Genomic DNA, 71,766 nt, shown 5'->3' with positions numbered 1-71,766 from the left:
TCTTTTTTGAGAAAAGTCTATTCTGTTTTTTTGCCCACTTTTTAACTGGATTATTTGGATTTTTTTGCTGTTGAGTTGTTTCAGTTCCTTATTTTGGATATTAACCCCTTAACAGATGTATGGTTTGCAAATATTTTCTCCCATTCACATGAAGAGTAGGATGTTTCTTCACTCTGTTGATTATTTCCTTTGCTATGCAGAAACATTTTAGTTTGATTAATTCCATTTGTGTATTTTTGCTTTTATTTCCTGGGCTTTGCGGTCATATTTAAAAAATCATTGCTTAAACCAATGTCATGGAGCTTTCCCCCTCTGTTTTCTTCTAGTAGTTTTACAGTTACAATCCTAATGTTTAAGTCTTTAATCCACCTTGAATTGATTTTGGTAAAAAGTGTGAGAAAATGGTCTAATGTCATTCTTCTGCTTGTGGATCTTCAGTTCTCTTTTTTTTTTTTTTTTTTTTTGTCTTTTTCGTGACCGGCACTCAGCCAGTGAGTGCACGGGCCATTCCTATATAGGATCCGACAGTTCTCTTGACACCATTTGTTGAAGAAACTGTCCCTTCCCCATTGTGTATTCTTGGCATCTTTGTTGAAAATCAATTGATTGTAAATGGGTGGGTTTATTTCTGGGCTCTCTATTCTGTTCCCCTGGTCTATGTGTCTGTTTTTATGCCAGTACCATGCTGATTTGGTTACCATAACTTTGTAGTTCAATTTAAAGTCAGATAGTATGATTCCTCCAGCTTTGTTCATTTTTCTCAGCATTGCTATGGCTGTTCAGGGTATTTTTGATTACATATAAATTTTAGTATTGTTTTTTCTATTTCAGTGAAGAATATCATTGGTTTTTTTTATTGGTTATGAATATTCATGGGGTACGAAGCAAATTGTCACCACTCATGCCTAAGATGTGATGGCCAGATCCATACTGGCAGCATGCCCATTACCACAGGTTGTGATTATACCCCATGTCCCCCACCCAATTATCCCCCCAATTATCCCCAACCTCCCCCATCCCCCTTTCCCCACTCCACTTTGTATCCCTAGGTATGTTCTCTCCCTCTGCAAGTCCAACACACCACTGTGATGTCATTGGCATTTTGATAGGTGTTGCATGAAATCTGTAGATTGCTTTCGGTAGAATAGCCATTTAAAAAATATTAATTGTTCAAATCCATGAACAGAGGATGTTTCCATTTATTTATGTCCTCTTAATTTCTTTCTTCAAAGTTTTATAGTTTTCTTTCATCTCTTTGGTTAAGTTTATTCCTAAATATCTTATTTTATTTTGCCTTTTTATAGTTATTGCAAAGGGAATTGTTGTCTTGATTTCTTTTTCAGGTAGTTCACTATTAGGTTATAGAAATGCTGCTGACTTTCTATCCTGCAACTTTACTGAATTCATTTATTATTTCTAATGGCTTTTTCGTGGAGTCTTCAGGGTTTTCTATATATAAGATCATGTTGTCTGCAAACAGGGACAGTTTGACTTTCTCTGTTCCAATTTGGATGACTTTTATTTCTTTCTGTTGTCTAATTGGTCTGGCTAGGACTTCCAGTACTATGTTGAATAGAACTGGTGAAAGTAGGCATCTTTGTCTTGTTTCTGACCGAAGAGGAAAAGCTTTCAGCTTTTCTCAATTCATTATGATGTTAGCTGTGAGTCTGTCATACATGGCCTTTGCTGTATTGAGGTACATACCTTCAATATCTAGTTTGTTAAGAGTTTTTACATGAAGGAATGTTAAATTTTGTCCAGTGTTCTGTTTGTACCAATTGAAATGATTGTAAGGTTTTTGTCTTTATTTCTGTTAATGTGGTATATCACATTTAATGATTTCCATATGTTAAATCATCCTTGCATCCCTGGGATAAATCCCACTTGATGATAGTGAATGATCTTTTTAATGTGTTATTGGATTCAGTTTGCTAGTATCTTGTTGAGAACTTTTGCATCTATGTTCATCAGGGATATTGGCCTGTAATTTTTGTTGTTGTTGTGTCCTTGTCCATTTTTGGAATCAGAGTAATGCTGGGAAGTATTAACAAAGAAGTTGGAAAGTATTGCCTCTTCCTCGATATTTTGAAATAATCTGAAGAGAATTGGTATTAGTTCTTTTTTAAATGTTTGGTAGAATTCAGCGGTGAAGTCATCAGGTCCTTGGATATTCTTTAATGGAAAACTTTGTATTACTGATTCAACTTCCTCACTTGTTATTGGTCTGTTCAGATTTTTATTTCTTCATAACTTATTCTTGATAGACTGTATTTTTACATGAATTTATCCATTTCTTTTATGTTATCAAATTTGTTGGCATATAGTTTTTAATAATAGCCTCTTATGATCCTTTGTCTTTCTGTGGTATCAGTTGTAATGTCTCCTTTTTCATTTCTGATTTTATTTATTTGAGTTTTCTCTCTTTTTTCTTGGTTAGTCTAGCTAAGGGTTTGTCGATTTCATTTGTCTTTTCAAAAAACCAACTCTTTGTTTTGCCAATCTTTAAAAAAATTTTTTTTCAGTTTCTATTTAATTTATTTCTGCTCTGAACTTTATTATTTCTTTCCTTCTGCCAATTTTGGGTTTAGTGTGTTGTTGTTTTTCTAGTTCCTTTAGGTGCATCATTAGGTTGTTTATTAAAAATATTTCTTTTTTTTTGATATAGGCATTTATTGCTGTAAACTTTCCTCTCAGAACTGCTTTTGCCATATTCCATGGGTTTTGATATCATGTGTTTTCATTCTGGATTGTCTCAAGGAATTTAAAAATTTATCTTTTAATCTCTCCATTAACCCATTGGTTGTTTAGGAGCATGTGGTTTAATTTCCATGTATTTGTAAAGTTTGTGAAGTTTTTCTTGTTATTGACTTGTAGTTTTATATGATTGTTGTCAGAAAAGATACTTGATATGATCTCTATCTTTTTCAATTTGTGTAGACTTAATTTGTGGCCTGACATAGGATCTATTCTGGGGAATGTTCCATGTGCAGTTCAGAGGAATGTGTATTCTGCAGCTCTTGGATGGAATGTTCTGTAAACGTCTGTAAGGTCTGTTTGGTATATGGTGTAGCTTAAGTCAGATGTTTCTTTGTTTATTTTCCATCTAGATGATCTGTCCATTGTTGAAAGTGGGGTGTTAAAGTCCCCTGCTATTATTGCATTGTGATCTATCTTTCCCCTTAGGTCAGATAATGTTTGCTTTATATATCTGGGTGCTCCAGTGTTACATGCATATATATTCACAATTGTTATGCCTTCTGTTGAATTGATCCCTTTATCATTATAATGACATTCTTTGTCTCTTTTACAGTTTTTGATTTAAAGTCTATTTTATCTGATATTAATATGGCTACTCCCACTTGCTTTATGGTTTCTTTCTGTATGGAATATCTTTTTCCAACCCTTCACTTTCATTCTATGTTTATCTTTAATAGGTGAGTCTCTTGTAAGCAGCATATCATTAGGTCTTGTTTTATATCCATTCAACCACTCTGTATCTTTTAATTGGAGAATTTAGTCCATTTGCATTCAAGATTATTACTGATATGTGAGAACTTATTCCTGCTATTTCATGAATTGTTTTCTCGTGGTCTTGTAGATCCTTAGTTCCTTTCTTTTTCTCTTGTTATTCACCTCTGTGGATTGATGATTTACTGTGGTGCGAAGCTTAGTTTTCTTTCTCTTTTTCATTTGTGTGTATGCTGTAATTTCTATTTTTGTGGTTTCCTTGGGACTAACATAAAGAGTCTTGTAGTTATAATGAACTATTTTAAACTGATAGCAACTTAACTTTGATCACAGGAAAACACTCTAGACTTCCCTCACCCCCCAATTTATATTTTTGTTGCCTTAATTTATGTTTGTGTCTATTGTATGTTCCTTAGCCACTAATTGTAGTTAGTGTTATTTTTTGGCCATTTTGACTTTAAACCTTCATACTAGAGGATCGAAGGATTTACATAGCACCATTACCTCACTGAGGTGTTCTGAGTTTGAATTATGAATTTACCTCTACAGGTGAGTTTTGTACTTTTTCATATTTTAATAATAGTAATTATCATCTTTTCATTTGCAGTTGTAGCACTCCCTTAAGCATTTCTTGTAAGGCTGGCCTGGTAGCGATGAATTCCCTCAGCTTTTGCTTGTCTGGGAAGGTCTTTATTTCTCCTCCATTTCTGAAGGATAGCTTTTCTGGATAAAGTATTCTTGGCTGACAGTTTTTCCCCCGCTTTTAGTACTTTGAATATATTATCCCATTCTCTCTTGCCCTGCAAGGTTTCTGTTGAGAAATCTGCCAATAGCCTAATGGATATTCCCTTATATGTGACTTGGTGCTTTTCTCTTGCAGCTTTTGGAATTGTCTTTTTGTCTTTAAATTTTGAAAGTGTGATTATGATATGCCTTGGAGAGGATCTTTTTTGGATTGAATCTAATTGGGGACCTTTGAGCTTCCTGAATCAGAAATTCCATATTTCTCCTAATACTTGGGAAGTTTTCAGCTATTATTTCATTAAATAGGTTTTCTATGCCTTTCTCCATCTCTTCTCCTCTGGAATACCTACTGTTCAAACATTTATTTACTTAGTGGTGTCCTCTAAGTCTTGTAGGCTTTCTTCCTTCTTTTTCATTGTTATTTCTTTTTTTCCTCTCTGACTGAGACATTTCAAAAGATCTGTCTTCAAATTCAGAAATTTTCTCTTCTGCTTGATCTAGTCTGTTGCTGAAGCTTTCAATTGTATTTTTTATTTCTTTCACTGAATTCCTCAGCTCCAAGATTTCTGTTTGGCTCCTTTTTATTGTATCTATCTCTTTGTTAATTTTCTCATTTAGATCATGAATTGTTTTCCTGATTTCATTGAATTGTTTGTCTGTGTTCTCTTGTATCTCATTGAGTTTCCATAAGATTGTTATTTGAAATTTCTTTACAGGCATTTCAAAACTGTTCTCTTCTTGGGCATCTGTTACTGGAGACTTATTGTGTTCCTTTGGGGGCATCATATTTCCTTGCTTTTTTCATTCTCTCTTGTGCCCCTACAAGATATCCACACACTAATGGTGTAGTTATTGATATGGGTTGAAAGTGTTCCCCAAAGTTTCATGTATTAGAAACTTAATCCCCACTGTAACAGAGTTAAGATGATAGGAAACCCAATTATGGTATTTGAAAGGTGAGGCCTTTGAGAGATGATTAGATTGTGAGGACTGTGCCCTCTTGAGTAGGTTGATCCATTGATGGTTCAATGGGTGGTAATGGGAGTGGTTCTGATGGCTTTAAAGGGAGAGCAGGTGAGAAGCTTAGATTTCTCTCTTGCTCAGCTACTTCACTATGTGATAACCTGCATCACTGTGAAGAGTCACCAGCCACCAACAAGGCTCTTACTACATGTGTTCCTTGGACTTTGGATTTCCCAGCCTCTGAAACTGTAAGGAATAAATTTTATAACTTTATAAATTGCTCAGTTTCAGGTATTTTGTTATAAGCAATAGAAATAGGCCAGTATGGTTGCTTTCCTCAATTTTGTTGAGTGGATTATGTAGACCTGACTTTTTCCTGTATGTGGATCCTAGGGTGTGTGTTGAATATATTGCATTGGCTTTGGTTTAGGGTGGTCTCAGTAATGTAGTCTCCATGCAGTTTGTTTTGTTGAAATCCTCTTCAGCAATGTCTGCAAATGCCTCAGTGGCCTAGACTGTGGGAGTTTGTGCCAACACTGGAATCAGAGACTCAAGAATGGTTGTCAGGCCAGGTGTGTGCAGGCATAGAGGGCCAACAAACTATTTGCTGGTCTCTCTGAAGTAGAGTCATTGCATCACTGGCTATCAGGGCAGACACAGGCACACAGCTCTGAGGCAGTCTCTTCCAGGGGCTAGTGTGTTGTCTGAACAGCTTTATTTTGTGTGTGTGGCTGTCCAGTATGGGGATCTAAGCCCTTGACCTTGGGGTCCTGACTAGCTTTTGGCTGGAAACAGATGATCCTGGGTGCTGGGGGTTAGGGGGATGTCAAACAGCTCTGTGAAAGCCTGTCAGAGGAGTAGGTGCCACTGCCTGGCCAGAAGCTGGGATGTGCAGGTGTAGCAGGGCCTGGTGGCTCTATGGAGGCCTGCTGAAGGAAGTGAAGCTACCACCTGATCCATTGCCAAGTAGGGAGCAGGTGTGTACAGGTGCATCAGGGCTCAGCAGCTCTGTGGAGGGCTGCCAGGTGGAGGTGGAGCTGCTGTCCTATCTTCTGTCCAACAGGGAGGAGATATACACTGGTGCAGCAGGTCTTGGGAGCTCCATGGAGGGCTGCCAGATCAGCTGTCTAGCTTGGAGCAGGCCTATAGGGGTGTAGTAAGTCCCAGCAGCTCAATAGAGGCCTGCTGGGTGGAGGCAAAGCTGCTGCCTGATCTTCTGTTGGGCAGATAGCAGGCATGCACCAGTGCAGCAGGGCTGGGCAACTCTGTGGATTGCCACCGGATCAGCTCTTGAGCCTGGAGCAAGCCTTCACAGGTGTGACAAGGCCCGGCAGCTCTGTGGAGTGCCACTGGATCAGTGGTGGAGCCAGGAGCAGTCCTGCAAGGCTGCAGCAGGGCCCAGCAGCTCTATAGAGGCCTGCAGGGGGAGGCAAAGCTGCTACCAGATCTGCTGTCAGATGTTGGCAGGCTTGCACTAGTGCAGCAGGGCCCAGCAGTTCTGTGGAGTGCTGCTGGATCAGCTGTTGAGCCTGGAGCAAGCCTGCAAGGGTGCAGCTGGGCCAGGCAGTTCTGTAGAGGCCTATTGTGGATAAGCACAGCTGCTGCCTGATCACTGTTAGTTAAGGAACAGGTGTACACTAGTGCAGCAGGGCTCTGCTGCTCTGTGGTGGGCCACTGAGTGGAGGAGAGGACATACCATCAGACAGGCTGTTGGGCTGGCATGGGTACCTGTGGGATCAGTAGGCCAGCGGGTTGTGCTGGGAAGGTGCATGCAAATGTGGTGGACTGGCTGCTTATTGGCGGCTTCCCTTCTAAGCATGTCTGCCTGTTCTCTTGGCGGGGTAGGGGGTTTTGTGCGGGTTCAGACATTGGGGTCTTGGTTTTCCTATCTGGCCTAGGATCCAGACAGCTGGGGTTGTGGTCCTATAGGCACCTGTGTGAATGTGGTAGAGTAAAGGTGGGGCCTCAATATGGAGGGAGTCAGTTTCCACCAGCCCCCAGGGCAGGATGCACTCTAGCCATGGGTTCAGTTTTGAGACGGTGCTGTGCCATAGCTGCTTAGGTGGGGAGGGTGGAAGTTGCTCTATTGGAGGTTCTACTATGAGGCTGTTCAGCTGCACAAACTCTCAGCTACTCTCCATGCTGGGTTTGGGGCTTCTGAGGACTGGGGGACTCTCTTGTGGTAGGGATTGCTGGTATTTGTGGTGGCAGCAGAAACAGGTGGGGTTTTCCCAGCTTACCTGTTCTCCACCTGACTCTGAATCAGTTCCCATGGGGGGAGGCAGAATCCTTGCTCTACTCACTATTGTGCTATCCTGATCTTCTGTGCTCCACAAGGATTTTGTCACTCCCCTGGGGCTCTGCAGCATATTTCTTCAGTCATTCTGGTTAAAACATAGTTGTTTATTTGTTGTTTTGGTCTCTTTTTGGTGGGGGGAAGGGGTGAGCGCCAGACAACTCTAGTTGACCATCACCCACCACCCTCTCCTGCTTTTCCGTTTTAATTCATGCAGCCCATAAATCTCATATAATTCAATGAAAAAAAGGTGAGGAATAAACAAACAACTTAATGTCAACAACCTCTTCTTGAAAATCATAAATTCTGCAGGAATATAATAGTAGCCTATTTTACCTTATTTAAATTGGGAAAATTAGACTGCATTTCTCTTCTACTCAAAGCAATTCTTAAAATGTTACTGAGAAAGGGCTTGCACAGAAGCCAATACCATGGCGAGAAGAAAGACTTTATTTGCAAAGTTGACAGGAATGGAGACAGGAGGAACAGCTCTCAAATCTGTCTCCCAGAACCAGGGGCCAAATAGCAAAATTCAACCCAGCAAAAAGGCAGGACAGAATAAGTGAATTCTCCGCAGACCCAATATAGGTAGGCGCTCAGGAGGTGTAAAGGAGGACAACCGAGTGGCATTTGAGCAAGGGTCAGTTATATCAGCTTGCCCATAGATCACCATGTCTATTGAATAAAGTGCAATGGGAGATTCACTCTTAGATGGACCCTTTATTCTTTAAGGGTATGTAATCTCACCTATTGGTAAGGGACCCTTTTGAATCTGATCCAGTGACATTAACTATATGGACAGCTTCCATGTCTCAAATATGTGTTTCCTAGGAACAAAATATACCTTGTGCAGGCATCACCTGACAGGTTTTCTATATCTGGTACCAATTAGGCTACCAATTAAAATGATAATCATTAATCCCTGGTTTTTGCTCTGGCAGGACAGGGGTGCTATAGAGGGACAGACAGGGCCTAATGAGCTGATACTTGAGAAAGGCAGTTACCAAGTGGATTTATACCTTTCCTAAATTTCCCAAATGACATTCAAGGGGCCTATGAGAAACTTTTCCAGAGACACACAGTATTATTAAAGTGAGTTTTAGGGAGAGGGGGCATGTTGGGCATTTAAAATTGAATAGGTGGCCCCAGGGTCAATAAGAAACTCTACATGTTTTTTTTTTTTTTTTTTACCACACTTGTTATTACCCGGGGTTACTTATGGGAAATGCTGATGGAATTGAGAAGAGTTTCCCCACCACCAGCTCTGTCATTCCCGATTGCTCCCTGAATTTGAGTTGCAACATCTAGTGGTTTGACTTGTGATTAGCTCTGTTCCCCCTCTTCTCCCTCAGTTGGGTATAAAGCCAGGGCTTACAGACCCCTCGAGTCTGTTGCACAGATTGGGTTACAAACCCTCCACACGCAGGTCTGTGAGTTAGGTAATAGAAAAAAAAAGGTTTAGGAGCCGTAGGTGTAGAAAAATGAATGGGTTTTATTCAGATCTAGGAGCAACTATCCTAGTGGCTTCTCTGAGAGTTCTGAGAAGCACTGTGGAGCAGAGCTGTTAGTCTTTTATACTTAAGTCCACAACCCAGGACATCGGGGTGCCCTTACACAACTTACGTTAAGTAGTAACAAGGAACACCTGAGGATATTTACAGCAAATGCTCAGCAAGGTTCTGAACATCCGACGGGCCCTGATATTTTCCTATTTTTCCCAACAGTTGGGTCATTCCCATTTCCCATAGGATTTTCTTTTACAATAGGCACATTGCCATGCTCCCATGGCTGGATGACCTCTTTGGTTAGTTTGTGGGGACCCTGGGGGTCTTGCCCATGGCTGTCTGACTTTGCCAGTTGGTCTGAGAGCTGCGGCAAGCAGTGTGGCTTGTCATCTCTTTTCACACAGCTTCTTTCTCTCTTGCATCTGGTTATGACTATTCAACACCTTGAAGATAATATACATCAGTTGAGACATCGGTGTTCCCAATCCCCATTCTAATCTTTGTAGTTTCTTCCTTATATCCGGAGCACTCTGGTTAATAAGGGTCATATTAATTAGCTTTGTATCTTCTGGGTGCTCTGGATCTATGTCAGTATATGCCTATAGGCCTGGAAAACTTTTTCAAGGAAGGCAGAGGGGTTTCCTGTTGACCCTTATTGTACTTCCTGGATCTTAATCAAGCTCTTTGGTTTAGGGAGCCCTTCCCACATTTATGTAATTAACCCTGATTCAGGCAGAACCTGTTCTCTGGGTATTCTCCCTCTTAACCACAATCTTGTACATATGGGATCTCATCCCAGTTTTTCTCCCTTTTACAAACAAGTCTAACTGCAAAATGATGTCATAATTTAATGACTCATTTTTGCGCCATTTTATCACCTGACTCTAGTGAATGCTGGAGCCAGGCAGTGTTGCATTAGAAAATCATTTGCTTTCTTTTCATTGGCCCATAACTAAACCCTGCCCAATTCTGGAGAATACAGCTTAAAAGTCTTCATTTCAGAGTGCTATTCACGTTCCCTGTAATTTAAAGAGAACTTTTTTTTTTTTTTTTTTTTTTTTAAAGATGACCGGTAAGGGGATCTTAACCCTTGACTTGGTGTTGTGAGCACCACGCTCAGACAGTGAGCGAACCGGCCATCCGTACATGGGATCCGAACCCGGGGCCTTGGTGTTATCAGCACCGCACTCTCCCGAGTGAGCCACGGGCCGGCCCTAAAGAGAACTTTTATCTAAGATGACTGGCACAAATCCCCTAATTTCTAGGGAAAGTGTTTTGAGTCTGTTAGTGTGCTGTTTTATGTACAGTCCTTTTAGACAGCCCTTTTGTGAACCAGCTCTTTTTGAGTGTTAGCTACTGCATATGTCATGGGTGATCCCAAACACCAAGGGATGTTGGGGTGCTTGGGGTGCAAGGAGACCAAAACCTTATGTGCACACCCCCCATATGAGTCATAGTTTCATCTGACCCAGGAATGGGGTATGTTCTTCTGGTGAAAGTTACTATGAGACCACTACGTGTCATGAATAATAAATTCCAACACCTCTGCAAGACTCTTTCTTACCTAAGAGTATCCAAAGGACCAGAGGGAGCAAAATGTCTTTGGGAGCCCTATGACTCTCACCTGTGTAGGACCTAGGTGGAATTGTGTTATGGTCACCAAAGAATCCAGTCTCAGTTAGCCAAATTAAACAAATTAAAAATATAGGACAAGGCACATACCACACACCTGAGTGTCAGCTACCGTGTTCCAGGACCCCGAGTATGATCTCCTCATGAGGGCATTCTGACAAGACTTAAACTTGTCCTTGCTTGCACCAGACACCTTTTATCCACTCAAGAAGGGGAGGGATGACCTCCAATCAGTAATCAGGTTAGTGGACGCTCAGTCCGACCAAGGTGAAATGAACAGCTGCCCTGAATTAGGTCTGTCTAGCTTCTGCCAGCAACTCCTTCAGGGTGTGCTGAAAAGGCCACAGACACATCCTACTACAGGTAACTTTATATCCCTACAAAACTCTATACCCTTCAGGATATACTTTTAAAGGTGTTATTTTTATACATATTACATCTATAAATATTACAAATTCAACAATAATTATTCTAATTATTATATTATAAAATTTTATGTTTTTTGAAGGAGCTTGGAAAAGAAAGGAAAGCAAGGATATAGTTAATGATTTTGTTTTATTATTTATCACTTATGGTTCTTTTCATTTGATTTATAGATTTACCATCTAGAGTTTTCTCAACCTTGTACAGGTTTGCTCCCCATCCACCTCCATTGTACTTTTTTTGGTGCATATATTACATTTCTATATGTTACAAGAAGAACAATACATTGTATATATACAATTTTATACAATTGCTTTCTAAATCAGTTAAGAGAAGAAAATATAAAAATGTGCATTTATACTGCCTTTCATAGTTTCATATTGACCTTTACTGGTGCCCTTTGTTTTTTGTGTGTGTGAATTTGAATTACTGTTTGGGGTCACTTGCTTCTAGCCTGAAAAACTTTTTATATTTTTTTGTAGTACATGTCTTCCAGAAACAAGATCTGTCAGTTTTGTTAATCTGGGTATGTCTATATCTCACCTTCATTTTTTTTTTGTTTTTGTTTTTTTTTGGTGGCTGGCTGGTACAGGGATCTGAACCCTTGACCTTGGTATTATCAACACTGTGCTCTAACCATCTGATCACCTTCATTTTTGAAACATAGCTTTTTCATTTTTCTTTGCTTTTTATGATAATTGTTAGGTCAGAACATATTTATTATGCCATTCTTAGATTATCCCATACAGTAGCCACTGTCCTCCATCTTACCAACTATTCACAAGATCCCCATGATAAAAAATCTCAGCAATTCTGGTCTCATAAGATGAAACCACAGGAAATTATTGCCGATGGCATATCCAATTACACCCACATGGACAAATGACCTTAACAATTCAATCTGTTACTGTGTTAGTGTCCCTCTCTCCCAGAGAAAGAAAAAATTATCATTATAATCTATTGATATGAACCTAGGAAATTCTAAATTTTAATTCCACAACCTTCATTGGGCAATGGGTCAAGTATTTGCCACATGTGAGAGACTAGTGTTCACCAGACTCATTCACCAGCTAACATAAGGCCTTGATTTCTGTCTCATGTAGTGAACAACAGCCTTTTTCTTGGATCTCCTTAAGTTCTTTCTAAATATCACTTTTGTAGCAAGAACACCTGATCTTGTTTGCCTCAGATTAACACTATATGCACTTTAGGAATCATATTCTGAGTCTTGCCTGTACACAAAGGTCCTACTTCTATAAATCAACAAAGGTGCAAATTCAGACTCAGATGGGACCTCCAAAAGGAGGCCACCTTGATTATTCAGATCTTAGAGAATCTGTTCCATGTCTCTCCTCTAGCTTTTGGTGGTGTGCTGGCAATCTTTGGCATTCCTTGGCTTGTAGAAGCATCACCCTGATCTCTGCCTTTGTCTTCACGTAATGTTTTGTGTGGTATGTGACCAAATTTCCCCTTTTTATTTATTTATTTTTTAAATTTATTTATTTTTTTTAAAAGATGACCGGTAAGGGGATCTTAACCCTCAACTTGGTGTTGTCAGCACCACGCTCAGCCAGTGAGCGAACTGGCCATCCGTATATGGGATCCGAACCCGGGGCCTTGGTGTTATCAGCACCGCACTCTACCGAGTGAGCCACGGGCCGGCCCAAATTTCCCCTTTTTATAAGGACATCAGTCATACTGGATTAGGAGCTGCCTTGGGTTGAATGTCCTCCCAAAACTTAGTCCCCACTGTGACAGTGGAAAGAAGGTGGGAAATCTTATTATGGTAATTGAAAAGTGGGGCCTTGGGCCAGCCCCGTGGCTCACTCAGGAGAGTGCAGCACTGGCAGCCCCGAGGTCGCAGGTTCGGATCCTATATGGGGATGGCTGGTGTGCTCACTGGCTGAGCGTGGTGCAGACAACACTGTGCTGAGGGTTGCAATCCCCTTACCAGTCAATAACAAAAAAAAAAAAAAAAAAAGAAAGAAAGAAAAGAAAAGCAGGGCCTTGAAGAGGTGATTAGATTCTGAGGACCGTGCCATAGTGAATGGATTAAAAATGGTGTCAGGGGCATGGTTCTGAAGGCTTTAAAAGCAGAGCACGTGAGAGGTTAGTCTCTCTGCTCTGCCATCTTCTGCCACCTGAGACACCTGCATTGCTGGAAAACTGACGCCAAAGAAGACCCTCACCAGATGTGTTCCCTGGACCTTGGACTTCCCAGCCTCAGAAACTGTAAGCACTAAATTTCATTTTCTTATAAATTACCTAGTTCCAGGTATTTTGTTATATGCAACAGAAACAAACTAATACAGGAGCCTACTCTATTTCAGAATAAGCTAATCTTAACTAATTACATCTGCAATGGCATTAAGTAACACCACATTCTGAGGTAATGTGGATTAGGACTTTCATATATAAATTTGGGGGAAGGGCAACACAATTAACTCCATAACAGGCTTATCACTAACTCTGGCAGAAGTTACGAATGATACAACCTCCACCCTAGGTGGAGTACAGACTGGTTTCAACTCGTTGGCATGAATAATGAAAGCCAATTACATTGCTCTAGATTTCATGTTGGCTAGTTGTATGAGTTTTCTAGGGCTGCAATGTAAAATACCACAGACTGGGCAGCTTAAACAACAGAAATTTATTTTCTCAGTTCTTGAACCTGGAAGTTCAAGATCAAAGTTCTGGCAGGGTTGGTTTCTTCTTAGGCTCTTTTGGATGGCAGATGGCCACCTTCTCACTTCTTCACGTGGTTATCCTCTGTGCACAGGCACCCCTGGTAGGTCTCTGTATGTCCCAATCTCCTCTTGTTATAAGAACAGGTCATATTGGATTAGGACCCAGCCTCGTTTTAATCTAATCATCTGTTTAAAGGCCCTATCTCCAAACATAGTTAACTTTTAAGTTTTTGGGGTTAAGACTGCAACATAAATTTTACTGGGGGAGGAGGACACAACTCAGCCCATAACACTAGTCAGGGTGGTGTCTGGGTCATTACAAATGTTTAGATATATCATAACTGCACTTCTCCACTCAGACATCTACCAAGAAGCTCAAGATTAGACTCAGACACACACTTTCCTTTGTGACCCCTCTCCTGGAGGTGGGACTCCTCCCTCAAGCAGAAATCTTGTGAACCTGATCTCCAAGCTTCCCTACCTCATACCCTCATACCTAGTGTTTGCTGCTCAGTTTCTTGGAGGGGAAATGTCTCTCTTTTTTCTTTGATACAAACTATCTGGTGTTCTGAGAAGTTCATGATGTCCTGGTTCAAAAAGATCTTAGATGGGGGGGTGAAGGATCCCACTGGACAGGACTGCCACCTGGAGGCCTGGTGACCCTACCCTTCAGGATCTATTTCCTCTGACTTGCCTGGGACCCAGTGCCCTTGACCACCAGGGAGCAGCAGTGCCCGCTGTGCTCCATAGAGCAACCAGACCCTGGGAAGAGCCCCCAGGCTCATTCTGGCTACCCCCGGCTCTGTCTCACGTCACTTCTATTACTAGCATCCATCCCCACACTGTGAGCTTCTCAAAGGCAGGGAGTTGAGATCCTCATTAATCTATCCAGTGGCTATGCCTGCATACTTGCCCTGGGTAGGGGCCATGTAAGGCCTGAGTGCGGCTCTCCTGGGTGGTCCCTGCCCCTAGAAGCTCACAGTCTGCAGGGGAGATGGGGAGAAACACACAAGTGCTGGACCTGCTGCTCGGAGGGTGAGCACCGCCTGTCCACTGCAGAGATGACCCAGCCCTGACTGTTGCTCACGGCTCTCACTTCACCTGAGTTATTTGCTCCCCTGAAAAGTGGGGTGCCAAATGGACCAAACCCAGAGTGCCATTGCAGGGACCAGTCAGGACAAGCCACAGAAAGTGCCTACCCGGTAAAGGGCTGCTGGAGGGACTGGCGTTGTTCATGTTACTTCCCTCTCCCCCATGAAGCAGCCTCTGTCTCAGAACTCACTGGCCCCTGGGTTTGGGCAAAGCAGTTTTTGCATGTTTTTTTTTTTTGGTGGCTGGGCAGTATAGGGATGAAACCCTGGACCCTGGTATTGCCAGTACCACACTAACCAGCTCAGCTAACTGGCCAGCCCTACTTCTGCATTTGTAAGACAGGTTTGAGATTCCATCTAAGGGGGTCCTAGGGACTGGCAGAGGGGCCTAGGCCCACTCAGGTATCTGAGGAGGTGCTGGCTGGGGTTCACTCATTCAACAAACATATATGAAGCACCTATATGTAAAGGTACACAGTCACCTTTCTAGGTACTTAGCATAATTCATCGACCAGAACAAATACTCCTGCCCTTCTGGGCTTCCATTCCAATCGGTTGTAGTAGGTTGTGTCCAGAGCACAGATGTACTGCTTCCTGTAGATATGCATGCACCCTCCCCTGCTGTGACGGGGACGGCAGACACCAGGACCAGCTGAAAATGTAAGTGGACAGTGGGTCAAGGAGGAGAGGCTGGGCAGGAAGCTGGCCCTCATACATCTTATTATGCCTGCTGGAGAGCCAAGCTCTGGGGCTCCCCCTGCAGGAAGAAAGGAGTCACAGAGCTGTGAGGGGTCATGGGTGCTCTGGGGAGATGCAGGGGCAAGAACCTATCCCCACCTATGCCTCAATGTGGGGCCCATGGCAGGGGCGTAGTGAACAACCTGCTCATATGTGCCATGACCCTCAGTTCTCTGTGCCCAGCTGCAGGTGGGGCTGGGGCTGCTGCAGTGCCTGTTCCTCAGAATTGCGTCAGTGGAAAGATGAGATGCACAGAACAGGGCAGCACCCTGGTGTGTGAGCTACAGGCCGAGGTGCTGTGGGGTCCCTGTGAAGGCTGGGCAGGGGACAGACTCCATTTCTTCCCTCCCTTAGACACTGATGGAGCACCTCCTGTGTGTAGCCAATGCAAGGAACAGAGCAGGTACCGCCCCTCCCTGTCCAGGATTCAGGCAGTGGAGTGTTGGGCTTCCCTGAGAATAGGGAGAGGTGGCCACTAACAGAGAGCTCCCTCTGATGGAGACTCTGACAGTCCCGCCACCACCAGGACAGACCTTTAGGCTAAGGTGGGGGACTGACCCATGGATGGGCTGGTATAGGGGCCCAGCCCCCACACGGTATTGTGAGGGGCTGTGGGGAAAGGAACTCCAGGCCTCTGACTCTGCTGCCCATACACCCACCTCCTCCAGCACCATCTCTTCCATCCTGGGCACCTGACTGGACCAGAACCTGAAGATTTTCCGCCCCCCAGCTCCTGTGCCTCTAGACGTGAACTACATCCAGCTGAACATGCCTGGCTTGGACCTGTAGCATCATGCCCAACTCCTTGGCTTGCTGCTGCCCTGGGGCCCAGGGAGACAGCCAGAGGGTGAAGAGGGCTGGGGGTAGCTGCATGTGAGCATGTGACCAGGGCATGCAGGTGGGTCACACAGAGGAGCCTCCAGAGGCAGGCAGGCTGGATCCTGTAGGCTCCGGTGTCCTGGCCTTCACCTAAGGGGAGGCTGGGAAGGTCTGAGAAAAGAAAATGGACCTAGGAAATGGCCATAGGCGGCTAGGATCCCATCAGAACCTCACAGGAAGAGCCATTGCTGCGGATGCCCAGGTCAGAAGGCTCAGCAGGGAGCATGTCCCAGGCCACAGGGATGAAGGCTGTCTTTATTTCTGGGTGGGGCCTAGAGCAGGGAGGCTGCCTTCTGGCTGGTGCCTCCAGGGCGCCCCGTCCTCCAGCAGGTGCTAAAGGGACGCAGTGGCAGCGACGGCCTCCTCCAGTTGCTGCAGCAGCTCCTCTGGCTGCGGCGAGAACGCACTGGTGTCCACTCTCTGGAAGTCAGGGTGCTGGACCACAGATGTCAGCACCTCTGTGATGCGGGCAATGTCAAAAGCAGCCTGCTGGGGGCCCAGCCCAGTGGCCGCAATGTGCCCCTCCAGCCCCTCCCCCAAGATGAGGAGCCTCCTTTCAGCGATGACCTTGAGGAAGTGGTAAAACTCTTCAAAATTGATCCCCGAGCAGGACCTCATGATGACCTGGGCCAGATAGGAGACAGGCCAGTAAGCCGCTGGGTGTTCACAGCCCTGGCAGGTTTGTTACAACCAAGGTCAGAGCCCGGAACACAAAGGGTCCCAAACATGGGCCCAGTTGTTGAGGATGAAGGGCATGAGACCAGTAAGACAGAAGCACTGAGAGGTCAGATGGAGACCAGAGGGGTCTGAGTCATGCAGCCTGCAAGCCTCCCCAGGACACAGGAGCCTGGCCCTGGTGACTGCCCCAGCCCCCAGACTGATGCCCTCACACTCCCAGCTGGTGACCATCCTTAGCTTGGGCCTTACAGGCCATACCCTCCCTGAGAATGCAGGCTGTCACCTAAGACGTAGACCTGTCCCCCACCACAAGTCCTGGCCCTGGTGATTCCCCCGCTCCTGCTACCCCTGACCTCCCAAGAGCCTCTCCCTTGCCCCTGCCTCTGTCCCGGGCAGTCGTCCCACCTGGCAGTGGTGGTGCCAGTCGGGCATGGAGTCTCTCCACTGGCTGACCTCCTGCTGCACAGCGTGGAGCTCTTGCTGCAGGAAGTGCCACATGTTGGCCAGGTTACAGCCGTTGACCCAGTTGTGGTTGATGGAGATGGTGTCGTCCTGGAACAGGCAAAGCGCAGGCTGGTCCAGGAGTCCACAGTGGGCACTGCCCCTACCTGGTCTGTGAGCACTCACCAGGGCCTCTTGTGCCAGGCCCTGTACCCCGGGTGGGCGACTTGGGAACACACTGTGGGGTCCTAGCCCTCAACTGACCCAGAACATGTAGATCCAGGGAAGGAACATGGCACAGAGTGAAACAGAGGAGCTGGGGCATCAGCAATGCTGCTAGAAGCTGTGTCCCATGTCCCACCTCTCTTGAGAGGGACATTGGGATGGGCGGCACTGCCCTCTTTGTGTAAGAGAAAGGGGCTGTGGGCCATGAGAGGCCTGGGCAGGCTCAGGCATGTCGTGGGTGGGGTGTGCCTGCCTCACCAGGTTGTGAACTTGGTGGTGCCACCCGCTGGGCACAAATACCATCTCGCCAGCCTCTTGCGTGACTTCCAGGGGCGTCACCTCCGGGGGCGGGCTGCTGTACTGATGCAGTGGGTGCAGGTGGGTGTTGAGGAGTGCAGGGGAGGTCACGTCGTAGGGGAGACCACCGTAGCAATCCCTCAGGGCCTCCTCCTGCCCTGGGGGGAAGAAAAGCCACTTCTTCCGCCCGCAGATGTTGACCGACCAGCTGAAGGAGCGGAAAATGTCGGCGTGGAATGGGGACCTGTGGGGAGAGCTCCTGCTTTGTGCCTGGCAGGGGCTAGTGTGGGCTTCCCTGCTTCTGAGCAGTCTGGATGAGCTTAGCACCCCCAAGACCTCCAAGTGAAGGGGGGGCCCTTACTCACACAGGACAAGAGTCCCCAGCTCTAACACCTCAACTAAGCAGCCCCTTTTCCTAATAACCTTGTCTTGGGAGCCAGGTGGTGGCCACACCTCCCACCCCACCTGTCACCAGGTACCTGTGAGCCCCATGTGGCATACCAGGTGCCTGTGGGTCCCGCGTAGACGAAGCGGTAGTCGTCCACGTCCAAGGCATCCCAGAACTCATTCAGCCAGTCAGACGAGAAGTACACAGGCAGGGTGAACACGTCCTCTGCCGAGGAGTCCCTGTGGAGTGGCATGATGCTGTGGCAGGAGTGGCAGGAGGCTGTGGCAGGAGCCCACCTCCCTGCACCCAGCTCTCACTGATGCCCCAGGTGAGATATCAAGAGAGGTTTGGAATGGTGTGAATGGGGCCACCTTGGACCCCAAGCCTTAGTGGAGATGCCAGATGATGTAGCCCCTTGAAGGACCCAAGCTGAGCCCCACCCAAATTACTGACGACAGAATCCTAAGCAAACAAGATGGCTTTGCGGTGACTTGTGACACGACAGCCGCCTCCTGAACCCGTCTTGGGAGTTTGGTTTCTGGCTGAGCTGAGCGATGCCCTAATGCATCATCAGCATTATCCTGGTTCCTGAACTGTGGGCCTTCATTTTTTCACTGACGCTAGTGACCTGAACTCTGCACAGTGGATGCCAGGCTGCAGGCCCAGCTATGAGGGCCACCTGTTTACCCTCTCAACTCCTCACTACCCCAGGACCCCACTAATGGAAACCTGAACACAGGAATCTACACCAGCCCCAGGGAAGGCACAACTCTACCAATGCCACACTGGAAAAAGCTTCTGGATTCACTCACGCATGACTCCTGGCCAGAGATGATGACAGAGGAGAGCCCCAGGAGCACCAAACCACCGTAGTTTCCCAAAATACCATGTTGGTTTCTCTGCCTGCCATGCCTTTCTACACCTCACAAACTCTTATTCATCCATCAAAACCCTGCTCAGGGGGCTGGCCAGTTAGCTTGCTTGGGAGTGTGGTACTGATGATACCAAGATCACTGGTTCAGATCCAGTTACTGACCAGCCACCCCCTCCCCCCCAAAAAAACCCTGCTCAGATATCACCTCCCTGTGTCTTCCCCTGACTACCTGACACTGGGCCTTCCTTTGCCCTTATTTTTTAGGGTTGCCAGATAAAATACAGAACACACAATCAAAGATGAATTTCAAATTAACAATGAATGATTTTCTAGTGTAAGTATGTCCCATGCAATATGTGGGATACACTTACACCAGAAAAAGCACTTGTACCTTATCTAAAACCCAAATCCAAAGTGCATGGCAGTGTTTGAGACTATGTGTGCATCTCTGTTAGTGGAACAGGAGGTCCTTGAGAGCCAGGACCAGTGTCTGGTTGTTCCTGACCCAAAGCCCACCTGGGCCAGCCCTCTCTGCCATACAAGCAGTGGTGTGGCAGAAATGAATTGTGGTGCTGGTGCTAGGTGCTTCTCATACACTCACTCTGGATTGCTTGTGGGAATTACGGGGGCCCAAATTCTATCTCATTGTACCTTTTTGAGCTTTAGTTTCCACATCTGTGAGACAAGAATTTGACTGACTATTCACTCACTATTAAGTGAGTACCTATGCTCTGTCAACTGGTGGGGGTCTGACTGCGATGTTTCTGCTGGTGAAAAGTACACCCCTGAGTGGGTGAACAGGCGCAACACTGGAGGATTGCCTTGGAGAAGGGGAACAGAGGGCAGGAGAGGGAACAGGTATGTTTCCCAGGGAAGGCATCGTTTGAGCTGGGTCTCTGGGGCAGGCAAAGCTCCCAGGATGAGTGTGTTGTAGGTGGGGGCAGATTGGGAAGGGCTCTGGATGCCACGTTAAAGAGTTGGTGATTTTAAACTTGGGGTGGCACACAGCTATGCTAGAAAGATCACCTGGACTGCCTCTGGAGAGCCTAACAAGGGGGAGCAGGACGTCAGGAGACCCTGGCAGCAGCCAAGGCAAGAAAGGGACAGGCCTGACCTGGAGAAGCGAGGACGAGAGTGGAGGCCCGTTCTAGGGGCGTCTGAGAGGCAGCAGTGAGTAGGTGCTGCAGGTTAGATTGGGAGGGTGAAGGGGAGCCATCAGGGACAGCTATGGGCAAACACGGTAAAAAAGTGCGTGACCACAGCCCGTCTGTGTTTCTTATGGTGGTCAACACCATGCAAGCCTCGTGAGGAGTCGATCTTCCCAAAGGAGAACGCTTCCAAGTAGGTTTCTAGCCTGGAAAAGGAAGGGTTCGTCTATGGGCAGCCTGGGGCCGCCTCCGCCAAAAACGTCTCCGGTTTCCTTCGGGTCTAGGGAGAGCCCCACACTCCTTTACCTGCAGAGATGCCAGTCTTTGAGGTAGAGACAGCCCCGCGGAGAGGAGCAGCCCCCTTGGATGTACTCCTTCCAGTAGCTGATGTAGTCTCTGAGGGGCATGTGTTCTTTGGGGTTCGAGTTGTATTCCCGGACCCCGCAGTTTGCAACGGGTACAACCACGTCTCCTGAAACGATAGGATCAGGCACACTCTGCTGAGAGTCCTCCACGTCGTCTGTCCTCCAAACCTTCTGCAGGCGAATTCTTCACGGGACCATTCATGCCTGACCGCCCCCACCCTCCATAACGGGCTCCTTCCCTGCACTCCGCCCGGGCCGGGGGTCTGGGCACCTCCGCCCCGTGCTCCCCCCGGGAGCCCAGCCCCGGGCCGGCCCTCACCGTACTTCTGGAGCAGGTAGTCGAAGTCGGGCTTCCCCGCGGCCGTCACCCAGCGCCGCCGGCTGCCCCAGCCCTCGGTAAAGGCGCTGGAGAACACGCAGGGCACGTTGGGCAGCAGGTAGCCCTTGAAGAAGTCGGCGTAGGAGAAGGCGTCGGGATCCTTGATGAAGGCCACACTGCCCGGAGCCCGGCCGCCGCCGTCCGAGACGCGGCCCCCGAGGCCTCGGAAGTGGCGCTCGGCGAAGGCGCGCGTCTCGCGGTCCATCCGGCCGGGCCGGGGGAGCAAGGACTGGACTGCAGTCTATCCGCGGAGGGCTCGAGGCGCGGCAGGATGCCCATGCCCCGAGCCTCACTTCGGCCGGACCGGAAACGGAAAGGCACAGGCCCGGGACCAGAGCCCGAGGGCCCCGAGTTCCCTCCGGACCTTGTCTTGGTCCGCCCGTCCTGTACGCATGCGTGTTCAGTGCGCTCTCACGCAGCGCCGCACTGGCATCGCCTTTTACTGGCTCTGGGTGGCGTCTGGCGTCTGCGGCTCTCGCTCACTGCGGGCCTGAGTCTCGCCGTCTTCCAGCCTCCTGCAGCGCGTAAGGAGAGCGGAGGCGCTAGCCCGAGCCCTTCTGGCTCTCCCTGGGCATTGTCTGCCCGCCATGGCTGACGCGATGATCATCCATTCTCTCCCCAAAGCACCAGGGGCTGGAAGAAGGTGGCGGGATGAGGGCTGGGCTGAGAAAGGGGCAGAAGGTCCAGAGGTGGGGTCCTGGGGAACGGTGGGGTCTGGAGGGGATGCTGGAGGGGGAAGGGCGGCTGGGCGTGGTGGGGTGCGGAGGGGATGCTGGAGGGCCTAGAGGGATGGTGGGGCCTGGAGGGGATGCTGGGAGGCCTAAGGGGATGGAAAGGTCTAGGGGATGGAAAGGTCTGGGGGATGGTGGGAGGCCTAAGGGGATGGAAAGGTCTGGGGGATGGTGGGAGGCCTAGGGGAATGGTGGGGTTATATGATTTGTAGAGGTGAGGCATCCTGACTTTCTGACTAGTGTTTGTCTTGCCACAATTAAGTCAAAACTCATGTTTGTTGTTGAGATCAACTTGAGGAACTGCAGTCAACTTAGAATAAACACTGTTTTAGAAAACTTTGCCTTGATCATGCCCGTCCTTTTCCCCCCAACACTGTCTGTGGATTATGTGAACTCACTGGGCTAATAATACGTTTTTTCTAACATAATGTCAGTAATCTGTTCTTGAAAATCATAAATTCCATGGCAAATTAGTAGGAGCCTATTTCCATTATTTAAAATGGGGAAATTAGGCCGAATCACACTTTTACTCCTAGTTTCTTAAAATATGGATGAAACAGTACTATGCCTATGTATAAATAACAGACTGATGTAAAAATTTAAAACATAGTCTCGTGAGCTCTAGGCAGTTCCTTTGTATGATTCACACAGCCTCTCAGTGCCAGCAACTTTGCTGAGGTCCATCAGGTTGACATTTGTCGTGCTTATGAAAACTTTTACATGTGGTTGTGAAATTCTGTTGATTGTAATTGGCACATAGTTAATTCTTTCTCCCCTATTCACCAATATGTTAAAAACATTGTACTAAAAGTATTGTATTGCTAATGTAATGACACAAGAAAATGAAATAAATATACAGATTGGGAAAAAATAAATAAAATTGTCTTTGTCAACAGATGACATACTTATGTAGAAAATCCAAGTAAACAGTCGAAAAACACCTGTAATTAACAAGTGATTAGAGCAAGATTGCACAATGTAAGGTTAATATACACAAGTCAATCACTTTTCTGTATACCAGCAATGACCAAGTATAATTTGAAACAAAACACACAATACTCTTAGCACCCCCAAAGTGCAATAGTTGCAAATCATATATCTCATTAAAAATTAACATCAATAATACATAAAATACTCCTACAGCTAAACAACAGAAAACAAATTATCTGATTAAAAAATGGGCAAAGGACTTGATTAAATATTTCTCCAAAGATAATATACAAATGGCTATCAACCTACGGTGCTCATAACAACAAGGCCCAGGGTTTGATCCCTGCGCCAGCCAGCTGCCAGAAAAAAAAAAAAAGAGACAAATGGCTAACTAGCTTGTGAAAACACTAATCATTAGAGAAATGTGAATCAAAACCACAATTAAATATCACTTTATAATCAATAAAAACCAAGTGTTGCCAAAAATGGAAACGTTTGTACGCTGTTGGTGTGAATGACTTTGATTTTGGCATGCATAACCTCCCTTCCTCAGACTCCTGGGTCCCAGGCCTCTAACTTAAAAATATATTAGTATGATATTCTGGTGTTCCTTTAAATACAGGATGATTGGCAGAGGTTGCAAGGAGAGAATCAGTGCCTGATATTCCACCCTCTGAATATGGATTGTCATTCCCTCTCTTTGTGGGCCTTGGTTTTCTATCAATAAAAATAAAAACAGTAATACACATTTGGATTACAGACCTGGAGAATTAACCTCTATATTATGATGTAATGCCATTTAAAAAAATCTCTGGTAACTTTCCTTGCTTTGAAGTCTGCTATGTCTTAAATAGATAATCCTACTCCTCCTTTGTTTTGGTTAGTGTTAGCATTGTATAGCAAAAAGACAGCATTAAAAACTAAAAGTCCTCAAGTTTAGAGAGAATGCCTGTTCAAGTCTTTGATATGCATTGATTTGCACATGAGAAAACAGACATTTTAATTTAAAAGAAACCAAATCTGAGTTGACTTTAGTGTATGGTGAAAGGTATGGGTCTACTTTCATTCTCCTGCATATTGATATCCAGTTCTCCCAACACCATTTGCTAAAGAGACAGTCTCTTCCCCAGTGTATAGGCTTGGTGCCTTTGTCAAAGATCAGATGGCTGTAGGTGTGTGGGTTGATTTCTGGATTCTCTATTCTATTCCATTGATCAGTGTGTCTGTTTTTATGCCAGTACCATACTGTTTTGGTTATTATAGCTTTGTAGTATAGTTTAAAGTCAGGTAGTGTTATGCCTCCAGTTTTATTTTTTTTGCTCAGCGTTGCTTTGGCTATGCGTGGTCTTTTGTTATTCTATATAAATGTCTGGATAGTTCTTTCCATTTCTGAGAAAAATGTCATTGGAATTTTGATGGGGATTACATTGAATTTGTATATCACTTTGGGTAGTATGGACATTTTCACTATGTTGATTCTTCCAATCCAAGAGCATGGGATATCTTTCCATCTTCTTGTATCCTCTCTAATTTCTCTCAGCAGTGGTTTGTAGTTCTCATAGAGATTTTTCACATCCTTGGTTAACTCAATTCCTAAGTATTTTATTTTTTTGGTGGCTATTTTAAATGGGCAGGCTTTCTTGATTTCTCTTTCTGCATGTTTACTATTGGAGAATAGAAATGCTACTGATATCAATATGCAGGAGAATGAAAGTAGACCCATACCTTTCACCATACACTAAAGTCAACTCAAAATGGATTAAAGAATTAAATATACACCCTGAAACAATAAAACTTCTTAAAGAAAACAAAGGAGAAACACTTCACGAAGTAGGACTGGACACAGACTTCATGAATATGACCCCAAAAGCACGGGCAACCAAAGGAAAAATAAACAAATGGGATTATATCAAATTAAAGAGCTTCTGCACAGCAAAAGAAACAATTAACAGAGTTAAAAGACCACCAACAGAGTGGAAGAAAATATTTGCAAAATGTACATCTGACAAAGGATTAATATCCAGAATATACAAGGAACTCAAACAACTTTACAAGAAAAAAACAAGCAACCCAATTAAAAAATGGGCAAAAGAGCTAAATAGGCATTTCTCTAAGGAAGATATACGAATGGCCAACAGACACATGAAAAAATGCTCAACATCACTCAGCATCCGGGAAATGCAAATCAAAAGTACATTGAGATACCATCTCACTCCAGTGAGGATGGCTAAAATCCAAAAGACTCTGAATGATAAATGCTGGCGAGGTTGCGGAGAAAAAGGAACTCTCATACATTGTTGGTGGGACTGCAAAATGGTGCAGCCTCATGGAAAATGGTATGGAGGTTCCTCAAACAATTGCAGATAGATCTACCATATGACCCAGCTATCCCACTGTTGGGAATATACCCAGAGGAATGGAAATCATCAAGTCGAAGGTATACCTGTTCCCCAATGTTCATCGCAGCACTCTTTACAATAGCCAAGAGTTGGAACCAGCCCAAATGTCCATCATCGGATGAGTGCATACGGAAACTGTGGTATATCTACACAATGAAATACTACTCAGCTATAAAAAAGAATGAAATACTGCCATTTGCAATGACATGGATGGACCTAGAGAGGAGTATATTAAGTGAAACGAGTCAGGCACAGAAAGAGAAATACCACATGTTCTCACTTATTTGTGGGAGCTAAAAATAAATAAATAAATACACAAATAAACTGGGTGGGAGAGAAGAAAACACAACAATTACAATTCCTTGGAGTTGATACGACAAGCGAACAGATATGAGGTTGTTGAGAGGGATGGGGGAGAGGGAGGGAGGAGAGGGAGGAAGGAGGGAGGTTTTGGTAATAGGCCACAATGATCAACCACATTGTATATTGACAAAATAAAATAAAATTAAAAAAACAAAAAACAAAATAGGGATAATAATATAATGGTATTAAATTCTTTTTTAAAAATTGTTTTCTGTCCTTCATGGTTTCTTTTTTTAAATTTTATTATTTTGTTTTATTATTCAATGCTGTTGCCTGCGTAAAGAGCCCCAGAATTGGGATGTCCTGGTTATAGAAAGAGAGTACGAGGTGCAGAAGGGGTTGGTCAGACTGTCCAAAAGGAGAGAGGCCCAGCCTGTAAGGGATTGGGGACTTCCATGAAGGCTTGCCAGGGCTACCCTGATTATAGCTCAATCAGGGACAAAAGGGAAGGAGAAGTGAACAGAGTTTGGGGCCTCAAACAGGAAGGTCATTCATGCAGCCCAGGGAGCACTCCCCAAAGCCAGTGTCCAGCCCCACGGGGGTGAGTCCCTCCCAGCCCCCTTGAGGCAGGACCAGGCACCTTGGGCTGGAGACCAGCTGTGCTGTCTGCCAGATGTGTGACTCTGGACTGGTTTCCTTCTTTCTGTACAATAGGAGTGCCCATGGCTGTGCCAAAGACTGTCATGAGGACAGAAGGACGTGATTTGTTGAGCACCTGTGCACGTGAGTGTTGTCACCTCCCAGAACTGGTACCTTGGAAGGTCCTCAGGCCATTAAAGGCAGTACTGATAATAACACCAGCCCCTCCTTTTAGTGCCTGTACTAGCACTTCACTTGGAAGGTGTCACCTCCTGGGACCCAGAGGCTCCATCACTCTCCCCCTTGTACAGATAGGGAAGCAGGTTTGGAGAGGTCGGGAGACGGGCTGTGCCCAGGAGAAGAAAAGGATCAGGGGGACTTGGATCTGGGAGGGGGGTTTGGAAGAGGGGGAAACTGGTCCTGGAGATTCTTGAGGGAGAAGGGGCCAGATACTTTGCCCAGCTTTGTGCAAACGACCCTGCTCAGAAGATGAGGCTGAACCAGGGCCCATGTCTCCTGCCCAGTCCCTCCCCCTGTGAGCTAAATGGTCAGCCATTGCTATGATGATGATGATGATGTCATATAATGTTCCTGATAATGTCATTATTGTGGGCAGATGGAGCCAGCCCATGCGGACACGGGGCAGGGTCCTGGGGGCACCTCTCCCTCTCTCTTCACCTCTAGATTTGCTCAGCTGCATGCAATGCCCCCCACTCTAAGCGCACCTTAGACAGGGTTCGAGTCCCGACCCTGTGCCCTGTTCCCAGAGCCCCCCTACTCAGGACACTCTCTGGTTTCTTAGGGCCCTCACACAGCCCTTGGGAAAGCCCTGGAAGGGCAGACGCCCAGCAGTGGGTTTGGAACCTGGAAAACACCCCCTTCTATGAGTTGAGATGGGGCAGGTCATGCCAGGGTCTATTCGCACCATCTGCCCACAGGAGTATGCCAGGGCTGTCTGGGTGTCCTGTGCTCTGGGAATCTGGAAGTGTGTGTGTGCATGTGTTTGGTTGTGTAAATCTGCATGTCTGAGTTTCTGTGTCTGAGTATGTAGATTGTGGGTATGAGTTTTCCGTTGTGCAGGCGTTTCTGGGTGTCTCTGTGTTTTTCTCTGTGTGTCTCTGTATGTGTTTGTGTGTCTGTCTCTGACTGTGTGTCAGTTGTGCAAATTTGTGTGTGCTTGTTACTCTTTTATGCATGTGTCTCTGGGTGTGTGTGTTTGGTGGGAGTGTCTGTTGTGTGTATTTTGTACCTCTGTGTGTGTTGGTTTTGTGCGTGAATTTGCTGCTCCTTTCCGTGTTGCTCATTGTATCCGTGTGTGTGTGTCCACCGTACATAGGGGTCTGCCCTCTGGGGCTGTGTCACGTGGCCCTGAGTGTGTATGTTCTTCTGCTGGGGGTGTCATTGCGTGTATCTGCAGTGTGGGTCTGTGTGTGAGCCTGTCCATGAGCTGTACACCTGAGTGCCCTGGTGAGGTCGAGGGTGGTCTACCTGTGTGTCACTGTGCTTGTAGTGTCTGTATATTTCCCTGTGAGCACATATGTCTGTGCACCCCAGCATCAGGCAGATACTGATGGGACCTCTCCAATGGTGACCGCTAGGGGTGGGTGAGAAGGGGACACTATGTACTTCTATTCTCAGGCTGGGCCCCTTCTGCCCCTGTTCCTCCCAGCTGCTGGTGGCCCCCTGGTGATCCTGCCTCAGCCCCCAAGGATGTGGAGTGATGCTCAATTCACAGGACCTCATACCAGGGTGGTGGGGAAGGCTTCAGGCCCAGGGGTTATACCGGGAGATGGGGGGTGTCTGGGGAGGACTCTGGGGTGGGGTCAGTCCTGAGCCCTGGGAGGGGGAGTGAGTAGGGACTTCTAGGGAGGGCTGGAGGACAGAGCTCCTAGGTCCCTGGGAAGGTATGAGTGTGTGGGGCGCCCATGGGGAGAGCTGGGCGGTGGGGCTCTGAGGTCCCTAGGCAGAGCTAGGGGAGTCTTGTGGGGCTCTTGAGTCCCAGAGTCTGGGTCCTTCACTCGCCCATGACAGGTTTAGGCTGGGATGTAGGAGGAGCAGCAGCATTATTGGGGGACACAAAGGCTGAAGACCCATTGGATGGCAGGCAGTGCCATCCCTGAGCCAGGGCTGACCACCTCGGACACACCCCTGCCCCGGCCTCCTAGGGCCTCAGTCTTCTGCAGGGCCTGGGCAGAGCCTAGAAGGGGCAGGTGCTTTGAGCTATGAGGAGTGTCCCTCCTGGACCTCTGAGTCCTGGCTATTGAATGGGTGCTTGGGGTAATTCTCAGAGTACTGGGGCCAGGAGACAGTATGTGGCCTTGGTATATCTCAGATTGAGGACGTGGGAGAACTGCAGAGGGAAGGAATTTAGCACAGGTTCATTCATAGAACAAATGCATAACACAAGGGTGCTGTTGGTCTTGCTGTTAGAATTTTATTACCTGCAACCCCAAGCCAAGTGCTCACTTGAGCAATCCAAAAGGAACAGAGGACTAGGGAGAAAGATAGTAACTGAATTTAAGTTAAAAGAACAGTAACTTTGGAATCTTGGCACTCCTAATACACTTTCTAATCAACGCTCTTAACAATCTACCCTCACCCACATTATCGTGGGGAAACTGAGGCAGCCAGGGATTTTTTTTTGCCCAAGGTGGGTTCTGAGTTTATTGCTGATTACATCAGACCATGTTCCTTGTTCCAAAGTTCTTTCCGTTTGATCTTGCCAGTGACGGTTTTGGGCAGCTCTGAGACAAATTCCACCTGGTTGAGAGAGAAAGCAAATCCATTCTGACTCAGTCCGGCTGTTGTTTCCTACCAGTTCCCGCACTCCCCTCCTGTGCCCCTTCACAGTCCCCCACACAGGCTGACACTATGTGGTGGCCCTAATGGGGTTGATTGATCAAGTATTTGAGGTTCTTCTTCTGACCCCTGAAGTTGGGTGCAGCCATGTGACTTACTTCAACCAATGTAATGTGAGTGGAAGTGAAGCGTGTCACCTCCAGGCCACTCAGCCTGGCCATCCTCTCTTCCATTTCTAATAGCACCTGGCAGGAATCTAGATGGTGGTGACTCCTTCATCCTGGTCTCATGGTGAGGAAATGGGACACTGAGGTTCCAGGAGAGACCTCACTGGTACACAGCATCTCTTCTACTCTCTACAAGGCAGCCTAGCCAGAAGCATGCTTGTCAGAAGCATGAACTTTGTTGTCAGACACACACAGGTCTGAAATCCAGCTCTGCCTGTTAGCTGTAAGCTCAGGCAGTTTACTTTGAGTCTCTCAGCCTCAGTTTTGTCTCTGTAAAATGAGCTGCTTATACCATCTCAGGCTGTGGAGAGGATTAAATGAAATAATATTACATTGAGTGCAGGACTGGGCACATGTAGTAAGTGCTCAGTAAACATTAGCCACGTAGCTTCATAATATGCACTGATTGTAAATATTCAGACAATGCAGCAAAGTACTACAAAGGAAGAAAATGTTAACTTTTGACATTTATGTATCCCTTCACACTTAATTTTTAAACAAATGGAATACTATTATGTATATTCTCTTAATACCTACTTTTATCTTAATAGTATATGTTGAGATATTTTTGTAAAAAATAAAAAATCTGTACTATGATTTCAAATTACAGGATAATAATCAATTTCATAAATAACTTAATCATTTCTCTATTGTTCAACCTTTTTGTAGGTTGCACACAGCACTTAACACAAATGAATTAACATAAACATACAAAATGTATTGTGTGTTATAAGGATAAATATCATCCTGCTAATTTTTGTTTGTTATATGTGTGTTTATATGTATTGGCTTGAAAATTGAATGTATTTCTCACTGTGGATCATTGATAGTTTGGATGTGTCCTCCCCAAAACTCATGTGGAAATCTGATCCCCAGTGTGGCAGTGCGGGGAGCTGTTTTGAGTCATGGGGTGGATCCCTTATGAATGGATTAATGCTCTCCCTTGGGGGAGGGGGAAGTGAGTGAGATCTTGCTCTGTTAGTTCCTGTGAGAGCTGGTTGTTTAAAAGACCCTGGCACCTCCCCTCTCGTTCTCTCTCGCTTCCTCTTGCCATGTGATCTGCTTGTACCCGCCGGCTGCCTGCTGCTTTCCGCCATGAGTAGAAGCAGCCTGAGGCCTGTGCCAGATGCAGTTGTCCCAGAATCATGAGCCAAATAAACCTCTGTTCTTTATAAATTACCCAGTCTCAGGTATTCTGTTATGGCAACACAAAAACAGACTATGTGTATGATCATGTTTTAAAAAGTTTGGAAGTAGCTACTTTAAATTTCTTTTTCAGATTTTGCAAGATCATAAGTAGTCTTTTTGAATGTCTTTGGACACTTGTCTGATTTTTTTTTAAGTTAATGTGCCAGCAATGGATTTATGTAAGTTTCTGACACAGGATAGAGGCTCCCACCTGATTGATTAGGTGGGCTCTGCTCCACCCCTACCCGAATTACTTCTTCTGGGGAGGCAGTGTAGTGCTGTTGGCTGCCTGGCTGCCCCCTCCAGGGCCAACCTGTGAGACATGGGGCAGCCGAGCACCAGGCACCACTCATGAGGACCAGACCCCATCCATCTGCCCTCACTCACCTTCCTTGGGTACTTGTATGGGGCTGTCACTGACTTCACGTGCTCCTGCAGCTCCTTGATGAGCTGGTCCCGGTTGTGAAACATGAACTGTGGGGTCAGGACAATAAACGCCTTCACCACCTGCAGAACGGAAACAGAGACTCACAGTGAATGCCAACCTGTTATATGGTTAAAAGGAAATGAATTGGAAGGTGAGTTGACACTTGAGCCTATCGTAGTTAAGAGCACAGGGCCTTTGGAAAAGGACAGAACCAGTTCAAATGGGCGAAATTTCAAATCTCTATACTTCTAATTTCCACTCTATGCCCTGGAAAATTTCTTAACGTCTCTTAATCTCATTTCCTTCTTTGTGAATTGGGGAAAATGAAGGGTCGCTCCATATAGTGTTTCTGTAAAGATTCTATGAGATGATACATATAAAATATTTAGTTAATTTAAATTTATTATTATTCCTATTACCGTTATTAATTCATCATCACTTTTATTATTATAGTATATACAGTTCTGTGCCTGGAACCCAGTGAGCATTTAATAAGCGTTGGTAATTTATTATTTTTACATTAGCAATTATATCCCAATTTAATTGCACAAGGCCTCATACATAGAAGGTGCTCAGTAAACACTTGCTGAATGAATGAATGTGGGCTCTGGGGACACCTTGCTTCGATTCCTATTCTGGCTGTACCCCTTATTAGTGGTGCGGTGAGAGCAAGTTACTTAACCTCTTTCTGCTTTTCTTATCTATAAAGAGAATATAATAACAGTCCGTAGATTATATATGTGACAGTTAAATGATTCTGCACATAGTACGTGCTCACTAAGTATTACACCCATCATTTTCAGAGCTATAGATGAGGCCGCAGTGCCACCTGGTGACCACACAGTGTAAGTGCACATGCACAGCTGCTCTATCCTCCCTCCACCCTGGGTCCGAGGCTGCGTAGATAAGGCCTTCCCAGTGCCCACGCAGACACACGACCTCCGTGTTCTCCTCACCTCCCCTCGAGTTGGGTGCGGGCTGCCCACCACGGCCGACTCGGCCACCGCCGGGTGCTCCGCCAAGGCGCTCTCCACCTCCACCGGCCCAATGCGGTACCTGGAGGATCAGATGCCAGGGCTGGGGTGAACCAGGTCCTCAGTTCTCACACACTGGAGGGTCATGTCTTCCCTCGGCACGGAGGGTAAAGGTCATAGGGAACCAGAGACTGGTGACCTGACTGTGTTATGGGCCCAAATGCGAAGCCCTGGACGCTCCCTGCTGAGAAACACAAGGCACGGATGCTCCCCGGGGCGTCTCATCTCCCCGCCTCTGCAGAAGGAGCGGGGCGAATGCTTTGCCCTCCCAGAGCTCCGGGGGCCTGGCCCAAGCATCTTCCCCCACCACCAAATGTCTTGGAAGCCTCAAACTTTCTCTTAAATATTCATGCAAATTCTGCATCCTATTCCCCATTGTATCATCATGTTTACTTTATTTGATTTGATTGTTTTGGCTTTCATTGCATATATTTAAGGTGTATCACATGATGTTTTGATATATCCACTTAGTGAAATAGTTACTACAGTCAGGCAAAGTAACATGCATCACAGAATTACCTTTTTTGTGTCTATGCTAAGAGCATTTAAAATCTACTCTTAGCAAGTTTCCAGTATATGATATATATAAAGATATGGATATATAGATGAGAGAGGTCAACATGTTTCAGAAACAAAAGGCTCAATTTCTTTGAAATATCTAGGAGAAATTGTTATTCTAGTTAATATGTCTTTTAAAAAAATCATGTAGAGTTAGGGACACAGGCTCAGGGTATTCTTACCTTGGTTGGAATCTGGATACCACCCTGTACTATCTTTGAGACTTTAGGCAAAGTTTTCCACTGGTTGGTGACCCAGTGTCCTCATCGGTAAAACAGGAATAATAATCGAATCTCCCTTCCCACATTGAGATTTGAGTTATACAAAGAACTAAGGAGAGTGTTTTCACATAGTAAATGCTCCATAAAAGTTAGTTACTATTATTCAGTTTCTCCTTTGACGTCTTGTGCTGCATTAGAGGAGAACAAACATAAAATAAGCTCCTCCAGCCTATGGGGACCAAAGCAAAGTCTCTCTTTCCAGTCTCATCCCCCACTCTCTTTAAATTGCACTATGTCTTATCATGGTTCTCCTTCCAGACCATGTTGAATTTCATTCTGATGGATTCCCCTGGACATCGTGGTTGGGGGCAGTGCATAGATGCCCAGAATGACACCATGGACATGGCTCTGTTCCCAGTTAAGCTGAGGGTCCCATCAGAATGTCTGGGCAAACAAAATCCCGCAGGATATGTGAGAGTGACAAGAGCCAGCCCAGAGTCAGTGACACCTACCCAGAGGCATTTATGATGTCATCATTCCTCCCCAGGAACCAAATGTAGCCCTCTGAATCAATGGTTGCTCTGTCCCCGGTGTTGTAAAAGTCCCCACATTCCACTTCGGCTGTCTTCTCTGGGTTACCCTGCAAAGAGAACAGAGCCCCTTTGTTGAAGGCAGTGAGTTTAAAGATGATGAGCTACAATCTCAGGTGCAATCCGGGTCTGAATTCTACCTCAGGCTCTACCAGGTACCTGGATATGCTTTGTAATCTCTTCAATTCTGTTTTCATTACAATGCAAGCTACTGCTCAGTTAGCAAATGTTAATAGGCCAATTTTATGATGAATTTTAAAAATAACAACTCATTCCACTAGAATAAAATTTCCATTATAGCGTGAATTCTGTTTAATTTGTTCACTGCTACAAGCTCAGCATTCACTCAGTGCCTGAATGAATGAATTCATTCACTGAATGAATTTTCTTCCCAGAATAGTATCTCCTTTGAACTTCACAGACAGCCTATGAGACTTGTATTTTTTTTTAAGTAAACTTTTCATTTTAAGTTCATTTTAGATGTGCACGCAGTTATAAGAAATAGTACAGAGTGATCCCATGTACCATTTACCTAGTTTCCCATGGTAGTAGGTAATATCTTGCAAAACTATAGTTCAATATCACAATCAGGATATGGAAATTGATACAATCAACCAATCTTACTCAGATTTCCTGTTTTACTTGTGTATGTGTGTGTGAGGATATTTAGTTATATGCAATTTTATCACGTGTGTAGGTGTGTGGATTCACCACAGAACAGGTCCATCATCAGGAGAATCTCTTATACACCCACACCTGCTTTATTCTGTCTCACTCCTCTCTCTCCATCCCAACCCCCTTGGCAATGACTAATCTGTCCTCTCTTTTTATAATTTTGTTGTTTCAAGAATGTTACATAAATGGAATCATATATTATGTAACCTTTTGGGACTGGCTTTTTTTTTTTTTTTTTTTAAATTTCTCAGTATATTTCTCTGGAAATTCACCCAGGTTGTTGGCATTCATCCATAGTTTGATCATTTTTATTGCTGAAGTGTTCCATGTTATGGATGACTTCAGTTTTTTAAAATCATTCATCCACTGAAGGGCATCTGGGTTGTTTCCAGTTTTTGGCTATTGTGAGTGTGCAAAGAACATTTGTGTACACGCTTTTGTGTGAGGCTGGCATTTTTTGTGGCCCATTTCACATAAGAGGAAACTGGTGCTCAGAGAGGCATAGTAATTTGCTCAAAGTCACCCAGCTGGTCAGTGAGAAGGTTGGTATTTTAATTTAATTCTCTCTTCACAGCCTAGTCACTTGATCCCTAAATATAATCCTCTTGTGCAACATAAAATGATTTCAAGAGGTACCTGAAAAAACATTTTAAAATCATTGAATCCCATCCCTTTTTGGATTCATTTCCAATTATTCTGATTATGTCAAGGAGACTCCTGGTTCGGTTGCTGACATGTTTGTAAAAGCTCTGGAAGTACCAAGAGGAAGATAAGCTTCAGGATCAGAGCTTTCAGCAGGAAGAACTTTTTAAAACTATAGTTATGTTTATAATTGCCTTCTGTTTCTGGCAGTGATACTGTTTTTTTATTTTAATACTAGATGAACTTTTTAAAAACAAATCTAAAGTAAAATAATGAGTTGATTGCAAGAGAAATATAGACTAAGTAATATTGATGGTACACAGATGCAGCACAAAATAGTAGATGTAGACATGAATGGCAGAAATTTAGGAAACACTATGCCAAGGGGTATCATAATGTCCCAGCCCCATTTATGTACCACTTAAACTGCTGTCGAACGCAGTGTTCTGTGCTTTGATACGGTCGACCTGACACACTCCTGTGGATAGTCTTCTCTCAAGGGAATGAATTTTCCTGCTGTCAGCCATCTCAGGTAGGGCTCGAGGCTGGACCTTGGAAGATGGGCCGCACACATCCAGGGAAGGAATTCTTGTCTCTGTCTGGGCCTGAATTTCCTGAAGGTGAACTCTACGGAGCTTAGAAAAGCTCCCAAATGGTAGGGAAAAGTATCTTGTCTACCACACAGAGATAGTCAGAGTCCACATTCATTATGTGGAGGTTGACAAAGTCCACAAAGGCACTCAGGTAAATTCTCAACTTTTGCTTCTTTTAAAAAATGCTATTGGGAATTGATGTCAGGAAAATGGCATACTAGAAAACTCCAAGCTCTGTTCTTCCACAGATACATCAAAACAAACAACCAACCAGAAGCTAACTGAACTCACTTCGTAGCTTCTCTGGAAAACAATCAAAGGTTTACAACAACCCAGAAAATGCCCAATCAAGAAAAAGCCATAATCAAAATGGTAGGAAAGTTTTGTGGCATTTTTACTGTCCCTTGCCCCACTGTTTGTCCAGCAGGGCCGTCTTGGTCTTGAGTAGGTGGCTACTCAGTTCTCAGTCTCCTCACCTTTCCCAACTGGAGGGAGCAGAGCAGATCTTATTTGCAAATTACTGTGTGTAACTGTTCTATCCTTTCTGGGGGGATACCTGAAGGACTGATGCAAGGTACTTGTGTCACATAACTCAGAATGGAGGTGTGAAAGCAGCAGGCACTATTCATAAAAGCTACAAGACAGACTATAAAACTGAGGTCTTGGGGACAAGAGATTATTGGTGGAGATATGCAATAGACCAGTGAGGCCTGGAGGAGAAGCTGGGGTGAGACTCTTCGAAAAATTGGGATATTTAATATAGCTGTTTATATATGGAAATTTAGAAAATCATGCACATGCCTAGGCAAGATGCATGCTCAGAAAAGTCCTGAGAAGACCTTAAGCTTTCACCTTGGCTGGTCTCTGGGTTTAGAGCAAGCTTAAGTGGTGAAGGAGTGTCCAGCCCAGAGTCAATCTGCAAAGACTAGGAGAGGAGGTTCTCTCTTTTTGTGCGGTTTTTGTTTGTTTATTTGCTCATTTCAACTCTTGGCATTCGAGGAAATTTCTTCCAAAACATTAGCTGAACATGAGCTGACAGATCAGAGACTTCAGTGATCACACCTAACAAGGAATAGTCTTTGCAAAAAGAGTTTGGAAAAGTCTCAAGACAATGGGACTACTATAGCCTCCAAAAATCCAAAGGGGAAAAATAGGAACCTCTTGGGAAGGGGATGAATCTGATTTTCAGAGTTATCACATTATACTAATAGACTCAATTTTCAACAACAGCAACAACAAAATTACAGGCATACAAAAAACCCTAGGGAAACATGGTTCACTCAAAGCAACAAAGTTAATTGACAGAAACCATCCTTGAGGAACCCAGACATTGTACTTGCTAGACAAATAATTTAAAACAAATGTGTTAAATATGCTTAAAGAGCTAAAGGGAAAAATGGACAAAGATTTAAAGGAAGTCAGGAAAATGATAGATGGACAAACTGAGAATATCAACAGAGAGAGACATTATAAAAAAGAACCAAACAGAAATTCTGGAGATAAAAAGTATAATAACTGAAATTAAAAATTTAATAGAGTGTTCAATATCATATTTGAGCAGACAGAAGAAAGAATCAAGGAACTGAAGATAAAGCAATTAAAATAATGTAGTCTGGGGAGCAAAAAAGAGTAAAGAAAAGTGAACAGACCCTTAGAGACTCGTGGGACACCATCAAGCAGATCAGGTATGCATTATATAAGCCTCAGAAGGAGGGAAGAAAGAGAAAGAAGCAGAGACTTTATTCAAAAGAAATAATGAAAGAAACTTTTCATATTTGAGGAAAGACATGAGTATTCAAATACAAGAAGATCAACAAACTCCAAGTAGGATAAACCTGAGACCCACACTGAGACTCGTTATAATCAAACTGTTGGAAGCCAAAGGGAAAAAGAGAATCTTGAAAATAGCAAGAGAGAAGTGACTCATCACATAACATGAATCCTCAAAAAGATTATCAGCCAATTCTCATCAGAAATCTTGGAGGCCAAAGGCAGTGGGATGACATATTTACAGTGCTGAAAGAAAAAAAGAAAAAAAGACATCTTTCAACCAAGAATTCTATATCCTACAAACTGTTCTTCAAAAATGAAGGAGAAATTGAGACATTTCCAGATAAACAAAAGTTGATGGAGTTCATTACCACTAGATCTGCCCTACAAAATGGTAAAGACACTCCTTCAGGTTAAAATGAAAGGACACTAGATATTAACTCAAAGCCATATGAAGATATAAAAATTCCTGAAAAGGTAAATAGATGGAAAAATTTAAAGCTAGTATTATTGTAATTTTGGTTGATATCTCCACTTTTTATTTTCTATAGGATTTAAAAGTAAAATGCCTAAAATAATTATAAATCTGTTATCGGACACACAATGTATGACAATTTAATTGTAACATCAACAACATAGAGGGGGAATGGAACTGAACAGAAGTGGAGTTTTTTGTATGCAATTGAAGTTAAGTAGGTATCAATTCAAATCAGGTTGTTATAATTTCAGGATGTTATAAGTAATTGCCATGGTAATCATGAAAAAAAATCTACAGAATATAAACAAAAGGAAATTAGATGGGAAACAGAATGTGCTACTACCAAAAATAAACTAAACACAAAAGAAGATAGTAATGAGAGAAATGAGGGACAAAAAAGCTTTAAGACACACAGAAGACAAATAGAAAAATGGCAGTAGTCAGTACTTTCTTATCACTACTTGCTTTAAATGTAGATAGATTAAACTCTCCAATTCAAAGGCAGAGATTGGGTAAATGGATAATAAAACATGATTCAACTATTTGTTGTCTATAAGAGACTCATTTCAGATTTAAAGACACAAATACATTGAAAGTGAAAAGATGGAAAAATATATTCCCTATAAATAGTAACCAAAAGAGATCTGGGGTTGTGATATTAATTCCAGACAAAATAGGCTTTAAGTCAAAAACTTTTGCAAGAGACAAAGAAGAATGTTATATATTAATAAAAGGGTCAATTCACTAAGAAGATATAACAAATATATATATACACACACACACACATATATTCAACAAACATCAGAGCCACAAGATATGTGAAGCAAGCATAGAATTAATTGAAGGGGGAAATATACAGTTTTACAGTAATAGTTAAGGACTCCAATATACCACTTCTAATAATGGATAAAAAATATCAGGCAGAAAATCAATAACGAAATAGAAGACTTGAACACTAAACCAAATGCACCTAGCAGACATATACAGAACGCTCTACTCAACAACAGCAGAATAAACATTTTTCTCAAGTGCACATGGAACATTCTTCAGGATGAAACATATATTAGACCACAAAAGAAGTATTAATAAATTTTAAAAGATTGAAATCATACAAGTATCTTATTCAATCTCATAAAATGAAAATAGAAATCAATAACAGAAGGAAAAGTGGAAAATTTACAAATATGTGGAAAATTAAACAGCATGTTCTTAATCAACCAAGAGGTAAAAGAAGAAATCACAAGGGAAATTAGAAATTACTTTGAGATAAATGAAATAAGAAACACAATATGCCCAGACTTATAGATCGCAGCAAATGCAGTGCTAAGAGGGAAATGTACACACATTCTTCCCTAGTCTTCCCTAGTCTTCAGGCAGCTATCACAAAATACCATAAACTGGGTGGCTATAAACAACAGAAATTTATTTCTCACAGTTCTGGAGGCTGGGAAGTCCATGATAAAGGCACCAGAAAATTTGGTGCCTGGTTAGGGCTCACTTCCTGGTTCGTAGATGGTTGTTGTCTTGTTGTGTCCTCACATGGGGGAAGGAAGGAGGGAACTCTATGGAGTTTCTTTTATGGGGGCACTAATCCCATTCAAGAGGACTCTTATGACATAATCAACTCCCAAAGTCTCCCACCTCCAAATACTATTACATTGGGGGTTAGGATTTTAACATACGATTTTTGGAGAGACACAAATATTCAGTCTTTAGCATATACATTAAAAAGTTCTCAAGCCAATAACTTTACACCTTAAGGAACTAGAATAAGGAGAGCAAACTAAACCCAAATCTAGCAGAAGAAGGAAATAAAGATTAGAGCTCATATAAATAAAATAGAAAACAGAGAAAACAAAACCAGAAGTTGTTTCTTTGACAATATCAACAAAATTGACAAATCTTTAGCTGGACTGATTAAGAAAAAAAGAGGATTCAAATTACTAAAATTAGAAATGTGAGGACATTACTAGCAATTTTACATACATAAAAAAGATTATAAGAGAATACTATAAACAATTGTATGACAAAAGATTAGATAACCTAGATGAAATGGAAAAATTACTAGAAACACACAATCTACCAAAAATGAATCACAAAGAAACAGAAATCTGAATAAATCAATAAATAGTAAAGAGATTGAATTAGTATTCAAAACCTCCCAACAAAGAAAAGGGCTGACCCAGATAGCTTCACTGATGAATTTTACCAAATACTTAAAGAATTAACACCAATTCTTCTCAACTCTCAAAAAATTGAAGAGGATAGAAAACTTTCTAACTCAATCTAAAAAGCCAGAATTACCCTGATACCAAAGCCAGGCAAAGAAGAAAGAGAAGAGAACCGCAGACCAATATCTCTTATAAATACTTATGCAAATATCTCAATATAATACAAGCAAATCAAATTCAGAAGCGTATTAAAAGGATTATACACCATGGCCAAGTGGAATTTATTCCTGTTTCAACGTGTGAAAAGGAAACATATTAAACAACATCAATAAAATGAAGGGGGAAAAGCCCCATGATTGTCTCAATTGATGCAGAAAGAGCATTTGACAAAACTCAACAATCTTTCATGATAAAAACACTAAATAGACTAGGAAACTTCCTCAGTATGATAAGGCTATATGTAAAAAAACCACAGCTAATATCGTCAGTGGTGAAAGACTGAAAGATTTTCTCTTAAGATAAGAAACAAAACAACGATGTCCACTTTCACCACTTCTATATAACATAATATTGGAATTTTTAGCTAGATCAATTAGGCAAGAAAAAGAAATGGGACATCCAAATTGGAAATGAAGACATAAAATTATCTCCGCTTGCAGACAACGTGATCTTATATACAAAAAACCCTAAGAATTCTGCACACTCAAAAAATTGTTAGAGCTAATAAACAAATTCAGCAAAGTTGCAGTAAACAGAATCAATACATAGAAAATAACTTGCATTTTGATACACTAAGAATTAATAATCCTAAAAGGAAATTAAACAAAATTTCATTTACAATAGCATCAAAAAGAATAGTAATAAGTTTAATCAAGAAGTAAAAAAACTTGTGCACCAAAAACTATAAAACATTCATGAAACTAAAGAGGATATAAATAAATGGAAAGACATCTTATATTCATTGATTAGACACTTAATATTGTAAGATGACAGTGCTGACCAAAACTACAGATTCAATGCAATTCCTATAAAAATCCCAATGGCTTTTTTTGTAGAAATAGACAAACCCATCCTAAAATACATGTAGAATCTCAAAGGACCCCAAATAGCCAAATCAATCTATAAAAAGGAGAAGAAACTTGAAGGACTCACACTTCCTGATTTCAAAACTTACTACAAAGCTATGGTAATCAAAACAGTTTGGTACTGGCATAAAAGATAAACATGTAGGCCTTTGGAATAGAATAAAGAACCTTGAAAGAAATCCTCACATGTATTGTCAATTGATTTTAGATGAAGGTGCCAAGACCATTCCATGGGGAAAGGACAGATTTTTCAACAAATAGTGCTGGGAAACTTGGATGTCCACTTGTAAAGAATAAAGTTACCTTACACCACATACAAAAATTAACGAAAAATGGATCAAAAACCTGCTAGTACACATGTAAAGTAGTTCAGCCACTGTGTAAAACAATTTGGCAGTTCCTTGAAAAATTAAACATATTATTCCCATATAATCCAGCAATTTCATTTCCAAGTATATACCTCAAAGAAGTGAAAGCCATGACTAGAACAGATACTTGAAAACAATGTTCATAGGCAGCATTATTCGCAATAGCCAAAAGGTGGAAACAACCCAAATGCCCACCAAGAGATGACTAGGTACACAAAATTTTATATATACATGCAATAGAATATTACTCAGACTTAAAAAGGAATGACATTTTGTTACATGCTGCAATGTGGGTGAATCTTAAAAACATTATTCTAAGTGAGATAAGCCAGTCATAAAAGGGCAAATGTATGATTCCACTTATATGAGATACCTAAAACAGGCAAATTCATGGAGGCAAAAAGTAGATTAGAGGTTATCAGGTGCTGGGGGTTGAGGGAGTGGGATGTTATTGCTTAACTGTGCAAAATTTATGTGTAGGGTGGTGAAAATTTTTCTGGAGATGGATAATAGTGATGGTTACACAACATCATGAAATTGCTCAATGCCTTGAATTGTACACTCAAAAATGGTGAGCAGAGTAAATTTTATGTTGTTTTACCTCAACAAAAAAGAAAAAAATCAAAAAATCCTCAGTGGAGGAGTGTCGACATCTCATTGTAATGAAAGCATGTGAAATTGGAGACATAGGTGTAGGTATATGTGAGGACATCTTGGAAAAATAAAATGTGTCATGCACAACAAAAAAAATGCCAGTACTTTGGACGACTTCATTTCAGTTTAACCAGAATCTATGTGCTTGGACCCAAGAATCAATATTTTCTTAAATCTTTTTAAAAGATTCCAATGTGCAGGAAGCTTTGAACACACATGTATGAGTATAATATATATATTATGTTACTCCACGGTTGATTTTTTAAAAAATCCAACCTTAAAGGTGTGCTGCTGTGAATTCAGGCTAAGGTCTGCTATTATTTCCTTTTGGGCAATAGCATCATAGGAGCAGCAGCGCCCCCTGGAGGCCACAGTGTGAAGACAGCAGTGACACCAGGAGAGCCTCCAGTGAAAGTGTCTTTGGAGAAAGGAGATGGGGTCTGAGATGGATTTCAGGGTCTGGTCACTTTTCCATGGCCAATTTTGGAAGCTAAGAATGTCCTCTTTGTGGCCACTACTAATCTGGGAGGCCTAGGATTTGTTTGATCAAGAGTTTCAGTAGGTTTCCTTATAGCCTGTCCCAGTTTTATGTAATTCCTGAATTTCTCATTTAGGGTTTGGGACCCAAAAGATATGGATTTGGAGCCTGGACCTGCCACTTATTTGACATGCAAAAGACACATAATTTGCAGTTTTTCCCTCTGTAAAGTAGAAATAATAGAGGTCCATGTGGGCTCAGCGAGGATTTGTTTCCACCTGTTTGTTGGTGGGATGCTATTGTTTGAACTCAGTCAAAGCCTATATTCTTAACTACAGGAGATCATTGGAACCTGGTGGTGGTTCTGGTGGTTCAGAAGCCAATCTTCTTTCTACCCCATCAGTCAGCCCATAAGTCCCCGATAGTTTAGGACAGGAGGGATGTGGGAACACCCTGTGAGCTTTGAGTTTAATTAAAATAGGCTTCATTAAGTTAGAGCACATAACGAACTATCTGAGGAAGACTTAAAATGCAGATCTCCCTGCAGGGATTCTTGGGGCCGGGATGGGGGCAGATGGGGTGTCATTACCTCATAGTACATGAAGACTCCTATGGGCCTGGCGGGCTTGATCCTGATGCCAAGGTTTCCTTCTGTGTTGGGCGGCAGGATGTTGCCCTTGTCATCGATGATCTGGAGCAAGAGGCCTGTGAATCCCACCCGCAGGACTCCTCAGACCTTCTGCTCCACCCAAGCATTGCCTGCCTCATTCACAGGACATCAGTGAAGATGAATGGGGGTAGTGACGGAGGAATGGGTCAGAAAGTAGAATAGAACCGTCAAAAGTCTTTGAAATCAGCAGTTGTAAAACCCAACTCAAGGGTCTGTTTGTTTTATGGGTGTGTAGACATCACCGATGGGTCTTCAAACTAGAACACACTGATCAAGGAAAATGAAAGCACCAGCTGATAGAGCTGCCAGTGCTACCTCCAGGTATGCTTTCCCATTCATTGTGTGTGATGCCTTCGGCTACCCTAGTGCCCATGATAATACAGTTCTCGACTGAAATCTCCATAGGAAACCCGAGAAAAGATAGGAAGAAAGAGCAAGGACCACTAAGTCAGGGAATGGTGGCTGGTTCTGCCATCTGGTGTCACACAATGATTCAACCCCTAACTTCTCCCTGCCAAAGCCCTTAAGACCAGACCTGCATGTCAAAGGGTGCGATGGCCTTCCCCATGGAACCCGGCTTGACCTTCATTCCCCGGAGGACACCGCAGCATATTCCCTGTTCACAAAAGAAGGGGGATTGGGGTTGGCCATGGAGTCCAGGCTCAGCTCACAGCAGCAAGAGTCACACACAGCCTCCCCTGCTCATGGATGTCATTTGATGCTGCACAAAGAGCCCTTGTGGGGAAGCTGGAAGGCCTGGATCCCAGGCTCAAGGTGTTGACTTAACTCTTCTCAGCAAACTTTGCTGCACCCAGCATGGTCTGGGCCTGAGCTAGATGTGGGGTCTACAGAGTCCAGTGGGGTGACAAGAAAGAGGAAAAGGAGTAACTCCTGGGGTGTGGGCAAACAATGTAGAGAATGCAGTATCCACTGTATGCCAGGCATATGCCAGTTCACTAGGGGAAGGCCACAAGTCTACTTAGCAAATACTTGGGGCCCTTGAACAGTGATAGGAATCTGTCTCAACTCTATCTCAGGCTATGCTGGGATGGTTTAGATGGTTCGGCTGTTCTCTCTGCTACATCTGAGCCATCCCCATATTTCTTCCTGATGAACTTTACACCTCTTTTATGGTTCTCTCAAAGATGGTTCTCTCATTTTTTCCATAGCTGAGTACTTTACAGTCAGACAGACCAGGTTTGAATCTTGACTCCACCACACACTAACTGTGTGTCATTTAATCTCCCTTGATCTCCTCCTCCATCAAAGGGGGATAATGTGACACTTACCTCTCAGAATGATTGCAAGTGTCAAGAAAACTGCACGGCATGAGGAACACACCAATGAATGACAATTTTAGCTATCAGTCAGACCCCAAGAAAAGTCAGTTGAAAGATTCTCCTTCTACAGTATTTCCTTCTACTTCTATCATAGCCTATAAGGCATTATAATTATTTTTGCTAGTCTATTTCCCTCGCTAGATAGCGAGCATCCTGAGAGTAGAAATTGTTCCATTCAACTCTGTTCTCCCAGTGTCTGGCACACTACGTAGCTAAAAACAATACTGACACAGTAACTGCAATGTGAGCATGTGCTATGGGCAAAACACTGGACAGATCTTTATATATGTCCTTTCATTTACCTTATCCCAATCTGGCAAGGTTGGCATTGTAAATTCCATTGTAGAGATGGAAAAGCTGAGACTGGGGGAGCTTTAATGATAGGCCTATGGTCTTGTAATGGCAGAACTGAGATTTGAACCTGGGTCTGAGCTCATGGGAAAGGAAGCTCTTTCCAGTCTTCCATATCACTACGCACCTTGTAGGTATGTGAAAAATGTTGTACAGATGAGTGAATAGGTGTGAAAGTGCTTTGAGAAATGAAGCACTGTGTACTGTTGCAAATAGTTGATGCAAAGGAACTAGAGCCATGGTATAGCACGTTGTTCTTGCCAGCTCTCCTCTTTGCTCAATCTAAACTGGGAGCCATTCAAGCACAGGCTCAGAATCTTAAAATCACCCAAGCCTGGAAATGAATCAACTAACTGAATCTTTTCTTTCTTCTTTCTTTTCTTTTCTTTCTTTCTTTCTTTCTTTCTTTCTTTCTTTCTTTCTTTCTTTCTTTCTTTCTTTCTTTCTTTCTTTCTTTCTTTCTTTCTTTCTTTCTTTCTTTCTTTCTTTCTTTCTTTCTTTCTTTCTTTCTTCCTTCCTTCCTTCCTTCCTTCCTTCCTTCCTTCCTTCCTTCCTTCCTTCCTTCCTTCCTTCCTTCCTTCCTTCCTTCCTTCCTTCCTCCCTCCCTCCCTCCCTCCCTCCCTCCCTCCCTCCCTCCCTCCCTTCCTTCCTTCACTCCTGCCTGCCTGCCTGCCTGCCAGACAAATGTATGAATTGGAACTAAAACAGTCATTTTGTTATAGGGCCTGAGATGGCAGTCACCCCTCTGTTAGCTCAGGAGATGGTTACTGGGGAGGTGGGGGAAAGTGGTACTTCCCAGCATCAGAAAGGAATCGACAATGTGTTGGAAGAGAGACATCCACCTCCACTATCATCAATGAAGTCCCTGGTGCTCGAGACTTGCGTGATACTCTAAATGCCCTGCCCACCTGGCACTAAGTGACTCTCTGAGATCACACTCTGCATATGTTTGTGTGAGTGTACATGTTTGGTGTATGCAGAAAGTCTCTGCCCCATAATCAAACCTGTGTATTGTCCTCTTAAACATCCAGAAATGAATTTCTGGAGCCAGCTCCCACCTGCCTCTGTGTGTTGCCACCGTAGGTGGGATGGGACACTTGCTGGCGATGGTCTCCATGTTACTAGAGAGATCCTCTTATCCCACCACCCTCCTGAACCCCTCTGAGCTAATGATCATATAGAAGGTAAGCAAAATTTCCTTAGACTTCTTCTTGAGTTTTTATTCAACAGTTTTGAGCAGAATGGTCTCTCAAAGAATTGAAAAGCTTCAAGTTATCTTTTGCACAGATCAGTTTGGGGAAGATTAGTCTAGAACCCTGGAAATTCAAGCAATGCTGTACACACAGTGGGGCCTTGGCACACATGTGTGGCATGATTCTATTTATCTGTTGAACTCAGTGGCAGAGCACATCTGACTGGCCCTGAAGGAACCTGTCTACTTACCGTTTCTGACTGTCCATAGACCTCATGGAGTACAAGGCCCGTCTGTTTTTTCCACTGCTCAAAATCCTCGCGCAGCAGGGCCTCCCCACCAGCGCAGCAGTGCTCCAGGGTGGGGAACCTGAGACTTAGGAGAAGGCAATGTGTCAGGCCATGGACACTCCACCCCAGCTCAGTGCATTCAGAGTTCATAGGTTTGTCGTCCAGATAATTCATCCTCTGCTTCCTCACTTTCTTATTTGTCTTCTGGACATTTTATGGATGGTCAAGGCCAAGTGGATGACACTCACTTCCTGTCAGTCCCTGTTAACTCTTCTGGCAGGGGGTGGGTGTGTTTGTGAGGCTATTGGGCTAAGTCAGGGAATTTTAATTAAATTTGGATATTGATGTATCAAGAGGGATAAGAGTGTGTTTATCAGAACTCACCTTAAGGAAGCATTCTATGTGGTTAAGAGGGATATTTTTAGAAACCATAAAGGGGTGAGGGACACGACCCCAAGGGACACACTAGGGTGACAATAGAACTATACCACCTTTACAGATGCTGGGTCATGCTAACTATAGGGTTTTTGCATTTCTGAGTAGGAAATGAAAGTTAGAGGTTGGAAATAAATTGCTCAGGATGTTAGGGGAGGTTAGGCTGAGTGTGGGAAAAGACAGGAGGGGGGCACAGGAAGCAGCCCTGAGAGAAGGAATTTCAGATCTCTCTGAAGAGAGAAGTGTCTGATGTGAACATTGCACTGGGTGGCTAGGTACATCATGAGGTGAAAACTCTTTCCATTCTTTTCCCCATGAGGTCTTCCTAAATAGTACAAAACAATCATAAAATAATGATTAAATTCCCTAAATAAAATGAGGGAAGTGATTGAGGTTTGATCCACCTGGCATGGGGCTGAGCCTGGTCAGTTCTTGGGGACAAGGGAGGTCGCAACAGCTGGAACACCTTCCCACCCTCATCAGCCTCTCCTATACATACAGAGTCAAGAGTGATGAGCAGGGGGGCTAGTTCTACTGAGGGTGTCTTCCTCATCCTTCTAGAGCTTTACCCAAAGTGCATAAAGTGGACAAAGTCTCAGGTGGCATCATTAATTATGTCCTGATAAGATTTCTACTGGGTTTGGACAAAGGCCATCATCCTCAGAATGTTGCAAAAACATGTAATATGAGATTGGAAATACAGATGGAAACAGAATCCAGTGAGACAGAATCTTCATGAATAAAATCAAGTTTTAATTCAGAGTTTGGTTTGTGAGGGTAGTCATTAAACTCCTTGATATTTTAAACTCTATGTCTAAGCTGTGTTAGCTCTGATTTTTTAAGTAGCCATTTCAATTTCAGAGTCTCTAAAAGATACATAAGTGGCCAAAGAGGTTCAAAGAACAGTTTCAGTTTAGCTAAAAATTAACCCTCAAACACAGAGAAATGCAAAAATAAACTGTAGTAAGATAGCACTGCACATCCATCAGATTAACAAAAATGAATAATTCTGACAATAACAAATGTTGACAAGGATGCGGAACAATGCAAATTCTCCTGCTATGCTAGTGGGAGCATAAATTGGTTTAATACTTTGAAAATTATTGTGGCTGCATGTATTGTCACAGTGACCTAGTAATTCCTCTACTAGAAACACTTTATAGAAATGTGTGCTTGTAAGCACCAGGGTATGTATACCAGAGTTCAGGCAGCATTAATCATCAACAGTACCAAAGTGAAAACTACCCGAATGTCCATGGCGGGACTGATAAAAAATGTGATATTTTCATAAAGTGGGATATTATACAGTGATGAAAATAAACTACAGTAATATGCAACAATATGGACATGTCTTAGAAAGATAATATTGAAAAAAGCCAGGTATTATAGAATAATGCATGATTACACATATAATGCTCAAAAACATGTAAAATGGAATTATTTCTTTGGGGATATTTTCTTTGGAAACAAACTATAAAGGAAAGTAAGGAAGTGAAATCCATAAATGTCAAGAAAGTGATTTCCTTTATGGGAGATGGGTAGGCATATGGAGGTTCCTGAGGTGCTGGCAATGTTCTATTTTTGTGACTTGGATGAGTAGTTACAGAAGCATTTTCTTTTAGTCAATTCGTTGCTCTGTAAATTTGTTTTATGTGCTTTTCTGTATGCTTATTTCACAATAAAAATTTTTTTAAAAAGAATAAAACACAATGATGTAAGGCTCATTGAGTCACTGGGTCATGATTTAATTTAACACGATTTAATGAAACCACAATGATGTAAGGCTCTTTCAAGTTACTGGGTCATGATTTAGTTTAATTAATTAGACAGGATTATAATTCTCACCACGACACTTACACACACACACACACACACACACACACACACACACACACACACACACACACACACACACACACACACAAAACCTACAAAGAAACAGAGGAAAAATAGCAGAGCATAATGCATCAGATTCCTTAAAATCTTACCCAAAGACTGTTGTTACCAGCCACTTCTACCATACCTGGAGACATTCTGCTGCAGAATCATTCGAAATACAGATGGTGCAGCAAGGATTTGGGTGATGGGGTATTTGAAGAATGTCTGGAAAGTGAGGAGGAAAGGAATTTTGTTGTTAAAGGTTAAAAATATTGGCCAATTATTAGCATTTTAGTTCTGATCTCCCTTCTGGAAGAGCTCATTTATTCATTTGTTAATTCTTTCAATATAGATCTATTGAGCATGAATTTGATACATCGCACGTGTCAGGTACTGCTGGGGGAATGCAAAAGGAGTGAGATAATGTTCAAACTCTTATGGAGGGTAGATACTAAATGAAGGGACAAAACGAGACTGAAATGATAACGCAGAAGTCGGTAGATGTCATAAGAGAGATTTGAAGAAAGTTCTGTGGGAACACAGCAGAAGGAAATACTGCTCCTGGCTGGGTAGTCCAAGGGGTTTGATGGAAGAGGTTGCATTTAGCAGGAGTATTAGCAAATGAATTCAGTGTCTACAGTCAGGGAAATGGGGGAGGCTCCCAAAGACAGCAGGAATAGCAGCAGGAAGCAAAGTCTCAGGATCTGAAGAAACCCTGCAGTAAAGTCAAATAATTTTTCTTATTTAGATACAAAGGAGAAGAGCAAGAAGTAAATTTAGGAAGGTTGAAGTTAGTTATAGGCACATTATTTAGTGTCTAAAACATCTGGTATTCACCATCATTTAGTTAGATGTGAAAGTCTTCCAGACTAAGAGAGTGACGAACAGTAAAGAGAAGAGAATGTGGGTTTGGGGTCTGCCCAGTCTGAATTTAACTCCTGTTACTTAACTTCTCTGCAACGCTGTTTCCTCATCTATGAAATGGGAATATCTGTATCTTCCATGTAGAACCATGAAGTATAATGAGGAAACCGTACTTTATTCTCAGTCTCTCTCTTCCTAGATGCAATCCGCTCTTACTCTCTGGCTTCTACCTCTGCAATATACCACATTCATATGCTCTTCTAAAATTTTAGTTCCACCCTGGCCCATGGCACCCACCTCAGAGGGTACCTTTCCATGTCCTCGAAGTCCCAACCCCCAGCCAGTCATGTTTGTGTCTGTAACGTTGCTGCAGGTGTATGGGGTTGGATCAGTGACTTGGTGACAGACAACTGGCTTAGGCTGGGCCCCTCAACTTCTAGTTAATCTGGCCTGGCCATTGGGAAAGGAGGAATGTCAACGTGGGAATGCTGCAGTTGCCAGGTTTGGCCTGTAAGTGTGAAGAAGGTAAAGCAGGTGTACAAACAGAAAGAAGGGGCGGATGGACAGAAAACCAGAGCAGACACCACTGAAGCTGCCTTGATTCTTGGTGTCTTTCTGGTTCCTCTTCCAGATCCTTGTCAAGCTCAGCTGCTTTTCTCCAGTATCATGAGATGTCTCAGCGTCCCCCTCCCTTTTCCATGGAGCTACTTTGAAGTGGGTTTCTGTTACTAGCAGCCAAGGGAGCTCTGCTTGGTAGATGAGGGTTAGAGATCATATGTGTCCAGGGTCTTTCCCAGAGCTTGACACTGACAGGTGCTCCCAAAATGTGGCTTCTGGTTATTATTGTCTAAGCTGTAATTTATGGCTCATCTTGGAGACTTGCACCTTTCAGTAGGGGTGCAGAGCAGGGAGCAGGAGTCTCTTATAACAGATTTGTCAAGAAGGGCTACATTGAAGGGGTGGGCAGAGAGGAAATAGGGGGAATGTTTTGTATTATGAATTTGAGTAGTAAGTTTCTAATTTAAACTTTTTAATGTCAATATCATCCATCTTCAATAAGGACTGAAACAATAAATAAGTTAAAAGTTTTATTATTAAAATTCGTAAAATTAAGTGGGAAATAAATCAAAGTAATTAAACTTTCAAATGCTGTGGGTTTTTTGGGATAAATTTGTAGCATAAATACTTTAAAAATTCTTCAGTCTTAAAATACATGAAGGCTTTTGAGATACCCCCTGTAGCACAGGGAGAATTAGAACTGGTGAGGGTAGAGGGTGGAGTTGGTGTTGTTTGTGCACCTTTAAGTCTCAGGTGCAGGATGTGGCTCAGTAAATGATAATGGTGAGGCAGGAGGAGAGACTGGCATGGGGTTGGGGAAAGAGATATGGAAGGTGTAGTGTGAGGTGCTGGAAGGACTAGCAGGTGGACATGGCCAACTAACAGGAAAACATGGGGGATTAGCCTGGACAGAGAAGACTAGACTCTAGGGATAGACTTGGGAGCCACCTGCACTGATGTGCTTGCCGAAGAAATGGAAGTGATGGAGACTGCTCAGAAGGGAGAGGAAAAGTAAGGACAGACCCTTCAAGGACTGCAGCATTCAGGGGCAAGCAGGGTGAAGCAGAAGTGGCTGCAGCAAGTGGAGAAAGTTCTATGGAGAAGTTTGGTATTAAGGGAGGGCAAGTGGGTTGATCGAATGTGTAGCAGGGTCAAGGGAAGGCATTTTTAGAATGGGAAAACCATACGTTTAGGGACTGGGGGAGTGGAACTAATGAAAAACGACAGATTGAAAATACAGGAGAAAATGTTTAATAGATTAAAGATTAATACAGAGTCTCCTGATACAAGCACACAAAGAGAACAGGATCTGCAGTAGCTGTTGGGGAGGGGGTTAGGCTTTCAGAAAGGGAGGGGCAGGTCCGTGCTGAGAGAAAAGAAAGAATGTGAGAGGAGATGCAAAGGAATTTTCAAGTGAAGGGACACACATAGAAGTAATTCACACAGATGGCTTCAATTGTCATCACGATGTAATCATAGTAACAGCCTCAGCTATCACTTAAAGAGAGTTATCTATGTGCCAGCCTAGGACTAAGCACTTTACACACTCTACCCGTATCGTCGCATTAATATTTCCAGCGATTTCATGAAGTAATAATTATTAAAAGTGCCATTTTACAGATAAGAAAACTGAGGCTCAGAGTGGTAAGTAACCTGCCAATTAATCTCAAAGGTGGAATAAGAAGCTAGATCTGTTATATTCCAAGGGCTCCATTTTTAAACACTTCATTACGTTGAGTGACAACACCTCCCCTCCCCCCCAGCTACCTGGCCAAGGCAGAGTCAGGATCCAGGAATCAGGAGACCTGGGTTTATTGTGGTTGCTTTAATTTCTCAAAATGCATATTCTGGGTCCCAAGTCCACAAAGTCTGATCCACAGATTTGGGAAATGGTCCAGAAATATGCATTTTCTTCAAGGTTACATTTCGATGTGACTCTGATACAATGATCTGATGCACTGCCCCAAACTTTGAATAGCCCAGAACCAGGGTTATATTATGTTCATGGGCTTCTTAAAAAAATATTTCTCAGCAGGGTCCAGCTTTTGGCCTGGAAACATGGGTTTCTTCTGAGAGCTTGTTGATACTAGAAGGTTCATCCTCTTACCTGTATAAGGACTTTGGGATCAAACCGAGGCAGTTCATGAACAAAGATTGTAGATCCTGCTGTCCATGGTTCAACTAGAGATCCCAAGGTGGCCATAATCCAGCCTGTGTCCGACGGGCACCAGTAGACATCAGATGGCTTCAGCTGCATCAATCTCCTGCTAACTCCCAAAACGCAGTGACCTCAGCTGTGTGATCGTGGGAGGATGTAATTGAGGGCTGGGGAGTCTGGTCCTTAGCTAGGGGCCCACTTCTCTCTCAGTTCCTGGGCTTTTTGTGGGGCTTAAGCTCACTCCCACCCCAGGTCCCAAAGGTGTACTTCCAAATCATATTTCCTGATCATACGCAGCTTAAACTGGTTCAGTCATAATGATCCTTAAGGATTTGCTAGAAGTGCTGGGACAAAGTCCATTGCTATTTTTCTGGATTTATATCTGTTACTGATGTAGTGCCAGGTGATGCTGGCAGACATTTGGGGACAATAAAGGAAGGTGCTTTCAGAGAACACCTCCAACATGGCAGAAACAGAGTGGAGAGATGGAGAGACGAAAACCTAATTTGGAGGCTCTCCAGAAGCTAAACCCTGGACTGGTCTCTTTCACAAGCCAGTAAATTTCCTTATTCACTCTCTGGCTTAAAAAGGTTTGGGTTTGGCTTTCGTGTGTGTGTGTGTGTGTGTGTGTGTGTTTGTGTGTGTGTGTGTTTGTGTGTGTGTGTTTGTGTGTTTGTGTGTGTGTGTGTATGTGTGTGTGTGTTTGTGTGTGTGTGTGTTTGTGTGTGTGTGTTTGTGTGTGTGTATGTGTATGTGTGTGTGTTTGTGTGTGTTTGTTTGTGTGTGTGTGTGTTTGTGTGTTTGTGTGTGTGTGTGTTTGTGTGTGTGTGTGTGTGTGTGTGTGTGTGAGAGAGAGAGAGAGAGAGAGAGAGAGAGAGCGCTGTGTCTTTGAGGAGCTTCTCTAGGATAAGCCATCCATGCTCGCTCATTCCATCTCTCTTAGGATTGTAGCACCCGCACAGGAAATTTTTAGCCAAGAGGACCTCTCTTCTGAGCTTCAGACCCAACTACCCACTAAACATCTTTTCTGGAATGTCTTTCAGGCACCTCAAACTCAGCAGATCCTAATTTCCCTTGCCTCCCATGAATGGGTTCTCCTCCAGTGTTCTCTGTGTTTCAGTGAACATCATCACTGTCCATGAAACTGTCCAAGCCCAAAATCTGGGAGTCAACCTTGACTCCCCCACCTCATTGCTAATGTCTAGCAAGGAGATCCTGTCTAGTCTATCTCCTGAATCTCAAACGTGTCAACTTTCTTTATGTCTCTGGCACCTGCTCCAGGCCATCGCCATCTTGCACCTGCATTACTCTAAGAGCCTTTACCTGGTCTTCCCTAAGTCTTGCCTACCTTTCTCCAACTCATTCTCCATCCTGCAACCACAGTGATCTTTTCAAAATACAAATTTGAGCAGGTTCCTCTTTCACTAAAAACTTTGCAATACCTCATCTTTTTCCTAACAAAGTCCAAACTCTACACCAAGGCCCGTAAGACTCAATGAACTGGGTCCTTCTCACTTTTCCAACTCTTCACACCAGCTATTCTCAAGTCTCTGCAGTGCTACGAATACTACTTTTTATATCTTGTGCCTTTGTCCTTGTTATTCCAACTGCACAGAAAGCCCTCTTTTCTTTCACCTTCATTCCTTCAGGCATTTTGCTACTTGATTGTTACCATTAGTGTAAATACCCGCTACCCACAAGAACCCTCTGCCCCCTGTTCTGGTTAATAAATTACAAAATATATAGAACTTGGTCCGGTCTGAATATTACTAGTTTGAGTGGAGCAGGAAGAGGTAAGTAGAGGTTTGGTTAAAAGTGGATTAAGTGCTTGGATCCCCATACCAGCCAGCCACCAAAAATTAAAAATAAATATAAAAATAAATAAAATAAAGTTGATTAAATGATTAACCCAAGGTTTCAGCCTCTATGTATTGTTTGTTCTAGGTTAGGGGCAGTGGCTTGCCAGATATTTTCTTACCTAGAAGTTCATGGTTGGGAAATACCAAGTTTGATTTGCCCATAATGGTGGGGAGGAGGGACCTGTCACTTAAGGTCACACTGTGAAAACATTCTGTCTTTCCCCACCAAACTGTGGAGCCGTCAGGGACACAATGGCTTGTCATTTGTGTGGCTTGTGGAATGCCTGCCGCCTCTGCCTACATTTCCTCCACACCTCTGGGGAAGGTGCTCAGGTGGGACCCAAACTGGCCTCCTTTGTTGTTCTGTGTCTCTGTCAGCAAACATTTAGGGTTCCCGGACTTCACCTCTCAGACTCTCAGAGGTCTGAACCAAAGAGAGCAGGAGGAGAAACAGGGTGGAGTCACTTCTATTTAGAGATCCTTTCCCAACACACACACACACACACACACACACACACACACACACACACACACACACACACACACACACACACACACACACCTTGCCCCAGATCTGGGACCCAGCTTCTAAGTCAGTGGCCTCTTTCTTACCATGAAGGGAAAGAGGATCGTAAGGCAAGTCCATGGTTGTGTTTTGCCATCTTGGGGTGTCCTGTGGTCCCACTGGTGAAGAAGATGGTCATTGGGTCCATGGTCTTTGACTTAATACAGGTATGATCTGGTGATGCTGATCTGCAAAGGGATTCAAGAGAAAAGGAGAAAAGTCATGTTGGCTGTTTTCCTATCTTTCAAGGAAGCACAAGAAACATGAGGCATGGAGTCAGGAAACTGGGCATTTGTAACGCTGCAGGAAAACCTGGTTCTCCCAGGGTCCGGCATCAAACTGACTTCATGGGTGATTCAGACAAGTGGGCTGGCACTTATTCATTTAGAAAATGGGGAAAATACAGTTGACTATTAAAAAAAAATTGACAAACACTTAAATAGGACTTGTTATGTTCCAGGCAATGCTCTAAGTGATTTACAAATATGAACTCATTCAATCCTCAGAGCAGCCCTAGGAGGTGAGTACCGCTCTAATCATGCCCATTTTGCAGATAAGGAAACTGAGGCTCAGAGAAGTTAGGTAAGTTGGCTGAAGAACCTATAGCTAGCAAGCAGCAGAGCCAGGATTCAAGTTCAGACCGTATGAGCCATAGTCTGTGCTCTTAACCACACTGCTAAGAGTTTTTTGGTTTTGCTGTTTTTTTTTTTTTTTTTTTTTTTAACATAAACTACCTTTATAGGAATTTAACTCTGTGACCTTGGTGATGAGTGGTGGGAAGAAGATAGCAAGGGAGAGCAGGGGTGAAAAAATATATATAATCACTGCACTCGATGTTCATCTGCCCTGACATGAGCTTGAGATGGCAAGTGGAATCTGTGGTTCCCTCTGTCTCCCTTATTTCTCGAGCTTCTCCTAGACTGAGAGGCCCTTGTAAGTGCAAGGGTTCTATGGCATTCAAAGAAACTACATATAATCCCAGCACTGGAGGAAACACGACTCTGCAGGTCTTGCTGAGAAATGGTACCATACTGCCTCTGGGAAATTTTTACAAAAGTTATTATTTTTTATTGTGGTAAAATATATATAACACAATGTTTGTCATTTTAAGCATTTTTAAGACATATGATTCCATGCAATTAATTTCATTCACAGTGCCATGTGACCACTACCTCTATTTCCAATACTTTTTCATCATCTTAAACATAAACTCTGTACCCATAAGCAATAACTTCCATTATTACTCCTCCCCCCATATGAGGAATTTTTCAAAAGCATTATTGATTTTCAGCTGTTTTCATCAAATTTTCTGACTTGAGAATCTAGCATAAGATGTGACTCTGAAATGTTTGCCTTTTGACACTGAAATAATGAGTTTTAAAAACCTGAGGTGTTAGTCCAAGAAAACAAATCCAGCATAGTTTGTGTATGTGATGTGAGATATACCTGAATGCTTACAGAGTCAGAGTTTTGGAGGTGGAAGGGGTCTTTCTCACTTCCAGCACTTCCCTAACTTTGCCTGGAAGTTGTCCCTAAAGGCACCCAGCCCCTGGGAGATAGAAAGTGTTTGCTCTCTAAGCTGCCTGCCAGTCATAGCTTGGCAATTTAGTTTTTCTTCAAGTCTTGAGTTTCATCTTAAAAATTCCTTTTAATCTTTTATTCAACCTCATATTTTTTTACATAAAGATAAGATTTTAGATTCCCCACCTACAAGGAATAGTTAATACGGTAACTCCCTGACTTTGCAAATCTCTTTGCATAGTCCCAGGGGTGAATATAGTTTAATGAGAGGAGCATGAAAGTCCAACTTCCTTATTTCACAGATAAAGCAACTGAGACCAAGAGAGGGGAAGGGATTAGGCCAGGTCAACACAGCAAATCAGTGGCAAAGCTGGGAAGAGAAGGTTTCTGGCATCAGACTCGATAAGCTTTCTACAACTGGATGCTTGTCTCCCAGCACTTAGGAGTGAACGGCTTTCTCTCACCATTCCTCAGAGTACATATTTATCAGACCAGAGACTCACTTAATCAGTGACCTCAAGTCCAGCCATCCTTCACGGCTGTGATCGGACACCAGGATCTTGGTTTTCAGATCGGGGCACTCAGAAGCCACAGAGTCCACCTCTGGGGCAAGTGTATCTGTGGTCACAATGCCCTTGGCTTTAGATGCTTGTAGTCGGTAGAGAATGTCCTTCCTCTTCAACTGGGTGGTCCCTGGCATGAAGATGATCCCTGGGGATGAGAAAGGAACTGCTTGTTTTGTTTTCTTCTTCTTCAAAATGATGGGCTTCAGGCCTGGTTTGTCTGCATAGAAATCCCCTAACCTCTTGCTATGCAAAGTATGGTCCGCAGACCAGCAGCATCAAGTACCACTTAAGATGCAGAATCTCACACCCTGTGCCAAACCTACTGAATCATAACCTGCATTTTAACAAAATTTGCAAGTGACTCCTATGGGCATTAAAATTTGAAAGCCCCACCCTAACCTTTTCTACTCTGGATGGATCCAGCCAAAAGACAGGTGGACCCTGCTTTACACAACTTCACATCCGTTCTGGGAATACAGATGCAAATAGGACAGTGTCCCTGACATCAGTACTGACTGCATCCCTGCTCCCATCTTCCTCCTCTCCCTTCCCTCTCTGTCAGTCCCTTGACATCATCTTGAGTCTCCTCTCTTCCGTTCATTCCAGATTTAATCACATTGTCCTCTGAACTTTCCTACCTTCCCTTCCATTTCCATCACCAACAATGAGTTCAAGCCTTTGTTTGCCCCACTGGGTTCTCATCCCTCCACCAGATGCCCTGTTGTGAATCTTCCTGTCACTCATCTTCCATATTATTACTTGCTCAAGTTCCATAAAGCACTGACATTTTCCCCAAAAGCACTACATTCCTTTTCTGCACTAGCACCTGGGCACTCTCTCCAGGAAAACACTGCACTCCCCATCTTGACATTGAAGGTACTGTCCACTCTTCATCTTTCTCTCCCACAACTGTATTCTCTATTTCAAAGTGGCCATTCTCCATAGAGGCTACTCCTGACTCTAAGCCTTTTTATGTGCTATGCCCATGCTTGAAATGCCCTTCATTTGCTTCTAACACTCTTTAATTCTGTTTATTCCAAGTGGTTCAGCTCAAGTCTTTCCCATGGGTCATCTCTTAACTCTGCTGATGACATGGTTTTTCTTCTCTACACCCCCTCTAAAGTCACTGTTAATTCTTGATCCCACATTACCTTGTTGAATTAATCAACTATTTTATTTGTGAGACAATATGAGAGAGAGAGAGAGAGAGAGAGAGAGAGAGAGAACTCAAATATGGAAAAATATTAACAATTGGTGAATCTTAAAAAAAGTGAGAATGTCTGAGACTGTGCAAGAGAAAGTGTGTGTGTGTGTATGAGAGAATGTATGACATTGTGCTTGCGAGGGTATGAATGTAAGAGTGTGAGGGAAAGAGTAAGAAAGAGTAAGAGAATTTATGAGAGAATGTGAGAAAGAGAAATACCGTGAAGAAGAAACAAGGTAGGGGCAAGAGAAAACAATTTTTCCTCCATCCGAACTACTAATTCCCAGAGGGCAGGCAACCTTGCCTTGTTGTCCCAGCACAGGGCCTCAGGGCTCTGTCTGTGCCAGGCTAGGTGCACAGCACCTAATATGCTAGGGCCAATTGTCTCTAGGCAAGCCCTGAGGTCCTTTGGGGCCCCCTTGAGTCACTGACCTGTTCGGATGCAGCCCACAGTCACCAGCCACCACTCAGGCACTCGAGGCAGAATTAAGGCCAGTTTGTCTCCCTCCTGCAGGCCACAGTTCTGTGTGAAGACGTTGGCTACACAGCGGGTTAGGTCTGTAATTTCTCTGAAGCTCCACTTCAGTTCATCCCCTTGGCTATTCACCCACCAAAAGGCTGGGTTTGGACCTCTCTTGCCCTCCTGGTCAAGATCATACACCATGTGTTACTTCAGAGTAAAGGGCACTTATTTGGCTAATCCGCTGCCATAGTCATATTCCAGTGTGAGCATAGCTCTAGGACTGAGATCCCATTTTAAAGCATTTATAGAGTTAAGAGAGTTGGGTGTGCCAACTTATTCTGGCCTACTGTAGCTACCCTTTCCCCCTCAAGCCACATAAGACCATCAATAACCTTCACACCTCCTATTGAAGATTTAAAACTCCGCTCCTCAATCTGGCTGTCTTTATTCCATATGGACAGTGAGTTCCACTCTGGGCCTCAGTTTTCTCATCTATTAGATGAGGACAGTAATACTACCTAGAAGGTAGTAAAGTTTTAATGAGTTATTTAAATGAGTAAAGAACATATAACAGCACCTGGCATATAGTAAGTGCTCAGTAAATATTATATTATCACAATAAAGTAAAATAAAAGAGGCTAACTTTATTGCTGAATATTTGGGGAAATTTTTTAAAGAATTAAGTTACTTTTGGAGTTGAGGACAGCAAAATAGCAGACTGGGAATTTCCAGGCCCTTGTTCTACCATAGAAATAATACGTACACAGCAACAGACTGACTAAAATATCTTTGTGGGAGCTCTAGAAACCAGTCAAGGATCTGCAGCAAAAAAATAAATGTTCAAAACATGAAAAAGGTATACGCAAAATGGTAGAAAATTTTGTGATGTTTTTGCTTGCCCTTGACCACACCTTTCCTGGTGAGTTGCCTGCAGTCAAGAGGAAACCACCCAGTTCCTGCTTCTGTCATGGGATGGAAGGAAAAGATCGATACTTGTTTGCAATGTTTTGGCTTGTCCAGGGGCTCTCTGAGAAACTGGTTTCTGTCTTTCCTGTCTTGGAAGTCAAATGGGAACAGGTCAAATGAGGATAGTTTGAATATTAGGTTGGAGGTCTCTGAAAGCAATGGCAGGTGCCATGGTAAGTAAAAACTGCAGACCTGTGGGCACTCAGGGGCAAGAGACCATGATCAGAGGAACATAATAGAATATCTAAGGCCTAGAGAAGAATCAGGGATGAGACTTTTAGGGAAATTAAGAAATTTAAAAGTAGCCGTGTATATGGGAAAATTGGTAGTGGTAGTGGGGGGAGCATACACACAAGCCTAGGGAAGACAAATGCCAGACAAGGCCTAAAAGATTTTAAGACTTCATGTTGGGCACATTGGTGAAGTTCTTCCCCTGTACAGAGCCAGTCTGAAATACTGAAAGAGGTGGCTATTTTATTCAAATACTTAACTTTCATCAAAAGATCATAAAGCATACAAAGGAACAGGGAAATATGGCACATTCAAGGGAGCAAAGTAAATCTCCAGAAACTGACCCTAAAGAAACACAGACTTCAATTACTAGACAAAGATTTTAAAACAAATGTGTTATATATGCTAAAAGAGCTAAAGGACCACATAGAGGAAAACCAAAATGAAATCAGGAAGACTATGAACAAAATGATAATATCAACATCAACAATGATGTAGAAATTATAGAAAAAAGAACCAAATAGAAATTCTAGAGCTGAAAAATACAATAAGAATTAAAATTCACAAGAGAGATTCAACAGTAGATTCAAATAGGTAGAAGAAAAAATCAGTAAACTTGAAGACAGTTCATTTGAAATTGTTGAATCTGAGGAGAAAAAAGAAAAAAAGAATACAGAAAAGTGAACAGAACTTAAGGAACTTATGGGACACTATCAGGCAGACCTATATGTACATTTTGGTAATCTTAGAAGGAGAAGACAGAGAGAGAAAGAAGGGAGCATAGAGATTATTTAAAGAAATAATGGCCCCAAACTCCTCAAATTTGAGAAGATATGCATATAAAAACATGAGGCTCAACAAACTTGAAGTAGTATGAATTGAAAGAGACCCATACTAACCAATATTGTAATCAAACAGTGAAAACCAAAGACATAGACATGATCTTTAAAGCAGCAAAAGAAAAGCAACTCATCATGTACAAGACACCCTCAGTAAGATTTCTCAGCAGAAACCTTGTAGGATGGAAGGCAGTGTGATGATATATTTAATGTGCTGAAAGAAAATATGTCAACTAAGTTGGATGGACCTTGAGAGAATTATATTAAGTGAAACGAGTCAGGCACAGAAAGAGAAATACCACATGTTCTCACTTATTGATGGGAGCTAAAAATTAATATATAAATTCACACACACACACACACACACACACACACACACACACACACACACACACACACACACACACACACACACAAACCCGGGGGGGGGGAGGAAGAAGATATAACAACCACAATTACTTGAAGTTGATACGACAAGCAAACAGAAAGGACATTGTTGGGGGGGAGGGAGGAGAGGGAGGAGGGAGGGAGGTTTTGGGAAGGGGCAACAATAATCAACCATAATGTATATCGACAAAATAATATTAAAAAATAAATAAATAAAATTTACACCTTTGGAAAAAAAAAAGAATTCTATATGCAGCAAAATCATCCTTCAAAAACGAGGGAGAAATTAGGATATTCCCAGATAAGCAAACGTTGAGGGAATTCATTCCCACCAGACTTGCCCTACAAGAAATGTTAAAGGGAATACTCAAATTGAAATGAAAGGACATTAGAGAGCAACTCAAATATGAAAACAAAGTTCTCTTGTAAAGGTAAATACATGGACAAATATAATTTTGTAAAATATAATTTTGGTTTGTAATTTTACTTTTTATTCTTTTACAATATTTAAATGATGAAGTATAAAAATTATAAATCTATCTATGTTAATTGGTATACATTACACAAAGATGTAATTTGTGACATCAATATCATAAAATGGGTGGTGGAACAAAACTATAATGGAGTATGGTTTTGTATGTGGTTAAAGTTATTAGTTTAAAATAGATTGCTATAACTACAGGATGTTATATGAATCTCCATGGTAACCTCACAGAAAATATCAGCAGAAAATGCACAAAAGGAAATGAAAAGGGAATCAAGATCTGTTACTACAAAAAATATTGACTAACCACAATGGAAGGCAGTAAGAGAGAAAATGAGGGACAAAGAAGCTATCAGACACCAACACCCCCCCCAAATAAACAAAAAAAACCAATTAACAAAATGTAAATCCTTTCCTATCAGTAATTACTTTAAATGTAAGTGGACTGAACTCTCCCATCAAAAGACATAGATTGGCAGAATGGATTAAAAAAAAAGGACACAACTATATGCTTTCTATAAAAGATAAACCACTTCTATATGATGAAATATAATGAAACAATAAAAAAGTTCAGAATTGTTTTTGCAATAAAAATGCTTACAAAAGCACACTATTTAAAAGAATAAAGCCATATTTATAATGTAATTTAAAGCCATTTAGTCATATTCATTCATTCACCTCCCGCTCTCTACTTTCTTCCTCTCCAGCCCGTCCCATGTTTCAAAAGTTCCAAACCAGATTTCTGGTCTTGGCAATGGGTAAAGTCAATTGATAATCTGAAAGCAGACATATTTTGGTATGATCAAATTGTGGGACTAGGTTAAATGATTGTGGAATCAGAAAGCCTGGACCCAAATCCTGATCCTCCACTTATTAGATATGTGATCAGTATTCTTAAATCCTTGGAACCTCAGTTTCCTTGTCTGGAAAATGGGGACAATAACAGTGCCCATCTAATCAGAGGATTCAATGCAAAGTGGTTGACATCGCCCATAAAAAATGTTCTTCATAACTGAGGGCTCTATTATTCTTGGAGTTATTATGGAAATTCAGAAAAAAGAAAAAGAAGGAGGGTGGGGTGGAAAACACCATGAAAGGTGTATAAGCCTTGAATAGTAACATAAAAATGCATGTTCATGAGAAACTTAAAAATTATATCAACTCTTCAACTCCATTTTAGGTGAATTCTCTCTTCTGTACAGAGATGGTGCTGGGTGAGTTTTCATACTGCAGACATTGCTAGCTGGGACTTAGCTAGAAACACCATCCATTGTCTACACTGACTTCTAATGAGTGTCTCTATTGCTTCTCTCTTGGTTTGTGTCTTAGGAAAATACAAAACAGGAACCTGAGTTTTGTGCAGAGACATATAACCTCTGGAGGTGAGAGGGATTGGTTTCTCTGGACATACCCTAAAGCCATACTCAATCAGGGAGTAGATAGGGAGAAGTCCAGTTAGACTTGCCATCCTTATAAGAAGGTGAATGACCTGATTTGGGTAAATGTGTCATTTGCTCATGTGTGCGGTCAGGTGTTCTATCCCCTTCTCTGGGTATAGCCTAAAGTTAAGCCCAAGTATGATAAGATGAATTCCACTTAGACTCACTGTCCCATTAGTTGAAAGTGAGAACTCAGACTAGCATGAACTTGCTGACCTTGTGATTAGAACTTTGCCCTTGGTCACAATTATGGAGCACTGATTGTGTACCAGATACTTTTACCTGTTATCTTGTTTTTTAAATGAGCTTATCCTCATTTCACAGATGAAACCACTGAGGCTCAGAGAAGTAAAAAAATGGCCAGGCTTGGGACTGAACCCCGAAGTATAAGCTTAAATAAATAAATAGAGGCAGAAGCTGTCCTTGGTTCTGTGCCTCTCAGCCTAGTAGGAGCAAGATAAGGCCAGTAAAGTCACCCCTGTCCCCTCTCCCATCACTAATGCCCCCTCACCTTCTCTATTTGAGCCCAATAGTCCAGCACATGGCTTGCAAAATTAAATTCCTCGGGTCTATCATAGTCATTCCAACTTGGTGCTCCAGCTCCTGATAAAGACTGGCAGCGCAGCTGCCGAGGGGCAGGGTGGAAGCCATGGAAGGATGTGTGAATGCCCCAGAGGACCCGGGACCTCATCAGCCACTGCATGGTGGGATAATCCTCAGGAACCAGGCACAGAATTCTCCAGTCACCACCTGCCTTAGAAAGAGATGGACAATCAGTTGCTTACGTGGCAAGAATGTTCTCCACAAAATGGATGCATGTTCCTGGTTTACTGTTAGAGTTACAGCTTTGTTTCAGCTCACCGGAATCTGGAAGGCACAACTTGTTGATTTAGGTGGGGACTTATCTTCCCAGATGAGGAATCACAAAGCGGAAAATGCTGGGGAGGATCTATAGCTAGTATATGAGGTTGGTGCACATTCCTGGGGGTCTTCTGTTCCTTCAACCCTGTGGGATTTAAGGCCAAGACAGCATCTCTGTGGCCATCCTCTCTGTGGTAAAAATTCACCATTTTGAATGTTCTATCCCCCATGCTATTCTTTCTCTGGAGACCTCTTTTCCTGTCCAGCCCAAATATGTGGTTCCCATGGAAGCTGTCTTATCTTTAGATGATCCCACACCCTGAATAAGGTTAATGGTCCAGGGTTGAGCTTCTCCATGATTTTTAAACCCACGTTGGGCCAATCATAATCCCTCTCCAAAATGTGTGTGTGTGGGTGTGTGTGGGGTACCAAAGAGCAGATAAGCCTCTCTCTGGTGGAAGTTGTAAAGTGCAGGTATTGGAGAACTGTCTGTGGTTGTGATTCCTATTGTGTGGAGATAGCCCCCCACATAAAAGAATAAACCTAATATACAGATATTAGAGGTGAGGGGCATCCAGATGCCTGGAGGCTTTCAGGTCCCTGATTCATATTGCTCCTGAGACCCCTCTGCATTTCTGCCCCTTTCTGATTAATATCCTTCCCTGGATTCTGTGAGCCAATAATTTCTCTTTTGCCTGATATTGGGTTTCTGTCACTTGAGACTATATGGACACTGACAAATACATACCACCATCCTCAGGGAGGACACTGCTAAGATCACAGCGCCTCCCCTACTGGACTGGGATGTGGCCTTGAGATCTTCTCTATGACAGCATTCCAGGCAGCCATTACCAATTCATTGGAGTTGATACATGAAATAAAACCTCTTTGCCCCCCAGATCCTGACAAATGTCCCCAACATGGGAGGAGAATCCTCACTTATTAGGGTTCTTTTTAAAGTTTGATTGTTAAAATTGACTTGACCTAGAACCTATCTTTCAATAAAAATGTTGACTGAAGGAAGCCACTTCACAAGCAGCTTTGACATTGAAGCACTTTATTACTGTTAATAATTAAGTCCCCTGCCTCTCCGTTTCAGCAACACTATAATACTATTTGACAATAGACCCATAGAATAGGCCAGTAAAACTGGTAATTTCCAGCAACTTTGGGCCTTTATTTTAACCTGGAACCAGCTGGCTGGAGCTAAGAATTATCTGCTTCATTTAAAAGGGATACTCTCTTATGAAGATAGACAAATGGCCAAGAGACACATGAAAAAATGCTCAACATCACTTAGCATCAGGGAAATGCAAATCAAAACCACAGTGAGATGTCATCTCACCCTGGTTAGATCGACTATTATCAAAAAGACAGAGAATAACAAATACTGGTGAGGATGTGGGGAAAGGGAACCCTCCTACACTGTTGGTGGGACTGTAAATTAGTGCAGCCATTATGGAAAACAGTATGGAGGTTCCTCAGACAACTACAGATAGAACTGCCATCCAATCCAGCAATCCCACTGCTGGCTATATACCCAAAGGAATGGAAATCATTATGTTGAAGGGATACCTGCACTCCCATGTTGTTTGCAGCTCTGTTTACAGTAGCCAAGAGTTGGAACCAACCAAAAAATATCCATTGACAGACAACTGGATAAGGAAAATGTGATATATATACTCAGTAGAATACTACTCTGTCATAAAAAAGAATGAAATTTTGCCATTTGCAGCAACATGGATGAACTTAGAGAAAATTATGTTAAGTGAAATAAGCTAGGAACAGAAAGAGAAATACCACATGTCCTCACTCATTAGTGGGAGCTAAAAGAAAGAAAGAAGGAAAAGAAAGAAAGTAAGAAAGAAAGAAACAATCACAACAATACATTAAACTTTCAAAGAAAAAAAAAAACAGAACTGTGGTTATTAGCGGTGGGAAAGGGGGAGTGGAAGGGGAGTTAGAAAAATTAGTTGAGTCACAAAGATTGGTTATGTTTTGTAAGCATGAGTATACTAATTGTCTTGATGTGATCACCACATATTGTAGATCCTGTACCCCACAGATTATATATATCTTCATTTATGTTTTAATTTAAAAACTGTCAAAAAAATGGTATGCTCTCCAATTTAGCATGGTTCCCACCACTTTCTATTTTGTCAGACCTACTTGTTTCTCCGTTTATTGTAGCTGCCCTGCCCTGTGGGCATTTGAGTTTAAAACCCCCGATGTAGACCAGTATCCCAGGAGGAAAAGGGATTTCCCCAAGGTTGCAAGGCAAGTTTAACAGCAGAGCCTGTTGTAGAAGCTTACCACTTCTGCTATTTTTTTCAACACACATCACCCTCCATAGGCATGAGCTGATTTAGAGTGAGAATACCAGACTCAGTTGCTATTTTTCTACACAGGTATATATATATGACCTTAAGGTCTTTCTTAAAATACCAACTCATTGCTTTCCCCCAAAGACAGTGCAAACAATCCCTTAATAAGTGGCTAAGGACCAAAACAAAAGGGAGAGATATAATGAGGAAATTTATTAATCCTTTATTATGGGGAGAATTGTGTCCCTCTCAAATGCATATGTTGAAGACCTAACCCCTGTGAAAAGAAAATGAAATGATTAAGGCTAAGACTTTAAAGTAAAGTTGGGAGATTGGAAAAGGATTGCACTCACCTGCTAAAGATCAAACCACAGGATGTTTCATTTCAACTAAAGTCAATATCTGCTGGCTTTCAACATCTCTCAGTTGGAAGTCCCTTAATCGACTAACCAATCAAAATGGGTTTGCAATTTAAGATCTCTGCCAAGCCAGTGACTGCTTCCAAGAACAGCTTTTTTAAAAAAAGTATTAAAAACCTTTCCTGTGCTTGCCTTATAGAACACTATTCAGGACTGTCCTGATTCAGTGTACCAGAATAAGTGCTTTTTTTTTTTTTTTAACCTCTGTTAATCTTTTCTTTTTTCTTTTTTTGTTAACACCTCCAATACTTCAAAATGTGACTATATTGGAGATAGGGTCTGTAAAAAGTTAAAATGAGGTCACTAGGGTGGGCCTTAATCTAACAAAGCTGGTGTTTTTATAAGAAGGAAAGATTTGAACACAGACCCACATAGAGGGAGACTGCCGTATGAACGCAAAGAGGGCCATCTACAAGCTAACACTTGATCTTGGACTTTCAGCCTCCAGAACTGTGAAAAAATAAATTTCTGTTGAAATCATCCAGTCTGTGGTCCTTTTCTATGGTAGCCCTAGCAAACTAATATATCTCTCTTGATCAAATAAAGAAAAAAGGACTTTGGCATCATCTTATAAATGTGTTTGCAATTCTAATTTAATCTTTGTCACAAGAGAGGACCAAACACAGTGTCCTAAACACAGTGAGTAGGGCTGTTGTAGCTGAGAGCATGGCCTTAGGAATCAAACAGTACAGGTTCAAATTTCAGTTTGCTCCACTCACCACCTTTGTAACTTTGGGCAATTCACCTAACCTCCCTCTAAAACATGGAAATATTGACAGCATCTTTGGCCTAGAGCTGTGATGGTGAATAAGAGACATCCTGCATAAAGCATTTAGCACACATCCAGCACAGATAAGTACACTTGAAATATGAGCTAGTGTTAGTTAACATTCTTTCTGGGGAAACTCTCATTGAGTAATTAAGCCTGATGAAAAGAAATGGCTTCATAACCTTTGGAATTAAAGTCTAAAGAGAAGGAATGTGGATACATTCTTAAATGTGAGCAATGCAGGGTCCAGCTTTTGCACTGATATGTACAGATATGAAAGAACCGATCTCACAGTGTTAAGAGGACTAAAAGTCAGAGCTGTCTATATCTATATGTCTATCTCTATTAATATCTCATTTATAGCTATATCGGTTTCTGTAGCTACAGCTATGTTGATATTTAGAATTGTATCTGCATCCATATTTATGCCTATCTATATCTATAACTATACTGATATCTTTCTATATAACCACATCTACATCTACACTATATCTAGATCTGTGTTCTATACCTATATCTATATTCATATCTATTTATTCCTCACAGTGCTTGACACATAGTAAGTACTCAGCAAAACGTTACATTCTTTTCTTCTTTACTGTAATCCAGAAAACTGAGAGATGAAAGTTGGAAAGATAAAAGCCAGTGAGATAAAAGCTCACAAAATACCTGAATTATCAAAAAGCATATTTTTCATTTTCTCAAATATTTATTGTGGATGTTCCATGTATGGTTTTAGATACTATCAGAGACATTAAACTAGAAGAGTTCCTACTCTCTTGGAGAATATAGCTAAGGACACCCTATGAAATAGTTTTATGTAACAATCTTTTGAAGTGTTCTAAAGTGAATTCCAAAATCAATTTGGCCTTGTGGCTGGGCTCACCACTGTATGTCACATCATACCTTGAAGAGTTCCCACAACCAAGCTTTGACTTCACAAGCCTTTAGACCAAAAAAGCTATTTAATGAGGCAACATACTTAGGTGTTATAGGAGATCCCAGAGTTATAGAGCCAAGATTTGACTTTTGGCTCTGCAACCTACCAGCTGGGTGATGTTGGGCACTTTCCTTGTTTCTGAACTTGAGGGCACAGTACTAATAACCTAATTCCCGGCTTTTCATAAGGATTAATGAAATAATTCAAATAAATAACTTTTCTGGCACTGAGTTAGTACATGGTAAGGTCTCAATAAATGTTGAGGCGCCCTCTACTTCCCAGCAAATTCCAAAGCCAACCCCCTTCCTATTAGATATTTTAAAAAAATTTTTTTTTAAATGAAAGGCATTCACTTTACAGAAGGTGAACCAACTTCTGCACAGAGAAGTTTTCTTTCAAGTGTCCTTAGCTTCTGCACCCTCCTCCCGTGTCCCACCACATTCAGAGTTGCCTAACATTAAATTGATCACCGTCTATATGTCAGCTACTATGCTACACATATCACACGTATATTCCCATTTATTACTCTCACCCAGTATCACCTTTCTCATTTTTCAGTTAAGATAATAAAGTGTCAGAGAAGTTAAACAACTGCTCAATGTCACCCAACTTGTAAGTGGCATTGCTGGAGCTTGAAATTGGATATCCATATATACTTTACTTCTCTGTGACACACATGCACACACATACACACACACAAACCAAGACAAAATTCACCTCTGTCTTACCTGCTACTGTTCAGGACACAGGTGAGCTAGGTCTTGGGTAGGTATAGAAAACAAGACTCTGCATTTTCAGTTCTGTCTTATTAGGACCTTCCCAGGAGTGTGCACACAGCAGATCTTGGCTCCTGGCCACAGCTGAAGAGAACCTTGAGCAGAAAACTTGTCAGGAATAGGATGATTCAGCAGGGGGAGGAGATGCTCAAGCACAACAGGGCAGAAAACAACCCCAGGCCTCTGTGGAGAGATGATCAGTTAGAAAAACAAATCATGTACATGAAGCCACCTCCAATTCTTGTGAGATGACTTAAGGTGTGAAAGAACCAAATCAAATGGAACACTTTCACTAGTTCTCTGCAGCTGACCTGCTCTCCTTTCCCAGCCCTGCACCCCCCCCATGTTTTCATTTAAATGACAGCTGAGAGGCAGTGCTTTAGTAGTTAGGAGCCTGTGCACTGGAGGCAGAAATATCTGGGTTTGAGCCTCATGTATGCTCCTTAACATCTGTGTGATCTTTGCTGACCTCCTTGCTCTCTGCCTCACTTTCCCTATTTATAAAATGAGAATGATAATAGTGACACCTATTTCCCAGGGGTTTTTTTGTTTAGTTAGTTAGGGTTAGATAAAATAATTCATGAAAAGCACATAATTTATGATTATGCACAATGCTGGGCATAATCAATGTTGACTGTTATTATTAATTTTGTCTGTATTTTATTAATCTGTTTTTTATTAATTCTAAGACAAACAACAATTTGGTATACTAGCAAAATGTAGGGTCTTTGGAATCCCAAAGTCTTGAGCTTAAGTCCTAGCTCAGCCACTTACAAAGAAGGTCTTTGGGCAAGCCATTTACCTCTTTGAAGCTTGGCCTTTTCATCTGTAACATGAAGGGGGGCAGTTATTGATAATATTTATTCCATGGGATCATGATATAACATCTATAAAGTATTTGGCTCAGGCATTTAGACACTGGGTGATATTGACGTTGTATTGGTCAAGCCAAAGTTGTCACAGGAAGTGGCCTGTACTATTAGTTTTCCACTGAAGCCATTTTTGGGGTATTGTTGGGAAATGGGGGATCTCCAGTATTCTGACACAACTTTGCTGGGGCCCTTTCCCCCCAACCTCCGTTGAATATGGAGAAAAATACCTCTTTTCGAAGTTACCCCTAAAGATTGCCAAAGATACCCAGGACATCGCCACCCGAGCTGAGGGGCAAGCTGGCTTCTGAGAGGTGAGTCTTGAATTTCTTGGCCAAATCATTCATGCTGAACTTTTCAGCTCAGGACAGGCTTTTAATTTTATGGAGAGGAGTAGGTGAGAAGTCAAGGCTAGTTGACTGGCCACAGTCAGCTAAACATTAAACACCCAAAGTGTCAAAGTACAAAAACCCCTTTTTACTGAAGCAGAAGGGGCAATCACTTTTGAGAAGAAAATGGATGCAGGAGGAAGTGTCCGTGAGACTCTCTCTGGATTGCAGTTGGTCTGCCTCATGGAACTGAAACACTTATATATGGTCAAGAAGACAGGCTCTGGGGCCAGGCAGCCTGGGCTTGAGTCTAGCTTTTACCAGTTTCTAGCTCTGTGACACTGAGCAGGTTTCTTAACCCTCTATGCCTCAGTTTTCTCATCTCTAACAATGGGTACTCAGTAGAGATAGTAGAACTCTCTGACGATTCCATACATGTTCCTCTTTCATTTTCCAACCTCTGTTGTAGTTAGAGTGAGGCCATTCTGGACAATGAGCTCCAGTTCTCATTGAATTCAATGAATTCCAGGTGGAAGTGACACCACTCACTTATGGTCTAAGGCATTAAGAGCCGGATGAGTTCTCTACACTCTCTTCCTTTGATCCAATGTCCTTGGAGACCATGTGTGTAGATAGTGACACTATAAAATGGCAGAGACTCTATTAGCCTAGTTCTCTGAGTGACTTTGTGTAACTGAATCTCCTGTCAACCTGAGCCCTTTACACCTGCTAATAAAAAACCTGTGGTACATTCACTCATTCGTTCAAAAGATATTTAGCAAGCACCTTCTAGATGTGGATATAGCTTCTAATATGTCAGACAAGGAGTTTACATTTTCATATCAGAGAGGCAAAAGGCAACAAGTAAAAAGTCAATTAAATAGACAAGAGAATTTCAAATGGTAACATGTGCCAGGAAGAAGATGGAACAGTGCAATACGATAATGTAATGGGGAGGGATGGGTATGCATATCCTCTCCAAAGGTGACATTTTGAGACCTAAATGATGAAAGGAAGCCAGCTGTAGGAAAACAATTCCAGGAAGATTTTGTACAGCAAGTACAAAGGTTTGAGGCTGTGAATAGAGGGGAGGCTGGAGTGGCAGACTCCTGAGTCATGTGAGGATTTTAAGAGGAAAGAGACGTGATCCAGTGAAGTAACTCATTTCCTTGCTTACTTAATTTTGAACTAAAGTAATACAGGACAGTAAAACATTCAGAAAAGAAATGGTCATATTTGCACTTTAGAAAGCCCACTCTGGCAGTTCTGTGGAAAGTAGACTTTAAAGGGGTTAGAATGGATGTGGGGATGCCAGTTAGGAGGCTACTGCAATAGTTTAAGTAAGTGACAATGGTGGCCCAGATGAGGGGGTCGTGTTGGAGATGGAGGGAAGTGGATGAAGGGATATGTTTCTGAGATACCATCAGACTTGCTCATGGTTTTGATAGGGAATGAAGAAAAAGAAGAATCAAGGACGAATCTCAGCCTTTTGGCTTCCACAATGATGCACATAGGTCATGACTTCATACGAAGAAACTGCTGCCGAAGAGATATCATGTCCAAAGTCACAGAGGCTGTAGAAAGCAGGGGCAGCAACTGAATGCTAGTTTCTTTTAAAGCTGGTTTTCCTTGCCCAAGTCTGCTACCAACATTCTGCCTCTGTCCTTCCTGCCACACTTCTCCATTTCTGATCCTAGCTTCTTCCACCAAAATAATAGATATGAGTTCATCAACTTTCTTTCTTGTCCTGGGGAACTGGGTAGTGGATGGGAAGAACCCTCACTGTCTTTCCATGACCTGAAAAGCCTTATCATAGGTGGGGAAAAATTATTTGTCTTTGGAATTGATCACCCTACAAAATTTCAGTGTGGTTTCACCTTTGTTTGGCCAAGCCATAAGTATTTATTGATAGTGGCTTCCTCATTCATCTCAGATCCAGAATTGCATGAACTTGTGTCTATGGGGGAGTGCTATGAGTTGACTGTGTCCCCCAAAACTTTATGTGTTGGAAACTTGATCCCACTGTAACAATGTTAAG

The 71,766-nt window shown here is 42.7% G+C and overlaps 2 protein-coding genes across 5 annotated transcripts; both read right to left on the bottom strand.

Annotated features, from left to right (window-relative positions):
• Window positions 1-13,662: 13,662 nt before the first annotated feature.
• On the bottom strand, window positions 13,663-21,586 carry JMJD4 (jumonji domain containing 4). Of its 4 annotated transcripts, none has more exons than XM_063100140.1 (6): window positions 21,162-21,586; window positions 20,784-20,949; window positions 18,569-18,694; window positions 18,029-18,311; window positions 17,510-17,656; window positions 13,663-17,050 (listed from the first exon to the last, which is right to left on the bottom strand). In XM_063100140.1, the coding sequence occupies exons 1-6, from the start codon at window positions 21,424-21,426 to the stop codon at window positions 16,760-16,762; spliced, it is 1,278 nt and encodes a 425-aa protein (XP_062956210.1). In that variant the 5' UTR covers window positions 21,427-21,586; the 3' UTR covers window positions 13,663-16,759. The 4 variants fall into 4 exon arrangements, with proteins under 4 accessions (XP_062956210.1, XP_062956212.1, XP_062956211.1 ...); XM_063100142.1 differs by having other exon boundaries at window positions 18,071-18,311; XM_063100141.1 differs by having other exon boundaries at window positions 18,029-18,275.
• A 7,310-nt stretch (window positions 21,587-28,896) lies between these two features.
• Window positions 28,897-63,144, bottom strand: ACSM1 (acyl-CoA synthetase medium chain family member 1). The gene is made up of 13 exons (XM_063100363.1): window positions 62,953-63,144; window positions 58,065-58,275; window positions 56,366-56,573; window positions 54,389-54,529; window positions 51,867-52,026; window positions 48,483-48,562; window positions 45,986-46,109; window positions 43,387-43,467; window positions 42,771-42,872; window positions 33,190-33,317; window positions 31,821-31,920; window positions 30,825-30,944; window positions 28,897-28,983 (listed from the first exon to the last, which is right to left on the bottom strand). Exons 1-13 carry the CDS (start codon window positions 63,142-63,144, stop codon window positions 28,897-28,899), a joined length of 1,734 nt encoding a protein of 577 aa, XP_062956433.1.
• Between the last annotated feature and the right edge of the window lie 8,622 nt (window positions 63,145-71,766).

This window comes from Cynocephalus volans, chromosome 6 (assembly GCF_027409185.1).
Source record: "Cynocephalus volans isolate mCynVol1 chromosome 6, mCynVol1.pri, whole genome shotgun sequence".
In the NCBI taxonomy this organism is placed as follows: Eukaryota; Metazoa; Chordata; class Mammalia; order Dermoptera; family Cynocephalidae; genus Cynocephalus; species Cynocephalus volans.
The sequence above is the reverse complement of the archived record's forward strand: the minus strand, read 5'-3'. Positions and strand labels throughout refer to the sequence as shown.

What these genes read in the sequence shown, in the direction of transcription:
- JMJD4 (XM_063100140.1), bottom strand. Translation starts at nt 21,426, where the DNA reads ATGGACCGCGAGACGCGCGCCTTCGCCGAGCGCCACTTCCGAGGCCTC. An exon ending in GCGGGACCCACAGGCACCTG is followed by an intron (nt 18,312 to 18,568) that starts GTATGCCACATG and finishes CTCTCCCCACAG; the next exon opens with GTCCCCATTCCACGCCGACA. An exon ending in ACCACCAAGTTCACAACCTG is followed by an intron (nt 17,657 to 18,028) that starts GTGAGGCAGGCA and finishes TGCCTGTTCCAG; the next exon opens with GACGACACCATCTCCATCAA.
- ACSM1 (XM_063100363.1), bottom strand. Translation starts at nt 63,144, where the DNA reads ATGCAGTGGCTGATGAGGTCCCGGGTCCTCTGGGGCATTCACACATCC. An exon ending in TGTGGGCTGCATCCGAACAG is followed by an intron (nt 56,574 to 58,064) that starts GTCAGTGACTCA and finishes TCTCATCCCCAG; the next exon opens with GGATCATCTTCATGCCAGGG. An exon ending in TCGCACCCTTTGACATGCAG is followed by an intron (nt 42,873 to 43,386) that starts GTCTGGTCTTAA and finishes CTCTTGCTCCAG; the next exon opens with ATCATCGATGACAAGGGCAA.